The sequence below is a fragment of the Triticum aestivum genome, chromosome 6B, assembly GCF_018294505.1.
Source record: "Triticum aestivum cultivar Chinese Spring chromosome 6B, IWGSC CS RefSeq v2.1, whole genome shotgun sequence".
Classification (NCBI taxonomy): domain Eukaryota; kingdom Viridiplantae; phylum Streptophyta; class Magnoliopsida; order Poales; family Poaceae; genus Triticum; species Triticum aestivum.
This window is the reverse complement of record NC_057810.1, coordinates 45227128-45299216: the sequence shown is the minus strand read 5'-3', so window position 1 is coordinate 45299216 and position 72089 is coordinate 45227128. Positions and strand designations below refer to the sequence as shown.

The 72089-nt window shown below is 43.4% G+C and overlaps 3 pseudogenes; all 3 read right to left on the bottom strand.

Moving 5' to 3' along the window:
* Positions 1-8473, bottom strand: part of LOC123138756 (uncharacterized) — a 53596-nt pseudogene extending 45123 nt beyond the window's left edge.
* A 1714-nt stretch (positions 8474-10187) lies between these two features.
* Positions 10188-15302, bottom strand: LOC123138755 (uncharacterized; annotated as a pseudogene).
* Positions 15303-36120: 20818 nt separating this feature from the next.
* On the bottom strand, positions 36121-53697 carry LOC123138754 (uncharacterized; annotated as a pseudogene).
* Positions 53698-72089: the final 18392 nt, after the last annotated feature.

Genomic DNA, 72089 nt, shown 5'->3' with positions numbered 1-72089 from the left:
AAGGTAATTAGTGTTGTCGCTTTCCAATTACTTATGTATGTTTGTGCTTTTCACTGTACTAGCATAGTGTCCAACTCAATTTGCGGGCTCTAATGTTATAAAGTTGCATCATGAACACATATTATTTAATTTGTCTAAGGAAACTTGCATCCAAATGTGATCACATTTTCAAATATGCGCCTTTGGCGAACATATTTTTTTCTTAGGATTGTTTGACGCACGGGGATCATCATTATCCATTGTTAACTTATTATGAAGTTACAATGTTGTATTAGGTTACAATTAATCTAATTGTAGAAATTGTGTGTTTTCCATATATTTTTACCTTATTTTTGTGTTATATACTAATTAAACGAACTTGAAATGATAAAACTATTTTTAATTGTGGTTTAAATCTTTTCTGTGCATATGATTTTTAGTACATAAAATTCTTGGTAAAACGATGTCAATTATATTCTGAGGTATTAGTTATATTTTGCATGGGCATCGATTCTCAAGAGACGGTTTTGGTAGGATAAATTCACTCCAATGATATTGAAAGTGGACTTGACACACTTGAAATTTTCTTCAATTAATTTGGCATTGACCATTTTTGTGAATTTTTTAATCAGTAATGACAATTCTAGAAATAGTTATTGATCTATAGTGAATGAATGAAACATACTAGGAATTTTTTCAAGATGATTAGTTATGTTTTGGACATGACAATTAGCAATAGCTCAACTATGAAAGTGAAAATCTCCTTCACTTGATGTGAAATATTAAACTAACACTTAACTCAATCTAGCTAAAAATGTGTAATATGTAGAAAAAGGATGGACATCAATAGGGGTAGCTTGGCTAATGTCCAATGTTAGTTAGCCTTTAGATAAATTTTTCCATGTTTGTGGTTCAATCTATGGTTATCTAGAGCAAAGGGACCAAACATGGGAAAGCTATGATAGTTTCTTCATACTCTATCACATTCTTTGATGGTTTCACACTCCTCACATAAGCTTCTTCAGTGTTTTTTGTGTTACTATTCAATAGATTCTTTTTGTCGAGAAAATAATAACCACATCATTGAATTCCTGTAAATAGTTAGATAATAAAGGAAATATTTTTTTACTATGCATTTTTCCTTTGTTTTCTCCCTAGTAATACTAACATTATTGAATTCTTTCTATTTGACTTGTTTGTAGGGGAAATGCCATCTTTTGTTATGAAATAATAAGATGTTATGGTCCAATATAAATATTTATTAGTTAGACTACTTCAAGAAATATGGTATGGTAAAAGTTGTTGAGAAGATGTTCTCTAGAGGACATATATTCGAAACATATTTCATAAAAAATATAGTTGAAAGGAATATACATATATATAGACGGTCTATTCTGCTAATATTAGCAGTATAACTATTCTGCACACCACTTCCGCACTGCACGCTGAACGCAAGTGCACTGCATCTTCTTGACGACGAGCACTGCAATAGAGACTAGTGAACTTCCCGTCGGAAAAAACTGTACGCGTTATTTTTTCGGTACTGTTTTTGCTCTAATTTTTTAACGTTTGTCGGAATGAGGCGTGTAATATACCGATGAAAAGCTATGGATTAGGCGCAACTTCGAGATGTTGAACACTTTTCGAGATTCCACACGGTTTAAGAGCAGTTTTCAAAATGGTGCGGCGGATGACGAGTGGCAGCGAGCATTTTTTCGCGTTTGTTTCTAAACCGCTTGTTGGAATGAAGCAAATGATACGCCGTTGGATAGATATCGTCGAGACGCATCTTTTTCATATATAAATCTTTCTCTGATTCGTTACGGTTGAAGAGTAGTTTCAAATTTACTAAATCACGGAACTCTGTTTTTCAAATTTTTTGAAATTTTCGGTACTGTTTTCGCTCCAGTTTTCTAATCGTTTGTCGAAACGAGACGTATGATACGCTGTTGGAAAGCTATGGACAAGGCGCAACTGTCGTATGTTGAAATGTTTTTGAGATTCCTTACAGTTTTTAATTAATTTTGAAAATCGTGCGGCTGACGTCGAGAGGCAGCGGCTGTTTTTTCGCGAAATTTTTCCGAACGGCTGGTAATGAAGCCTTGACCTCTTGGACAAGGAGGAAGATGATGAAAGATGTATTGACATTCTGGTGCATGAGGATTGAGGAGGATGTCGAGGATGTAATCCTTGACCTGGTGGTTCAAGAGGAGGATGCCGAGCATTGAAGTCATGACCTTGTAGGCCAGGCGGAGGATACAGACAATATGAGCCTTGCTCTGCTAGTACCAGAGGAGGACGCCGAAAATATAGGCCATCATTTACTGGTGCATGAAGACGATGAAGATGGTATGATTGTAGATATGACAAAAGAGAAGGATGACATCCATGATTAGCAAGTACCAGAGGAGGACATCACGAGAATAAGACTTCCATCCATGTGGACTAATAGATAATACAAGCTTACCACATATCACTTCTTGTGATTCCACACGAGTGCCCCCGATTTCTTGTACTTTCACAATATTTACCTCTCCATTGCTTGTGTTTACTCGTGACTTTTGGTCCCGTACAACAAAACCGATTAATGAATCTTGGTTTCTATCGAATGTTGAGGCACCTTCTAGAAACCATATTTTGCAAGGACTGTTATTATGACCTTGTGTCGAGGACATACATAAATATATAAACCATCTTTTGTAGTTGCTAAACCAATTCTTTTGTTCACTTTTAAAATCTTTGCAACCTGCATCAGTGTTATAAATAGCTTAAACATTATATTCTAAATGTCCATACCTTCTAAAGACTATAACTAAAAAATCAAGTGTCAATCTTACCTGTTTCATTCCCTCTAAGCCATTTCTCGAAGACTGAACATTCAACAACAGGAAAATCACCTAATACGATATTGGTTGCAAGTAAAAATTAGTTCATACTTATTTTTGTGATGTTTTAGTAATTATTAAAACTTATGATGAAAGCAAACTGACGCTACAAAAGACATAGTTATCTAGGTATATCAAATACATTTCAAAATCATTTCAGCACAAAAGTAAATTAGTCCTAAAAGAGGAGATGTCAAATCATAAGAACAAGGATGGATGTTCTATAATGTAAGAAAGTGATCTTACCATTATTGAACAATTTTGAGAGTGACGAAGATCCTTAAGGAGATTTTTAAAATCCTGCCATTTCACTCTTCCTTTGATCTCCATGGTTTTCAGACAGACAATATCTTGATTTTTTCCCCACTGCAAAGAGTACACATGGAATTCCTATAATCAGAAACAACATGATTCGAACGTCCACCATTCAAAACAACTAAATATTTGGTATATTATGTACATCACATTATCATTAAATCTGGTTAACCCAAGATATGCATATGTTGTCATATAAACACAAATTATATTAATTCTAACTTGAGAAAAGCAATCAATTATGCTTCAGACCTTCAGTAAGATAGTGATAAAAATGTGATCTTGTATGTAGGCAAAGATATTGTTAGGTGGGTAAAGGTCTTACCAAATGAGGTCTTGCGTGTAGGTCTGAGTCATGTGGTGTAGAGGTACTTCATCTGAGAGTGCGGAATTCTACTCTACTGATGAAGTTCCTAACAAAAAGAACATCCCTTGGACGAACTCCATCTTGCAAGCTCATTACTCTAACATGTATGCCCCACAACACTTTGGTTGGCATTCCTACTTTTGGTTGATAGAATGTATGTCTCCATAGAACCAATTTTAGTCTTTGGCGAAATGTTATTTTGGAAGATGTGACACTTTTTGGATTTGGTAGCACACATGGTCTGATCATCCTATGCAATCTAAATCCACCCAATTGCATTATTTTACTATTGACGAGGAGAAGACCATTCAGAAGGCCTTAACCTATGAATCTATATATGATATTTTTTGTCCCTATCATCCATGGCATACGCCCAATGCAATAACCTCGTCATTATTCTTGATAAATTAAGCTATTTTGATTATGATGGCTCCTAGAAATTCACTATGGGCAAGGTTCTTTTTTACCAGTATTTTTTTACAACACTATAACCAATCATGCTCCTTCTCCCACCCCTACGTCACGGATATCGAAGCCATATTGTGAACATAAACATAGGCTATTTTCTAGCTTTTACTTGACACGATCTATAACAGAGATATTCTAAGGAAGGACTGCAACACGCTTACTTTTGTATGTGACTTTAGCCAAACATTTTGGTGGATGTTGAAACAAGAGTGGAATTTAGGCATGCAAGTTGTGTCTATGTTAGAAGAAATTAAAACCAGGAACAAAAAGAAAGGCTTCTTTTGGATGGTTTCTTGTATGCTAGAGCTAATGGAATCACAATAGCATGATCATATTTGATGGTAACACACCTACCATTCATGAATGTTTTAGCATATTCAAATAATACTTTTCTAATGATACATATAGAGCAAAACCTAGACTCAAAGAGGGAATGCAAGAGTGCTTACATACTTTATAAGGTAGCTCTGGCTACCCTCCCTCCATTGTACATTTTCCACCAGAATAATTTCTAGAAGCGTAGTAGCATCTTTCCACTATTTCCCTCTCAAAAATGATACAAGGAATATTTGAGCAGGAAAAAGAAAATAGACTTGAACAAAAGTCTGTTGCGGTGGAGGTACTGGCAGGAGATGAAGGAGACAGATTGGGAAGCTTGCAAGCCTCACCTCGTGGAAGGGGTCCATGGTGAGTGTGTTGGAGGCGTCCTAGCGTAGTTCCACATTAGGGCGCCATCATCTCGCTCAGACCAGTCCCAGTGGTTATGCCCTAACAAGGAGGATTTTATAGGTCACTATCGCGTGTGTGGCATGGGCCTCTTGCCACCGAGGTTAAGGTTCATAGAACCAATGACGAGGTGGACTTGTGCAGTTCATTCATGGTTTTTATATTTCATGATCTGTTTTTGATCTGTTATTGATGATTTTAGAATTCAATGTAAACTTCACCATTGGCTCTTAATCCATCCTACATGTGCTTGAGTAAGCACGATGTAGTGTGTTTTATTCACCAGATCTAATAGTTGATTTGGTTGTATCTTACAGTGTTTGTTTTGTTGCTAGAGGATATTGAAAAGAGGGAGGGTTCTCTACAGAATGATGAGGCATTCTTTCATAGGCGGGCTCAATGGTGTTCGATTTACGAGGTATGAATTCTCTCTTAAGAAACAAAGAAAGAAAGCCATTCAGATGAAACATGCTCCCAGGATTAGTAAATTCATTGTGGATTAATTGGTAGAACATATCATTGTAAGTGGCACAACATACGAGTGGATGCTTATAATTCAACCATTTTCCAAATGGCTCTATCCATTTCTTTGTTGTGCATATTGCTTCTTCAGTTTCATTTGGCGTGCTTGAAATTTAGTAATACTCTCTTTTTTTGCTCTTATTTCTTTGTTGTCTTTTGAGACTGAATATTTTTCACTCATACCCAAGATACAAATAGAAGGAAGCCACATCAATTTAGAAGAAACTATTGTGGCTAATAGTTCAATGGGATTTTTTTTTGCTCAGTGCTCCATGATATTTAAGCTAGTGTTTTAACAAATTGAAAGATGTTCAAAACATTATATTTCAGTGGTGCTTTTCAATGAAGGTGAGTCATGCGGTGCCCGAGATCATCGCCTTGGGAATGGCCATCATATATATTGTGATAGGGTGGACACCATGCTCACTATCAGTGAGGGTGGCAAGAAAGAGAATAAGTGACATGGTAAGGGCGCCATATTGAAATAGAGGATGTAGCATCGTGGGAGTCTTGAGCCATGCTCATTAGGCTAGGGACAGATTTTTTTTCTCCCGTTGCAATGCACAAGAATGTATGCTAGTACAATTGAATCACATAAGCTTGGGGAATCATGTAGTATATTGTCTAACTAAGGGTTAGGACTCAAGTAATATAATTTAGCGTGTAAAAAGATTGTAATGATAGATACTTATCACCCATCTGAGGGGAGTGTTTTTTTTGAGAAGTTGAGGGGTAGTGTTGGGTTGAGTCTATGTGTTGGGTGTGTGTACGGGTTTGGACGAAATTAAAGACCCACACGTATGTATATCCACTCATACTTGTAGGCTATAGCTAGATATCAAGAGAGTGTTCCACATGATCCCACAAGAGACAACAACATTTTAGTGTGAATAATGTGATCTGAGTTACACCGTTATCCATGATGTTCGAATTAATGTGGTTGTAAATCATATATATATATATATATATATATATATATATGCTAGTTTTACTATATTGTGGCACAAAACTGCACCTGATCACAAAATCATTATTCTGCACTCCGACCATATTGTGCTCCCAATCAACCAGAAAACATGCGCCCATCCTCGTGATCCTCTACACATTTGGTCGTAATAGTCTATTTGGCATGTAGTAAAAGTGTTAACTTGATTACTATATATGCATGGTCATATATTGATAATGATAGCCCGTGTGACATGTAGTAAAAAGTGTTAACTTCATTACTCAGATGCATGTTCAGAAATTGGTAGTAATGTCTCATGTAACATATAGTAAAACTGATTGATTTCTTTGCTTCAAAATCCTATGTGAACTATCGGTCATAAAGTCATATTTAACATGTAGTAAAAAAATAATCTTTTTACTACATATGCAGGTGGTACTCAGTGCTCGTATGTGCCGACAGCCTAACAAACCCATGGACTAATTTTTTTATTCATTCTGTATTATGCCTATTGTTCTGATTCATTTACTACTTAATCTGGCATTAAACTAGATGGTAATACACTTTGCATTTTGTACTAAATGTGGTAGCCACTTTTACAACTTAATTATGGGTTTATGTTTGATTGTAATACACTTAGTTTCTAGCTGTAAAACTGATGAATATTTTTACCACAAGTTACTACAGGAGGGAGGTTTGCATTCTGGGTGGATCTGGTTGGCTGCTTTGTTACCGTGGGATGGTCGGAGGGTAGAATAAATTATTAGCCCTATAGTTTAGCGATGTACCTAATACCTAAAACCATCTCAAGTAATTCAAAGCAACTTGGAAAATGGGATATCTAAGGAAAATGTGGCCTAGCAAAAAAAATCCCTATTTAGACATAGCATTGGTTGTTTTTGCACCGAAGAATTATGAGTAAACATTGATTACGTCCATTATATGATGTATCAAATGTTGCATAGGAACTAATTGTTCTAACAATCATCATCATTTTAATAATGGGCCATAACAAGAGAAGAGTGGAACTAGAAGCCATGAAGTAATAAATTCAAAAGGTTAATTTGGTTGACACAAACTTAATGTTCACTTTGGATCAGATATTATTTTATCTATCAATATTGAAATTTGTCCTAACTCATCAAAATACACCTACATTAGAGCAAAGCAACAATTTGGTAAGCCAAAACAACAATCAATTTTACATGGCTGTCTGTTATCAAAACAAAATCTGCTACTTTTCTAAAGACACGACAATGAAGATATTATACTAAATCAATGATAAGAATGATGTCAAATAATATCACTTGAAAGCATAACCCTGGCCAAGGTTGGAAAAGGCGGTAGGCGTAAGCGAGGTGGATGGCCTTCGCCTAGTGCCTAAGCGGTGCTTAAGCGTCCTAGGCGCAACTTAGGCGATTTTTTTACTATTAGTATGTATATGTGATTATTATATGTGAATTTTAATAATTTAGGGCATATAAGTATGTTAACGACAAGCTACTACGATTGGAATATGGCCCGTTTGGCATATTAGCGCCATATGGCATGATTTCTCGCTTGGGTAGACAATTTCTTACTTGCTCTGCCTAGACTTCTGCTTATGCTCTAGGCGAGGTGTTGGGTCATTGCCTAGCACCTAGGCGTGCCTAAGCACCTCCGCGGCACTGCCTATTCCAACACAGACCATGGGCCTCATGTTCTATGATGAATTGTTTGTGGGAGTGAGAAGTGTGCATTCAGTAGTAACAATAAATGATTGTCCCTTTCAAAAAAGCAACAAAAAATAGCATGTTAAGAGACATAGGGGTGGCCTCCTCCAGATGCTATCACACTATAGTGTGCTAATTACAAATGGTGTTTCAAACTAATGCCATGTATAGCCTAAAATTAAAGGATTTTAACAAGAATAAATGATATATTTCAATAATCAATTACTAAAAAAACATTAATGTGGCCTAACATCAACAACCCATGAGCCAACAACATGGCAAAAATATACAAATTTAGAATCTGGTGCCTCCGGGATCTCCATTGCTAAAGAATAACCTCTCATTGCCAGATATTTAAGTATTCCATGTAGCTGGCTATCTGACAAAGCGACGATCAGTCAACTAAGTTCTAGGAGTTAAGATGGATAACTTGTAACATAATCGAAAACTAAGATCTAGCAAACATCATGATCCAACACATACATCACGGACCTGTGAGCCCAAAGAACTTGCTTGGTGCCTCACTTGCTAGCGGCGTAGCTGATTGCAACATTGTGCCGCTGCAAACAGGGAAAGACCGACGAAGAACAGAGGAAGACCAATGAGGAACGGAAGTAGACGTACCGAACAGGAGGAAGAAGAAGCCGCCTCTTTCGACGCACAGGACCGCGTGGTTGGGTAGAGAATAAAGTAGAGAGTTGGGGACTGTAAGGACTTGGTTGGATAGGGGATTATCTATTTTTCCTATTTGTGCTAGGTCAGAGTGGTGTCCTTGGGCTAATGGGCTGCCAAAAAAAACACAATACAAGCTATACTGTTTTAGCGCAATATAGCATGCTATTCCGCGAATAGCCCCATCATAAGAAAAGATGCCAAACTTCAGTGTGGCCTCTCCTCGTATGCTATAGCGTGCTACTAGTAAAGAAATAGCGCACTAAGAAATGATCATCAAGTCTGAAAGATGGAAATAGTATGTGGTCTTTAGTTCTCTAAAAGCACCAAAAATGCATTGACTATTTTTGTTGGACATGAAAATACTCCCGAAAAGATTGTGACCTATACTAGAGATTTAAGGAGTAAGTTGTGGTTGACATTAGCATTGTGACTATTATTCAGAGAGGCTGATCAGTGCCAAACTACTATAAAACAAGTAACCCACGGAACGAAGGTAATTAGTGTTGGCGCTTTCCAATTACTTATGTATGTTTGTGCTTTTCATTGTACTAGCATAGTGGCCCGCCCGTATGTGTGGGCTAGAATTTTATAAAGTTGTATCATGAACACATATTATTTAATTTGTCTAAGGAAACTTTCATCCAAATGTGATCACATTTTCAAATATGCGCCTTTGGCAAACATAGTTATGTCATAGGCATGTTTGATGCACGGGGATGATCATTATCCCTTGTTAACTTATTATGAAATTACAATGTTGTATTAGGTTACTATTATTCTCATTGTAAAAAATCTGTGTTTTCCATATATTTTTACCTTATTTTTATGTAATATACTAATTAAAAGAACTTGAAATGATAAAAGTTTTTTAATTGTGTTTTGAATTTGTTTATGTGCGGATGATTTTTAGTACATAAAAGTCATGGTAAAATGATGTCAATTATATTCTGAGATATTAGTTATATTTTGCATGGGCATCAATTCACAAGAGACGGTTTTGGTGGCATAAATTGACTCATATACTATTGAAAGTGGACTTAACACACTTGACATTTGTTTCAATTTATTTGGCATTGACCATTTTTGTACTTTTTTCGTCAGTATCGACAATTCTAGAAATAGTTAATGATTTATAGTGAATGAATGAAACATACTAAGAAATCTTTGAGGGAGATTAGTTATGTTTTGTACATGACAATTAGCAATAGCTCAAGTATGAAAGTGAACATCTACTTGACTCGATGTGAAATATTAAACTAACACATAACTCAATCTAGCTAAAACATGTGGACTATCCAGAAAAAGAGATAATAACCTCATCAGTCACCAAATGTGAAGATACATGTAGCAATGAAGGTTGGAACATAGTTGTGCCTGGCAAACATGCATGCTATCATGAGATTAGGAAATTTCATATGCATCATTGTACACATCGGGAATTATGTTCTACAGATATTGGGATTAATTGGTCCGATTGGAAATAGAAAGAAGAACCCATGTCATGGTGTCTTCCTTGTAGTTCTGAATACAACAGTCTAAGGTAAATCATTCAGAATGTTTCTTGGGACAAGGCTGCAATGTCATCAATGACTTTAGTTGGGAGGCGTGCTGCCTGGCCCATTTTTTAATCTAGAGTAATATGTGGAGCTATAGCCAGAGAAGCCTTCTGATCTTTCTAAACTAGGATGATTATTCTCGGACCTTGGGCACGACATTCTATGCCACAAATGACCAGGAGCAAAACTGCTAGGTGGCCTCAAGTGTTGTGAACCTACAATAACATAGTCAGTCTCAAGCCATTCGCTAAACATCCAATGTTGCTGGCTAGGGGAAATACCGTTGTTGTTTCCATGGTCTGTTAAGGGATTGAAATATTCTAGTGCAAAATTGGGAGCACGATGGGTAATGAAGCCTTGACCTCTTGGACAAGGAGGAAGCTGATGAAAGATGTATTGACATTCTGGTGCATGAGGATTGAGGAGGATGTCGAGGATGTAATCCTTGACCTGGTGGTTCAAGAGGAGGATGCTGAGCATGGAAGTCGTGACCTAGTAGGCCAGGCAGAGGATACAGACAATATGAGCCTTGCTCTGCTAGTACCAGAGGAGGACACCGAAAATAGCGGCCATCATTTACTGGTGCATGAAGAGGATGACGATGGTATGATTGTTCATATGAAAAAAGAGAAGGATGACGTCCATGATCAGCAAGTACTAGAGGAAGACATCGCGAGAATAAGACTTCCATGTATGTGGACTAATAGATAATACAAGCTTACCGCATATCACTTCTTGTGATTCCACACAAGTGCCCCCGATTTCTTGTACTTTCACAATACTTACCTCTCCATTGCTTGTGTTTACTCGTGACTTTTGGTCCCGTACAACAAAACCGATTAATGAATCTTGGTTTGTATCGAATGTTGACGCACCTTTCCAGAAACCATATTTTGCAAGGACTGTTATTATGACCTTGTTTCCAGGACATACATAAATATATAAACCATCTTTTGTTGTTGCTAAACCAATTCTTTTGTTCACTTTTAACATCTTTGCAACCTGCATAAGTGTCATAAATAGCTTAAACATAATATTCTAAATGTCCATACCTTCTAAAGACTATAAATGAAAAATTAAGTGTCAATCTTACCTGTTTCATTCCCTCTAAGCCATTTCTCGAAGACTAAACATTCAACAACAGGCAAATCACCTAATATGATATTGTTTGCAAGTAAAAATCAGTTCATACTTATTGTTGTGATGTTTTAGTAATTATTAAAACTTATGATGAAAGCAAACTGACGCTACAAAAGACATAGTTATCTAGGTATATCAAATACAATTTCAAACTCATTTCAGCACAAAAGTAAATTAATCCTAAAAGGGGAGATGTCAAATCATAAGAACAAGGATGAATGTTCTATAATGTACGAAAGTGATCTTACCATTATTGAACAATTTTGAGAGTGATTCCTTAAGGAGATTTTTAAAATCCCCCCATTTCACTCTTCCTTTGATCTCTATGGTTTTCAGACAGACAATATCTTGAATTTTTCCCCACTACAAAGAGTACACATGGAATTCCTATAATCAAAAACAACATGATTCGAACGTCCACCATTCAAAACAACTAAATATTTGGTATATTATGTACATCACATTATCGTTAAATCTGGTCAATCCAAGATATGCATGTGTTGTCATATAAAGACAAATTATATTAATTCTAACTTGAAAAAAGCAATCAGTTATGCTTCAGACCTTCAGTAAGAAAGTGATAAAAATGTGATCTTGTATGTAGGCAAATATATTGTTAGGTGGGTAAAGGTCTTACCAAATGAGGTCTTGCGTGTAGGTCTGAGTCATGTGGTGTAGAGGTACTTCATCTGAGAGTGCAGAATTCTACTCTACTGATGAAGTTCCTAACAAAAAGAACATCCCTTGGATGAACTCCATCTTGCAAGCTCATTACTCTAACATGTATGCCGCACAACACTTTGGTTGGCATTGCTACTTTTGGTGGATAGAATGTATGTCTCCATAGAACCAGTTTTAGTCTTGGGCTAAATGTGATTATGGAAGATGTGACACTGTTTGGTTTTGGTAGCACACATGGTCTGATCATCCTATGCAATCTAAATCAACCCAATTTCATTATTTTACTATTGACGAGGAGAACACCATTCAGAAGGCCTTAACCTATGAATCTATATATGATATGTTTCATCCCTATCATCCATGGCATACGCCCAATGCAATAACCTTGTCATTATTCTTGATAAATTAAGCCATTTTGATGATGATGGATCCTAGAAATTCACTACGGGCAAGGTTCTTTTTTTATAGTAATTTTTTTACAAGACTATAACCAATCATGCTCCTTCTCCCACCCCTATGTCATGGATATCGAAGCCATATTGTGAACATAAACATAGGCTCTTTTCTGGATTTTACTTGACACGATCTATAACAGAGATATTCTAAGGAAGGACTGTAACACGCTTACTTTTGTATGTGACTTTAGCCAAAACTTTTGGTGGATGTTGAAACAAGAGTGGAATTCAGGCATGCAAGTTGTGTCTATGTTAGAAGAAAGTAAAACCAGGAACAGAAAGAAAGGCTTCTTTGGGACGGTTTCTTGTATGCTAGAGCTAATGGAATCACAATAGCATAATCATATTTGATGGTAACACACCTACCATTCATGAATGTTTTAGAATATTCAAATAATACTTTGCTAATGATACATATAGAGCAAAACCTAGACTCAAAGAGGGAATGCAAGAGTGCTTACATACTTTATAAGGTAGCTCTGGCTACCCTCCCTCCATTTTACATTTTCCACCAGAATAATTTCTAGAAGTGTAGTAGCATCTTTCCACTATTTCCCTCTCAAAAATGATACAAGGAATATTTGAGCAAGAAAAGGAAAATAGACTTGAACTAAAGTCCACATATACACATGGAAATGTACATTATTTGATCACCTTCACAAAAAATCTTTAATACATGTGCAAACTCATGTTACATAGAAAAAGAACAAAATCATATGTAGTGGAGATGTTGGAACAAGGAATTGTTTCAATCCCGAAATAATTACCATGTTAGTACCCTCTATAATTCATACAATAGATGAAATACACGTTTTGTTGGAGTTTGACATGTTTGGACCTCAATGGCCTCTCGCTATCAGTCTTTTTGGACAGTATGCCCCAGTAATTAGTACCAATAGAAAATGTATGTGCTTTCCATGTACAATTATGAAAAGTGGTGCCGAAAGAACCAAGATCATCTCACGTCCTACACTTTAACTTGAAGGCTTCAACACCTATTATGTAAGAAAATGGAGATATGACTGGATTGAGTCGTAAAACAGTTACATAACTTAGAAACACGGTGCAAACTTCTAACAATCAACAACCTAGTAAGGATAGATGTTGGGTTGAGTGCATGTGTGGGGTGTGTGTATGGGTTTGGCCCAAGGACCCACCCTTGTGTATATCTACTCATACATGTAGTTTATATCTAGAGAGCAAGAGAGTGTAACAGATTCCCCCCCCCCCCAAGAAACAATATGGTATGGTTCCTGTAAAAAAGACATGGTATGACACCTAGGTTACAACTAAAGCCATTGCTAGCAGTGAGAGGAAAGCTGGTGCTTGTAGTCGTAGTTGTGGGTGAAGAGAGGTTCTGGTGCTAGTGGAGCTTCTGGAGTGAGGGTGAAATTTCATGGGAGAAGCTGCATCAGAGGCGTAGTCTTTAGCAGAGAGGAACTAGCCCGGAGCAGGGGGCAACCTCCGGTGGCGGTGGACTAGAGCAGAGAGAAGAGGTGCTTGTGGCCAGGAGCGCGGGGCGGCGCAGAAAATCGGCATTGAAGCTTTTTGCGTGCCACCAGGAACCGGGGCCCCTCCTCGTGGCTCATGCAGGAATTGTAGGTCGTCGCTGCTGGCGGTAGTAGCAAGAGTCGGATATGTGGCTGGCTGGGTGCTCGAAATTAATAGCTGATCCGAGACGACGGTCGGTAGTGCGTGCAAGTAAAAGGACATGCAGGTCTGCGATGTTGGTTTGTGGTGGTGAAAGGACAAATGGGCGAGCTATGCACAGATAGTATCAACTGGATGTAGTGGTTGTTGTAGCGAGTACTACAGCAAAGAAGTAGAGAAGAGCTGTGTTGCACGAATCTGTTCTTGGGCTGCTAATGCTGCTGTCTTATAGTGGAGTGAAGGAGAAGTTTTTTTGCTGGTTGCTGAAAGAAGGCAAATGAGAACTTCTTGTAGGAGGGGTGACTAGTGTTTGAGTTAGGGAAGAGCGTGATGGATTTAGAGGATTGGTGTGCTAGTTGCATTGAACCTGGTTGTTAATTGTTCTTGCTCAAGTAAGCTAAATAGAATGTCTGGTAGGGAAGAAGAGAGGAGGCGTAGTTCCATGCTCTTGGTGCTTTCTAGTGAGACTGGACAATGGGGGAAATTCAAAAATTGAGAAGCTAATTCAAAAACCCTAAGAAAACTCATAGAATCTCCAACCATAGCCCTATAATAGGGTGCAAAAAAGCAGTTGGAGTAAAATTCGAGGCACCACAAAGTGAATTTTAGGGCACCAAATTCATCTGCAACAACAGGCTAAAATTGGTGCCCTAAAATACACCTTGGCTGTCGTATGATGGGTGTCCTATTTTAGGGAAGTTGTTGGAGCAGCGTTTTTGGCACAAAGCGATCTAAAATAACCATTTTATTGCGGTCCTCCATAGTACCCCTTTTGGAGAAAATTTTGCCGGTGCAGCCGAAGTATTGTATATTTGCAGCATATGGCCGCTTGCCGCCGTCGTTGTATGGTAAGGCTTTGTCGGAAGTGTCGTAGAAAGGCTAGCACCTCTACGTGTACTATCGTGAGTGCTACCTGGCCAGGAGGCCGTCGAAGGTGTTGAGGAGGCTCTATGCAGGAGGGATCGAGTGGGGTTTCGCCAGAATCAACGATTCCGTTGCGGTGGAGGTACTGGTAGGAGATGAAGGAGATAGTCTGTGAAGCTTGCAAGCCTCACCTCATGTAAGGGGTCCGCGGTGAGTGTGTCGAAGACGTGCTAGCGTATATTACTTCCATGGTCGTTCCCCATGGCACGGCAACACCCGTACTATTAGTGGGGCATAATCTCGCTCAGATCGCTCCCGGTGGTTGTGCCCTATCAAGAAGGAGGAGGTTATAGGACGCCATCGCGTCTGTTGCACGAGCCTCTTGCCACAGATGTCAAGGTGGATAGAACCAACGACGAGGTGGACTGGCGGTGTTCATTGATGGTTTTTAAATTTCATGATCTGCTTTTGATCTGTCATTGAAGATTTCAAAATTCAATTAAAGGTCATGGTTGGCTCTTGATCCATCCTACATGTGCTTGAGTAAACATGATGCAGTGTGTTTCATTCTCCAGATCTAATAGTTGATTAGGTTGCGTATCATAATGCTTGTTCTGTCACTCGAGGATTTTGAAAAGAGGGAGGGGTCCCTAAAGAATGATGAGCCAGTCTTTCGCAGGTGGGGCCAATGGTGTTTGATTTATGAGTTATGAATTCTCTCTTCAGAAACAAAGAAACAAAGCCATTGAGATGATACATGCTCCCAGCATTAGTGATTTCCTTCTGGACCGATTGGTAGAACAGATCATTATAAGTGGCACAACATACAAGTTGATGCTTATAATTCAAAAAAGATCTAAATGGCTCTATCCCTTTGGGCATATTGCTTCTTCAGTCTCATTTGAGTATATAAGGCGTGCATGCGATTTTTATAATACTCTCTTTTTTGCTCTCATTTATTTGTTGTCTTTTGAGACTGAATATTTTTCACTCATACCCAAGACACAAATAGAAGGAAGGCACATCAATTTAGAAGCAATTATTGTGGCTAATAGTTCAATGGGAATTTTTTTTGCTTAGTGCTCCATGATATTTAAGCTATTATTTTAACAAATTGAAAGATGTTCCCAACATTCACTTTCACTTTTGCGGTTCAATGAAGGTGAGCCATGCGGTGGCCGAGATCATCGCCTTGGGATTGACCATTAGACATACTATGCTAGGGTGGACACCATGCTCACTATCAGTGAGGGTGGAAAGAAGGATAAGCAGTGACACGGGTAGGGCGCCATATTGAAATAGGGGATATAGACCCGTGGGAGTCTTCAACCATGCTTACTCGGCTAGGGGAAGAGTTTTCTCTCTCGTTGCAACACACATGAATGTTTGCTAGTAGAATTAAATCACATAAGCTTGGGGAATTATTTAGTAGATAGTCTGACTAAGGGTTAGGACTCAATATAATTTAGCTTGTAATATGATGGCAATGATAGATACTTATCACCCATATGAGGGGGATGTTTTTTTAGAAGTTGAGTGGGAGTGTTGGGTTGAGTCAATCTGTGGGGTGTGTGTATGGGTTTGGTTGAAATTATAGCCCCTCGCTTATGTATATCCACTCATACTTGTAGGTTGTTGTTGGAGATCAAGAGAATGTTCCATATGTACCCCCAAGAGACAATAACATTTTAGTGTGAATAATGTCTTTTGAGTTACACCATCATCCATGATATTAGAATTAATGTGGTTGTAAATCATACATGTAAACAATTTACCTATATATTAGCTAGTTTTACTATATGGTGGCGCTAAACTGCACTTGAGCGCAAAATCCTTAATCTGCAATCCGGCCGTATGGTGCACCCAATCAACCAGAAAACATGCTGGCTGTATGGTGCACCCAGTCATCCAGAAAACATGCGCCCATCCTTGTGCTCCTATATACATTTGGTTGTAATAGCCTATGCGGCATTTAGTAAAAAGTGTTAACTGTATTACTATAGATGCATAATCATATATTGATATTAATAGCCCGTGTGATATGTACTAAAAAGTGTTAACTTCATTACTCTTATGCATGATCATATATTGATAGTAATGTGAAATTTAACATATAGTAAAACTTATTGATTTCTTCACTGTGAAAGCGCGTGCAAACTTTCGGTCATAAAGACCTATGTACGTGATATTCAGTGCTCTGGCGTACGTGCAGACAACCTAACAAACCCATGGACTAATTTTTTTATTCATTCCGTAATATGCTTGTTGTTATGTAGTAAAAAAGTACTAGATACATTTACTACTTAATCTGGCATTAAACTTGATGATAAAACGCTTTGCATTTTATAGTAAATGTGGTAAACACTTTTACAACTTAATTTCTGGGTTTAGGTTTGATCGTAATACACTTGGTTTCCAGTAGTAAAACTGATGGATCTTTTTACCTCCAGTTACTACAGGAGGGAGGTTTGCATGCGGGGTGGATCTGGTTGGCTACTTCGTTACCGTGGGATGGCCGGATGATAGAATAAATTATTTGAAATATGAAAAATGAGATGACAGTGCATTAGAAATATAATGCGTTGTTTTACATTCATGCAAATCATGTTACCTTATGTATATAATCCTCCTGCAACATTTTATTTTGCAGATAAATGTATAGGCCCTCGTTACCTATATAAGTTCCCCAAGAAGCATCTACGAGTTGATGTTGTGGTCCAGCCTACATATTTTCTGATATTTTATTTTACTACCGGAGATACAAGCTAAAGGTGGAGAAGAATTTGTGCACGGGCCTCATGTTCTACGATGAATTATTCGTAGGAGTGAGTAGAGTGCATTCAGCAGTAACAATAAATGATTGTGCCTTTCAAAAAAGCAACAAAAATATATCATGTTAAGAGAAATAGGGGTGGACTCCTCCGGATGCTATGCACGCTATAGCATGCTATTTACAAATGGTGTTTCAAAGTAATGCCATGTATAACCTAAAACTAAAGGATTTTAACAAGAATAAATGATATAATTCAATAATAAAGTGCTAAAAAGCTTTAATGTGGCTTAACATCAACAACCCATGAGGAAACAACATAGCAAAAATATACAAATTTAGAATCAGGTGCCGCAGGGATCTCCATTGCTGAAGAATAAACTCTCATTGTCGGATACAGAAGTTCTCCTTGTATCTAGCTATTTAATAAAGCAACGATCAATCAATTGAGTACTAGGTGTTAAGAAGGATAACTTGTAACATAATCGGAAACTAAGATCTAGCAAACATCATGATCCAACACATACATCATGGACTTGCGAGCCCAAAGGACTTTCCTAGTGCCTCACTTGTCAGCGGTGCAGCTGGCTGCGATATCTGCTACCGCAAACGGGGGAACGGTGAAGAACAGAGGAAGACCAGCAAGGATCGGAAGAAGACGGGCCGAATAGGAGGAAGAAGAAGCCGCCGCCGCCGGCGCACAGGACCGCGTGGTTGGATGGAGAATAAAGTAGAGATTCTGGGACTAGAAATGCTTGGTCGGATGGGGGTCAGGCTATTTTTCCTAGTTGGGCTAGGTCAGACTTGTGTCCTTGGGCTAATGGGCTGCCAAAAAACACACTACAAGCTATACCATTTTAGCCCAATATGGCGTGCTATTCCGTGAATAACCCCATCATAAGAAAAAAATGCCAAAGTGTAGTGTGGCCTGTCCTCGTATGCTATAGCGCACTAGTAGTAAAGAAATTGCTCACTATTTTTTCATTGAAAAAAGACATGATCGTCAGGTTTGAAAGATGGAAACAATATGTGGTATTTAGTTCTCTAAAATCACCAAAAATGCATTGACTATTTATTTTGGACATGAAAATACTAGAGAAAAGATTACAACCTATACTTGAGATTTAAGGAGTAAGTTGTGGTTGGCATTAGCATTGTGACTATTATTTAGAGAGAGGGATCAGTGCCAAACTACTATAAAACAAGGAACCCAAGGATCGAAGGTAATTAGTGTTGTCGCTTAGCATAGTGGCCCGTCCGATGGGCGCGCTAGAATTCTATAAAGTTTTATCATGAACACATATTATTTGATTTGTCTAAGGAAACTTGCATCCAAATGTGATCACATTCTCACATATGCGCCTTTGGCGAACATAGTTTTCTTAGGCATGTTTGATGCATGGGGATCATCATTATCCATTGTTAACTTATTATGAAATTACAATGTCGTATTAGGTTACTATTATTCTCATTGTAAAAAATGTGTGTTGTCCATATATTTTTACCTTATTTTCGTGTTATATACTAACTAAACAAAGATGAAATGGTACAACTTTTTTTAATTGTGTTTTGAATCTTTTATGTGTATATGATTTTTAATACATAAATTCTTGGTAAAACGATGTCAATATTCTGAGATATTAGTTACATTTTGCATGGGCATCGATTCTCAAGAGACGGTTTTGATAGGATAAATTCACTCATGCTATTGAAAGTTCACTTGACACACTTGAAATTTTCTTCAATTAATCTGGCATTCTCCATTTTCATGAACTTTTCTTATCAGTAATGACAATTCTTGAAATAGTTAATGATTTATAGTGAATGAATGAACCTCCCCCTCCCCTCCCGCACCGGCCCTCCTCCCCTACCCTCCCCCCCGCACCGGCCATCCTCCCCTACCTGTCGCCCCCCCGTGTCGGCCCTCCTCCACCGAGAGGTATACTCCTCCCTCCTTCCTCCTCCTCCCTCCCTTCCTAGTTATAGTTATTAGAGAGTAGTTAATTTTTAGGTGTTTTAGTTGAATTTCTTGGTGTTTTAGTTAAATAATGTAGGTGCTTTAGTTGAATTTTTAGGTGTTTTAGTTAAATTTGTAGGTGTTTTAGTTAAAAAGGTAGGTTCTTAGAATAATGTAGGTGTTCTTAGAATAATGTTGAATTTGTTTTAGGTGGTTTAGTTGTTTTAGGTGGTTTAGTTGCTTTAGGTGTAGTTAATAGAATTTTCGGTGGTTTAGTTGTTTTAGGTGTGGTTAACAGAATTTTAGGTGTTTTAGTTGTTTTAGGTGTAGTTAACATAATTCTAGGTATTTTTTTAGTTAAAGCAATTGTTGTTACTTTTTTAGTTAAAGCAATTTTTCCTGTTTTATGCAAATTTGAAGACGACATGTCATATTTTGAACATGTCACATTTTGGACAATGTCATATTTTTCTGAGTGGCCTATGTTTTGCCAGAAATGTTGATTTGTTTACGTTCTGGCAAATTTTAGGCGCTCGATTGGTCCTGTTTTTAGCAAAGGTCATGTCAAATTTTCCTAAGTGTTTATTAATTTTGTTTTCATAAATAAGCATTTTGTTCTCGACGTCGACGATGCCTATCCCGCATCCTCGTCGTCGACTCGGCGGAGGACTCCTGCTTGAGCCGAGGGGCCATGTTCGGGACTGGGCTCCGCCGGGCTGGTACTGGGTTGTGCTACCTTCTGGTGAGCGCAGCTTAGTGAGGAGCCAGCACGTCGTCGACCCGGAGCTTCTTTGGTGGCGGTCACGTGGGCTTGCATCGGTGGAGAGGCTTCAGTCCCCCGCGCAGGTGGTTCAACACCGTGTCACGGAGGAGAACGCGCACGTCCAGCGCTACTTGATTGAGTTGGCGAACGGCCGGTTCTCCAATACCTGGCAGATTATTTGGGGATCTCACCGGAGCTATGATCCGGTGATGGTTCATTCTCTTTGGGTGTCCACCGCGGCCCACTAAACCTAGATGAGCTATTATTCGAGATGTATTAGTCTTATTATATGATGATCTTTGCTACAAACTACTATATATGTATTCGATGATGGATTATTAATTACCTATTGGTTATTTGCTTATTGAATGCAAAAAATGAGCGCGGTTTGTGCTACAAACAACTACATATGTATTTATGATGGATTATTAATTACCTATTAGGAAATGTCTGACGACGAAAGGGAATTCGCTATGTGTGATTACTACAAAGATAAGCGCGGTATGTGCGAGAGGCCTCACCTGGTAGAAGGTCGGCGCTTCAGCATCAAGCTCCAAGAGACCTTCGATGTTGATATGGTACGCAACGATTACAAGTTTTTTATATTATTTTTGCATGACTTCTCTGCTTCTTTAACGTGTAATTTCCGTCTTTTACAATTCGACTAGCTTATCCCATGCCATGCAAGACGCTATGTCTTGGAGAAGATGAGTTTTGAAGATCATGAAAGCACGGAGACAAAGATAATTCAACTAAGGACCCATCATCGTTATGATTTTGCTGTAAAACTATACAATTCTGTGAACTCATCCAATTTTGGTTACCCGAATTGGGAAGCCCTTTCCAAGGCGTATGATTTTCATGAGTGTATGCTTCTCACCTTCGATCTTGGTGATCCTGACATCGACAAAAATGATATGATCATTTGGGTCCTTGTTGACATGCTTCCAGTTCTACCGCTGTGTGAGTTTCTTAAACATATTTACTAAGTAATTTATATTGTTAATTTCAAAATATTTGACAGCTTATTTCCATTGACAGCTTATTTTCATTCTTCAGCAAATGTACGGAAGATGGTAGACAGAACCTATTACTACAATGATGAAGCACAATTAACTTAAAAGGAGAAAGATGGTCTTATCACTTTTTTTACTGATCTTGAGAATTACAATAGCTATTATCGAATTCCTCAAAATTATGGTCCATATGTGCCACTAGTGCACGCGGTGTGCTACGGTAACATCAATGGAGATATCATGGTAAGATTTTCTACTATTATGAAATCCGTGCATCTTTGAACATTGCTAACTACATTGCTAACTATAAAGTTATTACTATGTTTTTGAATAGAAAATCCCGATGGATTGTTTGCCTCATCTGATGTTGCCAAGAGGTCGCGTTGAAGTTATGAGCTTACGGCCACCACGGCTAGGTCAGCCACAGTATCCACATCACTCCTGTCCAACCGGATTTCTAAAAGCGAGGAAGCAATGATAATAAATGATTGGAAAAAATGTTTCAACCATCGTAGAGAGCTACTTGGAAGCAACATTGTGCATAGGACAAGACTTGGACACAGGATGATCTCCGTTCTTCATTATGGAGAGTTCAGTTTCCTTAATGAAGAGTCAATGCCTATCTTCTTTTATGATATTTTACCTAAGAGAGGGTAGAGTAGGTCCTATGAGAGGAGTAGGTCCTAGGTAGAATGTGTTATTATGTGGTATAATGTGTTAGAGTTGATGAGGAGGATGAGGAGTTGTGATTATGACTAGTGACCAACTTTTTATATATATGATGTCTCATTGACGGACATTGTTTGGTGGTGATGACTACTGGTAATGAATATGCTATTTAAACAGACTAGTTCATGATGAGTTGTTATTGTATAAAAGATATATCTGTTTAAACATGTACAACGCCAAAATATTAAAAAGAAAACATAAATGTTAGCAGTAGCGCTGGCCTATAAACACGCTACTGCTAGAAAATAGTTGTAGCATCGAAGCAGTAGCGCTGGTACCCGCGCTACTGGTAGCACAAAAACAAGCGCTACTTGTAAGCTTTTCTCTAGTAGTGTACTGAGAATTCTTTCAAGAAGATTAGTTATGTTTTGTACATGACAATTAGCAAGATCTCAACTATGGAAGTGAATATCTACTTGAATCGATGTGAAATATTAAAGTAACACATAACTAAATCTGGCTAAAACATCAATAGGGGTTTCTTTTCTAATGTCCAATCTTAATTGGCCTTTAGATAAATATGTCCATGTTGGTGGTTCGCTCTATGATTCTCTAGGGGGCAGGGACCAAACATGGGAAAGCTTGATAGTTTCTTTGTACTCGATCACATTCTTTGATGGTTTCATACTCACATAAGGGTCTTCAATGGTTTTAGTGTTACTATTCAATAGATTCTTTTTGTTGAGCAAAGAATAACCACATCATTGAATTCTGGTAAATAGTTAGATAATAAAGTGAATAATTTTTTTACTATGCATTTTTTCTTTGTTTTCTCCCTAATAATACTAACATTATTGAATTATTTCTATTTCGCTTGTTTGTAGTGGAAATGCCATCTTTTGTTATGAAATAATAAGATCTTATGTTCCTATATAAATAGTTATTAGCTAAATACTTCAAGAAATATGTTTTTGTAAAACTTGTTGAGAATATGTTCTCGGGAGGACTTATATTTCAAACATATTTCATAAAAATATTTAAAAGGAAAATATATATGTAATAGCGGCTAGTCATACTTAGACCTAGACGTCATTTAGATTGTAATCAGAAAGAAACCAAGAGACCCCTTTGTTGTGATTATACAATGGAGAAACATATCTCGTTTTGTTGGAGATTGACATGTTTAACCTAATTGGCCTCTCGCTATCAAATTCTTTTTGGACAATGTGCCCCACTAATTATTACCAATAGAAAATGTATGTGCCTTCCCTATACTATTATGAAAAGTGATGCCTCAAGGACCAAGATCATCTCACGTCCTACGCTTCAACTTCAAGGCTTCAAAACCTATTATGTAAGGAAATGGAGATTTGACTGCATTGAGTAGTAAAACGGTTACATACCTTAGAAACATAGTGAAAACTTCTACCAATCAACATCCTAGTAAGAATATATGTTGGGTTGAGTGTATATGTGGTGTGTGTGTATGGGTTTGGTCCAAAGGCCCACCCTTGTGTATATCTACTCATACTTGTAGGTTATAGCTAGAGAGCAAGAGAGTGTTACCCAATTTCCCCCAAGAAACAACACTGTATGGTTCCTGTAAAAACAAGGTATGACACCCAGGTTACAACTAAAGCCATTGCTAGCGGCGAGTGGAAAGTTGGTGCTCGTAGTCGTAGTTGTGGGTGAAGAGAGGTTCTGGTGCTAGTGGAGATTCTGGAGTGAGGGTAAAATTTCATGGGAGAAGCTGCACCACAGTCATAGCCTTTAGCAAAGCGGAACTGGTCTGGAGCAGGAGGGAGAACCTCTGGTGGTAGTCGTGGACTAGAGCAGAGAGAAGAGGTGCTCGTGGTCAGGAGCGCGGGGCAGTGCAGCAAATCGGCTTTGAAGCTTTTGGCGTGCAACCAGGGACCGAGGCTCCTCCTTGTGGATCGTGCAGGAACTGTAGCTCGTGTGTGCTTGGGGTAGCGGCAAGAGGCGGATGTGTGGCTGGCTGGCCGCTCGAAATCAAAACCTCATCCCAGATGACGGTCAATAGTGCAAGTAAAATGGCATGCAGGTCTGCGTTGGTGAAAGGAGAGATTTGTGAGGTATGTACGGATACTATCAGCTAAAGGTAGCGGTCTTGGTGTAGTAAGTACTGTAGCAAAGAAGTAGAGAAGAGCTATTTTGCCCGAATCTATTTTTAGGCCGCTAATGCTACTGTCTTATTGTGGATCGGGGGATAAATGTTTTTGCTGGTTGTTGAAAGAAGACAAATGCATGAGAACTTCTTGTAGGAGGTGTGGCTGGTGTTTGTGGTAGGGAGCAAAATGGTGGATTCAGGGCCTTGGCGTGCTACTTGTGTTGAACCTAATTGTTAATAGTTCTTTCTCAAGTAAGCTAAAAAGAGAATATCTGGTAGGGAAGAAGAGAGGATGTATACTTCCTTGCTCTTGGTCTTTTCTAGTGAGAGTGGACAATTGGCGGAATTCAAAAATTGAGAAGCTAATTTAAAAACCCTAAAAATGATAGAACCCCAACCATAGCCCTATAACAGGGCGCAAAATGCAATTCGATTAAAATTCGAGCCACCAAAAAGTGAATTTAAGGGCAATAGAAAATGCTCATTTCCAATAAAAGCCTAAAATTGGTGCCCTAAAATACACCGCGGTTGTCATTTTGTGGGTTTTCTATTTCAGGGAAGTTGTTGGAGCAGTGTTTCTGGCACAAAGTGACATAAAGCAACCACTTTATTGAGGTCCTGGATGGTCCCCCATTTGGAGCAAATTTTACAGCAGCAACCAAAGTGTTGTATATTTGCAGCATATTCCCGGTTGTCACCGCCTTTATAGGGCAATGCTTCGCCGAAAGAGTCATAGAAAGGTTAGCACCTCTACACAGACTATCGTGTGTGCTGCCTATCTAGGAGGTTGTCGAAGGTGTTGAGGAGGCTCTATGTAGGTGGAATCGAGTGGGGTTTCGCCGGAATCAACGATTCCGTTGCGATGGAGGTACTGGAAAGAGATGAAGGAGACAGATTGGGAAGCTTGCAAGCCTCACCTCATGGAAGGGGTCCATGGTGAGTGTGGTGGAGACGTGCTAGTGTAGTTCCACATCAGGGCACCATCATCTCCCTCAGACCGCTCCCAGTGGTTGTGTCCTATCTAGAAGGAGGAGGTCATAGGCCACCATCGCAAGTGTGGAACAAGCCTCTTGCCGTGGAGGTTAAGGTTGATAGAACCAAAGATGAGGTTCACTGGTGGAGTTCATTGATGGTTTTAAATTTCATGACCTGCTTTTTATCTGTCATTGATGATTTTAGAATTCAATTAAATGTTCACGATTGCCTCTTGATCCATCCTACATGTGCTAGAGTAAGCACGATGCGGTGTGTTCTATTCTCTAGATCAAATAGTTGATCTGGTTGCATCACAAGTGTTAGTTCTGTCGCTAGAGGATATTGAAAAGAGGTAGGGTTCCCTAAACAATATGAGCCAGTCTTTCGTAGGTGGGGTCAATGGTGTTCTATTTAAAAGTTATGAATTCTTTCTTCAAAAACAAAGAAACAAAGCCATTCAGATGAAACATGCTCCCAACATTAGTGAATTCATTGTGCACTAATTGGTAGAACAGATCATTGTAAGTGGCACAACATACAAGTTGATGCTTATAATTAAAACATTTTCTAAATCACTCTATCCCTTTGTGCGTATATGACTAAAGGGCATATTGCTCCTTCAGTCTCATTGGAGTATATAAGGCGTGCATGCAATTTTAATAATACTCTCTTTTTTGGTCTTATTTCTTCATTGTCTTTTGAGAGTGAATATTTTCCACTCATACCCGAGACACAAATAGAAGGAATCCACATCATTTTAGAAGCAACTTTTGTGGCTAATAGTTCAAAGGGCATTTTTTTTGCTCAATGCTCCATGATATTTAAGCTAGTATTTAACAAATTGAAAGATGTTCAAAAGATTCTCTTTCACCGGTGTTGTTCAATGAAGGTGAGCCATGCGGTGCCCGAGATCATCGCCTTGGGAATGACCATCATATATATTGTGATAGGATGGACACCACGCTCACTATCAGTGAGGGTGGAAAGAAGGATAAGAAGTGACATGGGTAGGGCGCCACATTGAAATAGAGGATGTAGCCCCGTGGGAGTCTTGAGCCATGCTTACTAGGCTAGGGGCGGGTTTTTTCTCCCGTTGCAATGCACAAGAATGTTTGCTAGTACAATTAAATCACATAAGCTTGGGGAATCAAGTAGTATATTGTCTAACTAAGGGTTAGGACTCAAGTAATATAATTTAGCGTGTAACAAGATGGTAATGATAGATACCTATCACCCATCTGAGGGGATTATTTTTTTAGAAGTTGAGGGGGGTGTTGGGTTGAGTCTATGTGTGGGGTGTGTGTACGGGTTTGGACAGAATTAAAGACCCACGATTATGTATATCCACTCATACTTGTAGGCTATAGCTAGAGATCAAGAGAGTGTTCCAGATGTTCCCACAAGAGACAACGACATTTTAGTGTGAATAATGTCATCTGAGTTACACCGGCATCCATAATGTTCAAATTAATGTGGTTGTAAATCATATATATATATATAATTGCTAGTTTTACTATATGGTGGCAAAATCCTTATTCTGCACTCCAAGCGTATTGTGCACCCAATCAACCAGAAAACATGTGCACATCCTCGTAATAGCCTATTTGGCATGTAGTAGAAAGTGTTAACGTCATTACTATAGGTGCATGTTCATATTGATAGTGATAGCCCATGTGACATGTAGTAAAAAGTGTTACCTTTGCTACTTAGATGCATGTCCATAAATTGGTAGTAATGTCTCATGTAACGTATAGTAAAACTTATTGATTTCTTTACTGTGAAATTTTGTGCAAACTATTGTTGTAAAGTCATATGTAACATGTTGTAAAAAATAATAATCTTTTTACTACATATGCAGGTGCTGGTAAGTGCTCTAGCGTACTCGCGGACAGCCTAACAAATCCATGGCCTAATTTTTTATTCATACAGTAATATGCTTGTTGTTCTATAGTAAAAAAAACTTGATTCATTTACTACCTAATCTGGCATTAAACTTGATGGTAAAACGCTTTGCATTTAGTAGCAAATGTGGTAGCCACTTTTACAACTTAATTCTGGGTTTATGTTTGATCGTAATACACTTAGTTTCCGGTAGTAAAACTGATGAATATTTTTACCATGTGTTACTATGGGAGGGACGTTTGCATTCTGGGTGGATCTGGTTGGCTGCCTAGTTCCCGTGGGATGGCCGGAGGGTAGAATAAATTATTTGCCTAGATGCACACACACACATACACACACACACATATGTGTGTGTGTCTATATATATATATATATATATATATATATATATATATATATATATAATTATTTTAATACCTAAAACCATTTCAAGTAATTCAAAGCAACATGGAAAATGGGATATCTAAGGAAAATGTGGCCTAAGAAAAAAATCCCTATTTAAACATAGCATTGGTGGTTTTTGCACCGAGGAATTATGAGAAAACATTGATTACGACCAATATATGATGTATCAAATGTTGCACATGAACTAATTGTTCTAAAAACTATCATCAGTTTAATAATGGGCCATAACAAAAGAAGAGTGGAACTATAAGCCATGTAGTAATAAATTCAAATGGTTAATTTTGGATGACACGAACTTAATGTTCATTGTGGTTTAGATATTATTTTATCTGCCAATATTGGCATTTGTCCTAACTCATCAAAATACAGCTACATTAGAGCAAAGCAACAATTTGGTCAGCCAAAACAATAATCATTTTTACATGGTTGTCCGTTATCAAAACAAAATCTGCTACTTTTCTGAAGACATGACAATGAAGACATTATACTAAATAAATGATAAGAATGATGTCAAAGAATATCACTTGAAAGCATAACCATGTGCCTCATGTTCTACGATGAATTGTTTGTGGGAGTGAGAAGTGTGCATTCAGTAGTAACAATAAATGATTGTGCCCTTCAAAAAAGCAGCAAAAAATAGCAGGTTAAGAGATATAGGGGTGGCCTCCTCCAGATGCTATACACGCTATCGTGTGCTATTTACAAATGGTGTTTCAAAGTAATGCCATGTATAGCCTAAAATTAAAGGATTTTAACAAGAATAAATGATATATTTCAATAATAAAGTACTAAAAGAACTTTAATGTAGCCTAACATCAACAACCCATGAGGCAACAACATAGCAAAAAAATGCAAATTTAGAATCAGATGCCGCCGGGATCTCCATTGCTACAAATCAACCTCTCATTGCCGGATAGTGAAGTACTCCATGTAGCTAGCTATTTGACAAAGCGATGATCAATCAATCGAGTGCTAGGAGTTAAGATGGATAACTTGTAACATAATCGAAAACTAAGATCTAGCAAACATCATGATCCAACACATACATCACGGATCGGCGAGCACAAAGAACTTGCCTGGTGCCTCACTTCTTAGCGGCGCAGCTGGCTGCGACATGAGCCGCTGCAAACAGGAAAGATCGGTGGAGAACAGAGGAAGACCGGCGAGGAATGGAAGTAGATGGACCGAACAGGAGGAAGAAGAACCGCCTCCGCCGACGCACAGGACTGCGTGGTTGGGTCGAGAATAAAGTAGAGAGCTGGGGACTGGAAGCGCTTGGTTGGATAGGGGATTCTCTATTTTTACCATTTGGGCTAGGTCAGACTTGTGTCCTTGGGCTAATGGGTTTCCAAAAAACAAAATACAAGCTATACCGTTTTAGCGCAATATAGCGTGTTATTTCGCGAATAGCCCCATCGTAAGAAAAAATGCCAAACTTTAGTGTGGACTCTCCTCGTATGCTATAGCGCGCTACTAGTAAAGAAATTGCGCACTATTTTTTCATTGAAAAAAGACATGATCGTCATGTCTGAAAGATGGAAATAGTATGTGGTATTTAGTTCTCTAAAAGCACCAAAAATGCATTGACTATTTTTGTTGCACATGAAAATACTCCAGAAAAGATTGTAACCTATACTTGAGATTTAAGGAGTAAGTTGTGGTTGACATTATCATTGTGACTATTATTCAGAGAGAGGGATGAGTGCTAAACTACTATAAAACAAGGAACCCACGGATCGAAGTTAATTAGTGTTGTCTCTTTCCAATTACTTATGTATGTTTGTGCTTTTCAATGTACTAGCATAGTGTCCTACTCGATGTGCAGGCTAGAATTTTATAAAGTTGTATCATAAACACATATTATTTAATTTTTCTAAGGAAACTTGCATCCAAATGTGATCACATTTTCAAATATGCGCCTTTGGCGAACATATTTTTGCCTTAGGCATGTTTGATGCACGGGGATCATCATTATCCGTTGTTAACTTATTATGAAATTACAATGTTGTATTAGGTTAATATTATTCTCATTGTAAAAAATGAGTGTTTTCCATATATTTTTACCTTATTTTTGTGTTATATAGTAATTAAACGAACTTGTAATGATAAAACTTTTTTTTAATTGTGGTTTGAATCTTTTCTGTGCATATGATTTTTAGTACATACAATTCTTGGTAAAACGATTTCAATTATATTCTGAGGTATTAGTTATATTTTGCATGGACTTCGATTCTCAAGAGATGGTTTTGGTAGGATAAGTTCACTCATATACTATTGAAAGTGGAATTGACACACATGAAATTTGCTTCAACTAATTTGGTGTTGACCGTTTCTGTGAATTTTTTTAATCAGTAACGACAATTCTAGAAATAGTTATTTATTTATAGTGAATGTATGAAGCATACTAAGAATTCTTTCAGGAAGATTAGTTATGTTTTGTACATGAAAATTAGCAACATCTCAAGTATGAAAGTGAAGATCTACTTGACTCGATGTGAAATATTAAACTAACACTTAACTCAATCTAGCTAAAAATGAGTAACATGTAGAAAAAGGACTGACATCAATAGGGGTTGCTTGGCTAATGTCCAATGTTAGTAAGCCTTTAGATAAATTTGTCCATGTTGGTGGTCACTCTATGGTTCTCTAGGGGGAAGGGACCAAACATGGGAAATCTATGATAGTTTCTTCATACTCTATCACATTCTTTGATAGTTTCACACTCCTCACATAAGCTTCTTCAGTGGTTTTAGTGTTACGATTCAATAGATTCTTTTTGTGGAGCAAATAATAACCACATCATTGAATTCCTGTAAATAGTTAGATAATTAAGGAAATATTTTTTTATTATGCCTTTTTTCCTTTGATTTCTCCCTAGTAATACTAACATTATTGAATTCTTTCTATTTCACTTGTTTGTAGGGGAAATGCCATCTTTTGTTATGAAATGATAAGATGTTATGGTCCTACATAAATATTTATTAGTTACACTACTTCAAGAAATATGGTTTGGTAAAAGTTGTTGATATGATGTTCTCTGGAGGACATATATTCGAAACATATTTTATAAAAAATAGAGTTAAAAGGAATATATATATATATATATAATAGCAGCTAGTCGTACTTAGATTGCAATCAGAAAGAAACCAAGAGACCCCTTTGTTGTGATTAGGCAATGGAGAAGCATATCTCGTTTTGTTGGAGTCTAAGATGTTTTGACCTCATTGGCCTCTCGCTATCAAATTCTTTTTGGACATTGTGCCCCACTAATTAGTACCAATATAAAATGTAAGTGCTTTCCCTATACTATTATGAAAAGTGATGCCTCAAGGACCAAGATCATCTCACGTCGTACACTTCAACTTCTAGGCTTCAACACCTATTATGTAAGCAAATGGAGATTTGACTGGATTGAGTAGTAAAACAGTTACATAACTTAGAAACTCGGTGCAAACTTCTACCAATCAACATTCTAGTAAGGATATATGCTGGGTTGAGTGTATGTGTGGTGTGTGTATGGGTTTGGCCCAAAGGCCCACCCATGTGTATATCTACTCATACATGTAGGTTATAGCTAGAGAGCAAGAGAGTGTTATAGATTTTCCCCCAAGAAACAACATTATATGGTCCCTGTTAAAAAAACATGGTATGAGACCCAGGTTACAACTAAAGCCATTGTTAGTGGCAAGAGGAAAGTTGGTGCTTGTAGTCATAGTTGTGGGTGAAGAGAGGTTCTGGTGCTAGTGGACCTTCTAGAGTGAGGGAAAAACTTCATGGGAAAGCTACAACAGGGTCGTAGCCTTTAGGACAGAGGAACTGGTCTTGTGTGGAACTGGTCTAGAGCAGGAGGGAGAACGTCTGGTGGTGGTGGTGGACTAGAGAAGAGAGAAGAGGTGCTTGTGGTCAAGAGCGCGGGGTAGCGCAGCAAATCAGCATTGAAGCTTTTGGCGTGCAACCAGAGATCGAGGCCCCTCCTTGTGAGTCATGCACGAATCGTAGGTCGTGTGTGCTAGGGGTAGCAGCAAGAGGCGGTTGCCCGAAATCAAAAGCTCATCCAAGACGACGGTCGATAGTGCATGCAAGTAAAATGACATGCAGGTCTACGGTGGTGAAAGGACAAATTTATGAGATATGTACGGATACTATCAGCTAAGGTAGCGGTGTTGCTGTAGTAAGTACTGTAGCAAAAAAGTAGAGAAGAGTTGTGCAGCCTGAATCTGTTTTTGGGACGCTAATGCTCCTATCTTATAGTGGAGTGAAGGATAAGTTCGTTTGCTGGTTGTTGAAAGAAGGCAAATGTGAACTTCATGTAGGAGGTGTGGCTAGTGTTTGTGGTATAGGGAGCAACATGGTGGATTCAGGGCCTTGGTGTGCTAGTTGAATTGAACCTATGTTAATTGGTGTTGCTCAAGTAAGCTAAAAGAGATTATCTGGTAGGGCAAAAGAGAGGAGGCATAGTTCCTTGCTCTTGGTGTTTCCTAGTGAGACTGGACAATGGGGGAAATTCAAAAATTGAGAACCTATTCAAAAATCCTAAAAAATCATAGAATCCTCAACCACAGCCCTATAATAGGGCGCAAAAAAAGCAGTTGGATTAAAATTTGAGGCACCAAAAAGTGAATTTAAGGGCAACAGAAAATGATTATCTCCAACAACAGCCTAAAATTGATGCCCTAAAATAACCCGCGGTTGTCATTTTGTGGGATTTCTATTTTAGGGAAGTTGTTGCAGGAGTTTTTCTGGCACAAAGTGATATAAAACAATCACTTTATTAAGGTCCTTCATGGTCGCCCATTTGGTGCAAATTTTGCGGCAGCAACCGAAGTGTTGTATATTTGCAGCATATGGCCACTTGTCGCAGCCGTTATAGGGCAAGGTTTCGCTGGAAGTGTCATAGAAAGCTTAGCACCTGTACCCATACTATCGTGTGTGCTGCCTAGCCAGGAGGTTGTAGGAGGTGTTGGGGAGGCTCTATGTAGGAGGACTCGAGCGGGATTTCGCTGGACACAACGATTCCGGTGAGGTGGAGGTACTGGAAGGAGAAGAAGGAGACCGGATGGGAAGCTTGCAAGCCTTACCTCATGGAAAGGGTCCACGGTGAGTGGGTTGGATACGTGCTACCATAGTTCCACATCAGGGCGTCATCATCTCGCTCAGACCGCTCCCAGTGGTTGTGCCCTAACAAGGAGGAGGTTATAGGCCACTATCGTGTGTGTGGCACAGGTCTCTTGCCACCGAGGTTACAGTTGATAGAACCAACGACAAGTTGGAACTGTGGAGTTCATTCATGGTTTTTATATTTCATAATCTGCTTTTGATCTGTTATTTACGATTTTAGAATTCAATCAAAACTTCGTGATTGGCTCTTAATCGATCCTACATGTGCTTGAGTAAGCACGATGCAGTGTGTTTTATAAAGTTGTATCGTGAACACATATTATTTAATTTGTCTAAGGAAACTTTCATCCAAATGTGATCACATTTTCAAATATGCGCCTTTGGCAAACATAGCTTTGTCATAGGCATGTTTGATGCACGCGGATCATCATTATCCATTGTTAACTTATTATGAAATTACAATGTTGTATTAGGTTACTATTATTCTCATTGTAAAAAAAGTGTGTTTTCCATATATTTTTACCATATTTTTGTGTTATATACTAATTAAACAAACTTGAAATGATAAAAGTTTTTAGTTTGTGTTTTGAATCTTTTTCTGTGCATATGATTTTTAGTACATAAAATTCATGGTAAAACGATGTCAATTATATTCTGGGATATTAGTTACTAGCACATATGCCCGTGCGTTGCAACGGGAGAGCCATTTTTTTGTGAGAAGCAACAGGAAAGATAATTGATGTTTCGTCCAAAAAAAGGGTCTGCACAATAGTACGCGACAAAGATGGAGTTATGGTCTTCTCGCTGGACATGTATGACACAGGAAATCTCGATAGTAGTGGCGTTTTTCCTGCGGGTCTGCCTCTATCTTTGGGTTGTGCCTGCCTCCTCATTTGGTGGCTGCGCGGCAACCTTCGGGACACAGTTGCTTCGACCACTCTATCCTACGACTGCCTAACCAGGTGGATCATTAATTGCAACACATGAATCCCATTTCATTAGCATGATCAGGCATGAGTGTCCCTTCTATTTGAGGGTTTAGTGCTCAAGTGCCCATCATTTTGCTCTAATTAAAGAAAAACAACATATTCTATTTTATTGGCATGTGTCCACAATTTCTTTCATTTATAGTTAACCAGCATAGAACGACCATGCACCACCAACCAATGGCGCATCGCGAATATTTAATAAGATATTACAGCGTAATATTAGAAATATTTTTTAATTTTTTTAACATTCAATATAAATATGAATTGGCGAATATCTTGGAAACATGAACAATTTTTTAAATGCCAAAAAAATTTCAAAAGATGCAACAATTCTTTTTTGAAAAATCCAATATTTTTGGAAAAACATAAAAAATAGAAAAACATTAATAGTTTCTGAAATTCAGAAACAATATTTCGAAAAGATGATAATTTTATAAAAACACAAATTTTTCTGAATTTTTTATCTTTTAAAAAGGGGAACATTCTAGAAAAAATAAGAAAATGTTTTGTTAGACAAAAAAATTATTTTGGATTTGTGAACATGTCACTGAAACAAAAATAGTTTTACATATGGAACACTTTATAAAATGTAGTTTATTAGAAAATATCTAAGAATTTTTGAAAAATACAAAAAAATAAAAAATGAGAAAATTTCAAATCATGATTTTTTTAAAAGTTTCGAACATTTTTCTAATCCAAAACAAAAAATTTGAACTCTGACCATATTTTCAATATTTGAACAAAAATTGAAATTCTGAATATTTTTGTAAATTCTTATTTGATAGAAAAAATAAAAATAAATATGGAAAAATCTAGGGGAAATATAAAAGAAAAAGAGAAAGGAACAGAAAAAAGGAAATAGAATATCTAAAAGGGGGGAAAAGGCCGACCCAGTTTTTGGCGTCCTGTGGGCAGCTTCAACTATTTATCGCGTGTGAATCGTTTTTACTCATTCATAGTCTAGGTTTTTAGGTTGTTCATCGCCTTTGCTTCGGCGGCGATGATGATGACGCTGAATAAATATTCTTCAGATCCTTTCCTGACGAGGCCATCGGTCCTATGGTTGGGGATGGATCTGGAAATCAGTCTGTTCAAGCAAGGATGGCGTGGCGGCGGCGGTATCCTCGTGGTGGACCTTTGTCCTCGGGCTCCGTCGTTGCGACGACGTTTGCTCCAGCGTCGGCGTGGAGCTTGGGAGGTAGTCCAGGAGCGGATGCAGATTGTGGTCTGCATCGATGACATCTGGAAGATGGAATGTGTGCTGGGTTCGTGGTTCGTGGATGGCAGGTATGGTTTCCTCCTTCGGCGTCTTAGTCGTGGTGGGGTGCCAGATCTGGAGTTCGATGGCGTGTCCGAGGTGTTGCCCCGGTCTGATTCGTTCAACGGAAATGGCTTCACTTTTGGTGAGCCACCTTGGAGGTCCGCAAAGCTGCATATCAGCGATGGAGCTGCGTCGAGCTCGGGTGAGGAGGTGATCCGTCATTCTTTTCTTTGGTGGCTGCTGTGGTGGTGCCGGAGGCAGGTGACGGACGTTAGTGTCAAGCTCAGAGATGTTCTGCTATCTTTTGAGTTTTGTCATGTCGGTTCTTACGTGACTTGTACTTTGTTCTTTATGATATGAATGAGACACGTATTACCATGCAAAAAAACTACGTGGGCAATAATAAGTGCGCTGGCTTCATTGAGCCAGAGCGTGCGCGGCCCAATTATAGAATTCTGGACAAATCTTTTTTTCTTTTCTAGTGGATAGACGCATAAAAGTTTAGTACCACCTTGGATAGAGAGAAAAAAATACTTTCGAAGGTGAACGGATGAAAAAATTGGAGAAACACACCTTGCTTTATTAGTAGGTATAGATATTTTGCATGGGCATCGATTCTCAAGGGACGGTTTTGGTAGGATAAATTGACTCATATACTATTGAAAGTGGACTTAACAAACTTGAAATTTTCTTCAATTAATTTGGCGTTGACAACTTTTGTAATTTTCTTGTCAGTAACGACAATTCTAGAAATAGTTAATGATTTATAGTGAATGAATGAAACATACTAAGAATTCATTGAGGGAGATTAGTTATGTTTTGTACACGACAATTAGCAATAGCTCAAATGTGAAAGTGAACATCTACTTGACTCGATGTGAAATATTAAACTAACGCATAACTCAATCTAGCTAAAACATGAGTGACTATCCTGAAAAATAGATAATAACCTCATCAATCACCAAATGTGAAGATACATGTAGCAATGAAGGTTGGAACATAGTAGTGCCTGGCAAACATGGATGCTATCATGAGATATGAAATGTCATCTGCATCATTGTACACATCGGGAATTATGTTCTACGGATATTGGGAGTAATTGGCCCGATTTGAAATAGAAACAAGAACCCATGTCCTGGTGTCTTCCTTGTAATTCTGAATACAACAGTCTAAGACAAATCATTCAGAATGTTTCTTGGGACAAAGCTGCAATTTCATTAATGACTTTAGTTGGGAGGCATGCTACCTGGCCCATTTTTGAATCTAGAGTAATATGTGGAGCTATAGCTAGAGAAGCCTTCTGATCTTTCAAAACTAGGATGATTATTCTCGGACCTTGGGCACGACATTCTATGCCACAAATGACATGGAGAAGAACTGCCAGGTGGCTTCAAGTGTTGTGAACGTGCAATAACATAGTCAGTCTCAAGCCATTCACTAACCATCCATTTTTGCTGGTCAGGAGAAATACCGCTGTTTTTTCCATGGTCTCTTAAGGGCTTGAAATATTCTAGTGCAAAATTGGGAGCGCGATGGACAAGGAGGAAGATTATGAAAGATGTATTGACATTCTACTACATGAGGATTGAGGAGGATGTCGAGGATGTAACCCTTGACCTGGTGGTTCAAGAGGAGGAGGTCGGGCATGGAAGACATGACCTAGTAGGCCAGGCGGAGGATACAGACAATATGAGCCTTGCTCTGCTAGTACCAGAGGAGGACACCGAAAATATCGGCCATCATCTACTGGTTGATGAAGAGGATGAAGATGGTATGATTGTTGATATGAAAAAAGAGAAGGATGACGTCCACGATCAGCAAGTACTAGAGGAGGACATCACGAGAATAAGACTTCCATGCATGTGGGCTAATAGATAATACAAGCGTACCGCATATCACTTCTTGTGATTCCACATGAGTGCCCCCGATTTTTTGTATTTTCGCAGTACTTACCTCTCCATTGCTTGTGTTTACTCGGGTCCCATACAACAAAACCTATTAACGAATATTGGTTTGTATCGGTTGTTGATGCGCCTTTCCAGAAACCATATTTTGCAAGGACTGTTATTATGACCTTGTGTCCAGGACATACATAAATATATGAACCATCTTTTGTTGTTGCTAAACCAATTGTTTTGTTCACTTTTAACATCTTTGCAACCTGCATCAGTGTCATAAATAGCTTAAACATAATATTCTGAATTTCCATACCTTCTAAAGACTATAAATGAAAAATTAGGTGTCAGTCTTACCCGCTTCATTCCCTCTAAGCCATTTTTCGAAGACTCAATATTCAAAAATAGGCAAATCACCTAATATGATATTGGTTGCAAGTAAAAATCAGTTCATGCTTATTTCTGTGATGTTTCAGTAACTATTAAAACTTATGATGAAAGCAAACTGACGCTACAGAAGACATAGTTATCTAGGTATATCAAATACAATTTCAAACTCATTTCAGCACAAAAGTAAAATAATCCTAAAAGGGGAGATGTCAAATCATAAGAACAAGGATGAATGTTCTATAATGTAAGAAAGTGGTATTACCATTATTGAACAATTTTGAGAGTGACGAAGATCCTTAAGGAGATTTTTAAAATCCCCCCATTTCACACTTCCTTTGATCTCTATGGTTTTCAGAGAGACAATATCTTGAATTTTTCCCCACTGCAAAGAGTACACATGGAATTCCTGTAATCACAAACAACATGATTTGAACGTCCACCATTCAAAACAACTAAATATTTGTTTCTCAATCTAAAATATTTGATCCTACTTCATGATTGCAGTGGAAAATAAATAAATATATTATGTACATCACATTATCATTAAATCTGGTCAATCCAAGATATGCATGTGTTGTCGTGCAAAGACAAATTATATTAATTCTAATTTGAAAAAAAAACAATCAATTATGCTTCATACCTCCAGTAAGAAAGTGATAAAAATGTGATCTTGTATGTAGGCAAAGATATTGTTAGGTGGGTAGAGGTACTTCGTCTGAGAGTGCAGAATTCTGCTCTACTGATGAAGTTCCTAACAAAATGAACATCCCATGGATGAACTTCATCTATATATGATATGTTTCGTCCCTATCATCCAGGGCATACGCCCAATGCAATAACCTTGTCATTATTCTTAATAAATTAAGCTATTTTGATGATGATGGCTCCTCGAAATTCACTCTGGGCAAGGTTCTTTTTTTACAGTAAATCTTTTTACAAGACTATAACCAATCATGATCCTTCTGCCACCCCTATGTCATGGATATGGAAGCCATATTGTGAACATAAACATAGGATCTTTTCTGACGTTTACTTGATACGATCTATAACAGAGATATTCTAAGGAAGGACTGCAACACGCTTACTTTTGTATGTGACTTTAGCCAACACATTTGGTGGATGTTGAAACAAGAGTGGAATTTAGGCATGCAAGTCATTTCTATGTTAGAAGAAAGTAAAACCTGGAACAAAAACAATAGCATGATCATATTTGATGGTAACACACCAACCATTCATGAATGTTTTAGAATATTCAAATAATACTTTGCTAATCATACATATAGAGCAAAACCTAGACTCGGAGGCAATGCAAGAGTGCTTACATACTTTATAAGGTAGCTCTGGCTACCCTCCCTCCATTGTACATTTTCCACTAGAATAATTTCTAGAAGCCTAGTAGGATCTTTCCACTATTTCCCTCTCAAAAATGATACAAGGAATATTTGAGCAGGAAAAAGAAAATAGACTTGAACAAAAGTCCACATATACATACGGAAATATACACTATTTGATGACCAATACAAAAAATCTTTAATATATATGCAAACTCATGTTGCATACAAAAAGAATAGAATCATATGTAGTGGATATGTTGGAACAATGGAATGTTTTAATCCCGAAATAATTACCATGTTAATACCCTCTATAATTCATACAATAGACGAAATACTCGTTTTGTTGGAGTTTGACATGTTTGGACCTCATTGGCCTCTCGCTATCAAAGTCTTTTTGGACAATATGCCCCACTAATTAGCACCAATAGAAAATGTATGTGCTTTCCCTGTAAAATTATGAAAAGTGTTGCTGAAAGGACCATGATCATCTCACGTCCTGCCCTTCAACTTGAAGGCTTCAACACGTATTATGTAAGGAAATGGAGATATGACTGGATTGAGTAATAAAATGGTTACATAACTTAGAAACTCGGTGCAAACTTCTAACAATCAACAACCTAGTAAGTGTATATATTGGGTTGAGTGTATGTGGGTGTGTGTGTATGGGCATGGCCCAAAGACCCACCCTTGTTTATATAAACTCATACCTGTAGTTTATAGCTAGAGAGCAAGAGAGTGTTACAGATTTCCTCCAAGAAACAATATGGTATGGTTCCAGTAAAAAGAGACATGGTATGACACCCAGGTTACAACTAAAGCCATTGCTAGCGGTGAGAGAAAAGCTGGTGCTCCTAGTCGTAGTTGTGGTGAAGAGAGGTTCTGGTGCTAGTGGAGCTTCTAGACTGAGGGCGAAATTTCATGGGAGAAGCTGCAGCAGAGGAGTATCCTTTAGCAGAGAGGAACTAGTCTGGAGCAGGGGACAACCTCCGGCGGTGGTGGACTAGAGTAGAGAGAAGTGGTGCTTGTGGCCAGGAGCGCGGAGCGGCGCAGAAAATCGGCATTGAAGCTTTTTGCTGGCAACCAGGAACCGGGGCCCCTCCTCGTGGCTCATCCAGGAACTGTAGGTCGTGGTTGCTGGCGGTAGCAGCAAGAGGCAAATATGTGGCTGGTTGGCTGCTCAAAATCAATAGTTGATCCGAGACGACGGTCGATAGTGCGTGCAAGTAAAAGGACCTTCAGGTCTGCGGTGTTGGTTTGTGGTGGTGAAAGGAGAGATGAGCGAGGTATGGACAAATAGTATCAACTGGAGGTAGTGGCTGTTGTAGCGAGTACTATAGCAAATAAGTAGAGAAGAGTTGTGTTTCCCGAATTTGTTTTTGGGCTGCTAATGCTGCTGTCTTATAATGGAGTGAAGGAGAAGTTTTTTTGCTGGTTGCTGAAAGAAGGCAAATGAGAACTTCTTGTAGGAGGGGTGGCTGGTGTTTGATGTAGGAAGGAGTGTGATGGATTTAGAGCCTTGGTGTGCTAGTTGCATTGAACCCGGTTGTTAATTTTTCTTCCTCAAGTAAGCTAAAAGAGAATGTCTGGTACGGAAGAAGAGAGGAGGCATAGTTCCTTGCTCTTGGTGCTTTCTAGTGAGACTCGACAATGGGGGAAATTCAAAAATTGAGAAGCTAATTCAAAAACCCTAAGAAAACTCATAGAATCTCCAACCATAGCCCTATAATAGGGTGCAAAAAAGCAGTTGGAGTAAAATTCAAGGCACCAAAAAGTGAATTTTAGGGCACCAGAAAATGTTCATCTGCAACAACAGCCTAAAATTGGTGCCCTAAAATACACCTTGCTGTTATCTAATGGGTGTCCTATTTTAGGGAAGTTATTGGAGCAGTGTTTCTGGCACAAAGCGATATAAAATAACCATTTTATTGAGGTCCTGCATGGTACCGCATTTGGAGCAAACTTTGCGCGTGCAGCCAAAGTGTTGTATATTTGCCGCCGCCGTTGTATTGTAAGCCTTTGCCGGAAGTGTCATAGAAAGGTTAGCGCCTCTACGCGTACTATCGTGTGTGCTACCTGGCTAGGAGGCTGTTGGAGGTGTTGAGGAGGCTCTATGCAGGAGGAATCGAGTGTTGTTTCGCCGGAATCTCGCGTATATTACTTCCATGGTCGTGCCCCATGGCACGGCAGCACCCGCACTATTACATCGGGGCACCATCATCTCGCGCAAATCGCTCCCAATGGTTGTGCCCTATTAAGAAGGAGGAGGTTATAAGATTTCATCGCGTCTGTTGCACGAGCCTCTTGCCATGGATGTCAAGGTGGATAGAACCAATGATGAGGTCGACCGGTGGCGCTCATTGATGGTTTTTAAATTTCATGATCTGCTTTTGATCTGTCATTGAAGATTTTAAATTCAATTAAAAGTTCCCTAAAGAATGATGATCCAGTCTTTCGCAGGTGGGGTCAATGGTGTTCGATTTATGAGTTATGAATTTTCTCGTCAGAAACATAGAAACAAAGCCATTGAGATGATACATGCTCCCAGCATTAGTGAATTCATTGTGGACCAAGTGGCACGACATACAAGTTGATGCTTATAATTCAAAAAAGTTCTAAATGGCTCTATCCCTTTGTGCGTATATAAAGGGCTTATTGCTTCTTCAATCTCATTTGAGTATATAAGGCGTGCATGCAATTTTAATAATACTCTCTTTTTTGCTCTCATTTATTTGTTGCCTTTTGAGACTGGATATGTTTTCACTCATACCCAAGACACTAATAGAAGGAAGCCACATAAATTTAGAAGCAATTATTGTGGTTAATATTTCAATGGGCAATTTTTTTTGCTTAGTGCTCCATGATATTTAAGCTAGTACTTTAACAAACTGAAAGATGTTTGAAACATTCTCTTTCACTTTTGTGGTTCAATGAAGGTGAGCCATGCGGTGGCCGAGATCATCGCCTTGGGATAGACCATTAGACATAATATGCTAGGGTGGACACCACGCTCACTGTCGGTGTCAAAACCGGCGGATCTCTGGTAGGGGGTCCCGAACTGTGCGTCTAGGCGGATGGTAACAGGAGACAAGGGACATGATGTTTTACCCAGGTTCGGGCCCTCTTGATGGAGGTAAAACCCTACGTCCTGCTTGATTGATATTGATATTGTGGATGTTTACAAGAGTGGATCTACCACGAGATCAAGGAGGCTAAACCCTAGAAGCTAGCCTATGGTATGATTGTAATGGTTGTTGTTGTGTCCTACGGACTAGAGCCATCCGGTTTATATAGACACCGGAGAGGGCTAGGGTTACATAGAGTCGGTTACAATAGTAGGAGATATACGTATCCGTATCGCCAAGCTTGCCTTCCACGCCAAGGAAAGTCCCATCCGGACACGGGACGAAGTCTTCAATCTTGTATCTTCATAGTCTTGGAGTCCGGTCGATGATGATGATAGTCCGGCCGATAATAGTTCGGCCGATGATGGTAGTCCGGCTATCCGGACACTCCCTAATCCGGGACTCCCTCAGTAGCCCCTGAACCAGGCTTCAATGACGATAAGTCCGACGCGTATATTGCTTGGCGTTGCAAGGCGGGTTCCTCCTCCAAATGATAGAAGATTGTGAACACCAGGATAGTGTCCAGCTCTGCAAAATAAGTTCCACATTCCACCGTAGAGAGAATAATATATACACAAGTTCAATCTGCTGACGTTTTTGCGGCATGATGTCACGCCACTACCAAGCCATTACTTGAATCGTTTTTTACTCTACCACCTCAGCGCATTTAGCGAAGCGGTTTCCTTGGCACGTCTTGTCGAAGAAGAGATCGTGTTCCCCCTTAATTCGGGATTCTCATCAATACGGACGTGGGTAACCCAACCGCGCCCGTCGCCACGCCCCCTCTATCGAAGGCGAGTCCCAAACGGTCACGGAGACGACTCTCGGTATTCTCCCTCTTTATAACGGGACCAAGGCTCGTTTCTTTTCTTCAATCCTCCACCGAATCCTCTCCCCGCTCCAAGTTCCAGCACCTAGAGCTCCAGATTCAAGCGCTTCGGACCTTCAACGATGTCCGGTTCCGACCTCCAGGGCCGGTGGATGCCCTCCTCCGTCATGGAGGAGGACGTGCTAAAGCTGCGGGAGGCCAAGTACCTGGCTTATGAGATTTCGCAAAGGTTGCCTGCCGAAGGGCAGGACATCCCCACCCCCGAGCCCGGCGAGTATGTCGTTTTTGTATCCCACCTCCGTCCGGGTTTAGGCTTCCCGATGGATCCTTTTGTGAGAGGGCTCATGTTTTACTATGGGTTGGAATTCCACAATTTGGCTCCGGAGTCCATCCTCCATATTTCCGCATTTATTGTCGTCTGCGAAGCCTTCCTCCGCGTCACCCCTCACTTCAGCCTGTGGCTGAAGACCTTCAATGTGGCGCCGAAGATGATCGGGGGGCGTCAAGTGAAGTGCGGCGGGGCGGCCATAAGTACGAGGGCCGATGCCCCGTGGCCCGCTGGCTCCTTCCAAGAGGAGCTCGTCCCGTGGCAGCAAGAGTGGTTCTATATTACCATTCCGAGGGGCCGCAGACAAAAGCCGCCGCCCTTATTCCGCCCGGGACCTCCACGACGGTTGATGTCGTGGATCAACCAAGGGCTCAACTGGGGCCGTCAAAGGACGTGCCCCTACTGCAGGGCCGGATTCGAGATCTCCAAACGAGGGAGGTTGATATGGTGGTGGTAATGCAGGTTATGCTGATTAGGCGTCTCCCGCCATGCAAACGCCGCCCTCTCCAGCTGTGGGAGTTCAATCCGAAGGTCCCACGGATTCTTCAACACTTCATGGGTATGACACCCCTGGAGATGTACAAATTATTCTTCGGATCGCAAGAGGCGCGTCCGGAATTGACCGAGGATGCTGGCCTAAGCTGCAATCGCCTGGATACTCAAGTAAGTAGTTCCAAGTCCGGACATACCATTTGTTTGCCTTTCGATGATTCGCCTTATGACCAACTTCCTTCTAAACAGGAGTGGATAGCGGAAGCAAAATTGATATGGTGTCCGGCCCCCTCCCCGAGACCGCGCCGGATTCCGTGCTGGTCCGGATGCTTGAGGTTGCGCCTCCAGAGGAAGGCGAAGGGGAAAGCAGGAAAGCTACTGCCTCGCCTAAGGAGGCTCTTGAAAGAGGGGGGATCGAGAATGCCTCCCTCCAAGGGGAGAAGAGGACTGCCTTCGAGGACCCGGGGGCAAAAGCCCCTAAACGGGGGAAGAAATCTTCGCCAGAGGGTCCTGCGTCCGGTTAGGCCCCGGCCGCACAATCTCCCTTAAAGAATCAGCCCTCCAACGAGCCGTAAGTAGAAAGAAAGGAGTTTTATAATAAGGGACATCCCTATTTTGTGCTTCTGAGGATAACTAAAGTTTTTACCTTGTAGTTCGGATCTCCGTCCTTCGCAACTGACCTCGTCTTCGGGGGACCTTCGTCCGGAGATGATGGAGAGCGAGACGCCTCCATCCGTGGCGCCGTCGGATAGGGCGGACGAGCCTGAAGTGTCGTCACAGAGGGAGCCCCCTGGTTTGGCAAAGCCGGATAGTTCGGCGCCAACTGGTGTACGGCTGAACGATCTGCTTGAGAAGGCGTCTATCTCAGAAGATCACCACGCATTGATGAGCATGGTGATTGAAAGGATTTCGTCCGCCGAAGGCGGGTTGCATAATGTCGTCAGGAGTTTGCTAGCGGGGTTTGAGGTACGTAAAAATGACACACCTTTTAACAGTTTTTCATATAGAATGCGCCCTGTATAGATAGTAGCCCCTGAGACTCGGTAGGTTGTCGAAATCGACAGCGTGCCGAGGATCAAAATCACAGGTTTAAATTTCCGCCGTGCCGATGCAGGTGGCGGGTCGTCCGGGGGCAGTCGGACTGATGGAGTTGCTGAACTAAAGCGGCAACTCGCTGTTGTGGATGCGGACATCACGCTGGTCAACAGGCGACTTGATGAGTCGCAAGGTAAGTGTTTCTGTGCGGTCACTTGGTAAGGGAGCCGAAGCCAGCTCCTTACAACATGTGTGTGAAATGCAAATAGTGCCGCTGCTGTGGAGAGCCTTCGGACCGAACTTGCTCAAGCCAAGGAGCAGGCCAGAAGGAGTAATGCGGCGGCATCGAGGGCGGCCGAGGAGTTAGCGGCCGAAAGGGTCGCACACTGCCGGAGCAGGGAAGAGATGGCCGAAATGGCCGTGAAGTTAAAAGGTGCTACCGACCGCAATGAGGCTCTTGGGAAGGAGCGCCTAGCGGGGCGAGAAGACCCGGGGAAGGCCACCGCCGAAGCCAAGGATGCGCGCTCTGCAATGTGGGCTATAAAGGAAGAGTTGCGCCAGGCCGGAGATATTGTAGCTGGCAAGCCTTTTCTGCTGCGCCGAAGGTTTACAGATCCAAAGTATGCTCAGCTAGGCCAACTGTGGGGTCCAGAGGACCCTTATATGGACTTAGCAGCGAGTGCGGCGGATGCCGTTGTGCATTTTCGAAGCCAGAAGGATCACAAGACGGAAGAGCTGTTTTGGTCTCAATTCCATAGTCCGGAGTGTTCACTTCCGCTGACCGACCGTTTGGCCGAGTGGGCTGAGCTAAATAGGTTGTCCGGGCTTGCTATGACGGATATAGTGACCCATGTCTGGCCGGATAGGCCCAAGCCGAAGAGTTACTTTGGCTTATTGCAGCAATTTCTTGGGGCGGTGCCGCATATCAAGGCGATGAAGCGGTCGGCCTACATAGAGGGTGCGCGGATGGCACTCGCCCGTGTGAAGACACATTGGACAGAGATGGATGCCACCGCTGTTGCGACCCCGGGTTCGGACGATAACCGGTTACCCGCCGAGCACTATTTTGGCGAAGTGCTTCGTAGTGCTTGTGTAATAGAGTCGCAGTGCTCAAAAAATGTTACGTTCGAATGAACGTTTTTATGATGTAAAACAATATTTATGATGTAAGCGCCTTTTATACTTGTGCGTTCAAGTAATAGAATATCTCCTATGCGGCTGTTCATGTATACGTGTGTATAACCTGAAAGATGGCAGTCGTCGGCTTTAGCCCCCACGCACGAGGTGCGGGGGTGTTCGCAAAAAATAGCGCATTTTCACACTTTATCCGACGTCTCGGTCCTGTAAAGGAGGTGGTAGCGTAGCAAACGAGGAAACCAGACTATAATGCTTTATCACTTTCACTTAGCCATGAAGTTCGAGGGTGGGGCTACGACATAGCCCCTGGGGGCACCGCGCTCTCCGAATATGGGGCGCGTATGTGCCTGACCGGGAAACGGCCCTTCGTCAAAGCGGAGGAATTCTAAACATTCCCATGGTCGATCGAGTGGTTGACCAGTCTCTCGCTGTATCGTGACAGTCAGTTTTCGGCTTTCTCTACTGAGGTGCTCGCCCAGCCGAACTGGGGCACAATCGCAGTAGTTCTTCTGGTGCCGTGTTAGCCGGTGATACGGAACGTAAGGCAGCAAAACACAGGAGCCGGGCAAACCCAACATTTGACCAAAGACATGATTTGGAGCTGATGCATATAAGTCCTAACTCGAGACGCCGAACACTCCCGAAGGTGTTCGGTCTTTACAATAGCGGACAAAACAATGCCCTAAGCCCCTTGTGTCCAGGTACGGGCAAGTTCTTCTAGCGCGGCCGATGCCAAAACGCCAGTCTCCACTCTAGTTATAATGAGAAACCAGGGGATTATAGCAACAAGAGACAGTAAGAAAGGTTTACGTAGGGTCTTAGTCTGAAAAGAGTCCTTGCAACGGGTCCCTACTGCAGGTCTGCGCCTGTGTCTCCGTTGTGCCGTATCCTGGATGGGTGTGCACGCTGTTCATCTGTAAAAAGAGAGGAACTTAGTTTGAAAAGACATCGTGCAAGAAAGTGCATAAAAAATTGAAATATAGATTAATAAAGTTGAGCCTATGCTAGCTCAGTATGGCTTATATGTACAAACCCTTGTGAAGGGGTGTGCGGCTAGGTAGCCCCTAGCTTATTTATTCCGGACTCGTCCAGCCGTGTCCGGGGTCTCAGGCGACCTTTTAATGAAATGATGCCACGTGGGCTGGGCATTTTAAGCGTAAGAGACGCGTAATGTGGTATTGCATTGAAGCGGACGAAAGCTTCCCGTCCCAGTGATGCTTGATAGCTACTTTTAAATGGGGCGACATGAAAGATTAGCTTTTCTCGTCGGAAGTTGTCAGGTGACCCGAACACAACTTCTAGTAATAATGAACCTGTGCACCTAGCGTAAGGGCCTGGCGCCACTCCTTTGAAGGAAGTGCGGCTATGCCGAATTATAGTAGGGTCTATCCCAACTTGCGGATTGTGTCTGGATATAGCAGGTTTGAGTCACTGCCGCCGTCCATCAAAACCTGCGTGAATTGCAGTCCGTCTATTATGGGATCCAATATCAGGGCAGTCTATCCCGCGTTCCGGATACTTCTGGACTAATCCAGATGGTCGAAAGTGATTGGTTTTGACATCAAATCTCGGTGTTCCACTGGGGTGGACCATGCGACACTTGTCTTAGCGAGTGCCGTGATGGTTTTCTGTACTATCACATGAAGCGAGTTTACTGTTTTGACTTCTTGTGGGAAAGTCTTTTGACTTCCGGTGCTCTGCTGGTGGGGTTCGTCATCGTCCTCGCTTGGCGCATCCAGCCCCTTGTGTCCGGCGTTGAGTCTGCCGGACTGTTTAAAAACCCAACAATTTCGGTTGGTATGGTTTGCAGGCCTTCCGAAGGTACTGTGGATTTGACATATCCGATCTAAAATTTTGTTTAAATTTGATAGCTCGTCGCTGTTGTCTTTAAGAGGCAGTGTTTTATTGTTTGGCCGCGAGCTTTTGAATCCGGCGTTGACCGCCGTGCCCTTTGGGCTTTTTTCTTTATTCCGGCGCTGATCTTTCCCGCGCCATGATTTTCCGTTTCCATCTCTGATCTCGGATGTACTCGGGTCGCTGGTGCTGCATCTTGCTAGCCAGCTATCTTTTCCTGCGCAAAAGCGCGTCATGAGGCTTGTTAGCGCGGCCATTGTTCTTGGCTTCTCTTGGCCGAGGTGTCTGGCGAGCCATTCATCTCGGACGTTGTGTTTAAAAGCTGCTAAGGCTTCCGCGTCCGGACAGTCGACTATTTGGTTCTTTTTGGTAAGGAACCTGTTCCAGAATTTGCGCGCTGACTCTTCGGGCTGTTGGGTTATATGACTCAGATCGTCTGCATCCGGAGGGCGGACATAAGTCCCTTGAAAATTTGCTCTAAACGCGTCCTCAAGCTCTTCCCAACTTCCAACAGTGTTTTCTGGGAGGCTTTTGAGCCAATGCCGAGCTAGCCCTTTGAGCTTGAGGGGTAGGTATTTTATGGCGTGGAGATCATCTCCTCTAGCCATGTGTATGTGTAGTATGTAATCTTCTATCCAGACTCCGGGGTCTGTTGTGCCGTCGTATGCCTCTATGTTTGTGGGTTTGAACCCTGCTGGAAATTCATGATCTAGCACATCATCGGTAAAACATAGCGGGTGTGCGGCGCCCCTGTATTTGGGTGTGCCGCTGTCTTCGAACACTTGTCGTGTTGTGTTACTTCCTGGGGCCCTCTTTTTTGGCCCGTAGATGGACCTAGTTGGGCCGTCCGTTTTCCCAGGATCATAAGTCGGCTTGTGTGCGGCGCCGCTTGTCGCTTTTGGCCTGTCATCTGGCCGTCTATCCGGCCAGGCGGCCTCTTTATTTTTTGACTGTGAGGGCTCTATGGCTTCCTCATCAAATTCTGGTAGCAACTTGAGCTTCGGGTAGCTCTTTGTTTCATGGCCATTGCCATATTTGTCTGCGGTCTTGAGTACTTTGCTCCACTTCATTCTGAGTATGTCTTCCGCTGTTTTGAGCTTCCGTTTTTCCTTCTTCAAACTTCTTGCAGTGGCGACGAGTCTTTTGTGAAGGTTCTTATGCTCCGGTGTTGTGTCCGGACTGTTGATTGCTCCGTGAAGTGGTTGATTATCTGATTCGTCTTGTTCGGATGGTTGCTTGGTTGTATGTTCGTCGTCCGCTGGTTTGCCCTGCTCTATCGCTGGGCCATTAGGAATGCTGCTTTGATCGAGGCGGGACTTAGGGCGGCGTCTATGTCGCCGTTTTGGTTGTTTATCGGCGGGATTATCCTGTTCCGCGTCCCGTTGTTCCTCGTTATCGCTTCCTTTGGGGTGTCCACCATATGTATGTCATGTGACGAGGTGGCCTTCCAGTGCCCTGTAGGCGCTGGTTCTTGATTGTCTCCGGCATCGTCGTCCATACCGTTGATGTCTTCGGAGTCGTAGTTTAGCACGTCGGTTAGATCGTCGACGGTGGCTATGAAGTGGGTGGTGGGTGGGCTCTGAATTTCTTCATTGTCCGCGTCCCGACCATCCTGGCCGTAGTTCGGCCAGGGCTCTCCGGATAGTGAGAGATGCTTCAGCGAATTTAAGATATCGCCGAAGGGTGAGTGCTGAAAGGTGTCCGCAGCGGTGAATTCCATGATCGGCGCCCAATCGGATTTGACTGGCAGGGGCGCAGGAGGTTCGGAGTCCGGCACCTCGGAGTCATGGGCTTTATGCGGGACAAGATAAGTGTTCGGCTCCATCGCCGTGGAAGTTGCAGCTCCCGAGGCGGTGTCTAGCCATCCATCCTCGATCCGTGGGATCGGCTCTGGACTATGGGTCGGAGGGGATTCGTGTGCGGCCTCCAAGGTGCTGTCCGGCGGCAGAGTTAGGTCGTGCCCGTCGTGGCAGCGCGACACGCTTGGCTGTGGCTCAGATCCATCGTAGATCAAGTCCCCGCGGATATCGGCCGTGAAGTTTAGGCTTCCAAACCTGACCTGACGGCCAGGGGCGTAGCTTTCGATCTGCTCCAGATGGCCAAGTGAGTTGGCCCGCAGTGGGAAGCCGCCGAATACGAAGATCTCTCGGGGGGAAAAAGTCTCACCCAGGACTGCGTCGTTGTCGATTGTGGAGGCCATCAAGCCTATCGGTGACGACACAGAGGAACTCTCAATGAAAGCACGAATGTCGGTGTCAAAACCGGCGGATCTCGGGTAGGGGGTCCCGAACTGTGCGTCTAGGCGGATGGTAACAGGAGACAAGGGACACGATGTTTTACCCAGGTTCGGGCCCTCTTGATGGAGGTAAAACCCTACATCCTGTTTGATTGATATTGATATTGTGGATGTTTACAAGAGTGGATCTACCACGAGATCAAGGAGGCTAAACCCTAGAAGCTAGCCTATGGTATGATTGTAATGGTTGTTGTTGTATCCTACGGACTAGAGCCATCCGGTTTATATAGACACCGGAGAGGGCTAGGGTTACATAGAGTCGGTTACAATAGTAGGAGATCTACGTATCCGTATCGCCAAGCTTGCCTTCCACGCCAAGGAAAGTCCCATCCGGACACGGGACGAAGTCTTCAATCTTGTATCTTCATAGTCTTGGAGTCCGGTCGATGATGATGATAGTCCGGCCGATGATAGTTCGGCCGATGATGGTAGTCCGGCTATCCGGACACCCCCTAATCCGGGACTCCCTCACTCACTATCAGTGAGGGTGGAAAGAAGGATAAGCAGTGACATGCGTAGGGCGCCATATTGAAATAGAGGATGTAGACCCGTGGGAGTCTTGAGCCATGCTTACTCAGCTAGGGGCAGACTTGTTTCTCTCGTTGCAACACACCTGAATGTTTGCTAGTAGAATTAAATCACATAAGCTTGGGTAATTATGTAGTAGATGGTCTGACTCGGGGTTAGGACTCAAGCAATATAATTTAGCTTGGAGTATGATAGTAATGATAGATACTTATCACCCATATGAGGGGGGTGTTTTTTTAGAAGTTGAGAGGGAGTGTTGGGTTGAGTCTATGTCTGGGGTGAGTGTATGGGTTTGGATGAAATTATAGCCCCATGCTTATGTATGTCCACTCATACTTGTAGGCAATTGCTGGAGATCGAAAGAATGCCAGATGTACCCCCAAGAGACAACAACATTTTAGTGTGAATAATGTCATCTGAGTTACACCATCATCCATGATGTTTGAATTAATGTGGTTGTAAATCATACATACATACATTTTACCTATATATTTGCTAGTTTTACTATATGGTGGCACTAAACTGCGCTTGAGCGCAAAATCCTTATTCTGCAATCCGGCCGTATGGTGAACCCAATCAACCAGAAAACATGTCGGCCGTATGGTGCACCCAGTCATCCAGAAAACATAAGCCCATCCTCGTGCTCCTCTATACATTTGGTCGTAATAGCCTATGCAACATTTAGTAAAAAGTGTTAACTTCATTACTATAGATGTATGGTCATATATTGATATTAATAGGCCGTGTGATAATACTAAAAAGTGTTAACTTCATTACTCAGATGCATGATCATATATTGATAGTAATGTCTCATGTAACATATAGTAAAAATTATTGTTTTCTTTACTGCGAAAGCCCGTGCAAACTATCGGTCGTAAAGACCTATGTAACATGTAGTAGAAAATAATAATCTTTTTACTACATATGCAGGTGCTATTCAGTGCTCTGGCGTACGTGCAGACAACCTAACAAACACATGGACTAATTTTTTTTATTCATTCCGTAATATGCTTGCTGTTATGTAGTAAAAAAAATACTAGATACGTCTACTACTTAATCTGGCATTAAACTTGATGATAAAATGCTTTGCATTTTGTAGTAAATGTGGTAAACACCTTTTCAACTTAATTTTGGGTTTAGGTTTGATCGTAATACACTTGGTTTCCAGTAGTAAAACTGATGGATCTTTTTACCTCCAGTTACTACAGGAGGGAGGTTTGCATGCGGGGTGGATCTAGTTGGCTACTTCGTTACCGTGGGATGGCAAGATGATAGAATAAGTTTTTTCAAATATGAAAAATGAGATGACAATGCATTAGAAATATAATGTGTTGTTTTACATTCATATAAATCATGTTACCTTATGTATATAATCCTCCTGCAACATTTTATTTTGCAGATAAATGTATAGGCCCTAGTTACCTATACAACTTCCCCAAGAAGCATCTACGAGCTAATGTTGTGGTCCAGGCTATATATTTTCTGATATTTTATTTTACTACCGGAGATACAAGCTAAAGGTGGAGAAGAATCTGTGCACATGCCTCATGTTTTAGGATGAATTGTTTGTGGGAGTGAGCAGTGTGCATTCAGCAGTAACAATAAATGATTGTTCCTTTCAAGAAAGCAACAAAAAAATAGCATGTTAAGAGAAATAGGGGTGGCCTCCTCCAGATGCTATGCACGCTATAGCGTGCTATTTACAAATGGTGTTTCAAAGTAATGCCATGTATAGCCTAAAATTAAAGGATTTTAGCAAGAATAAATGATATACTTCAATAATAAAATGCAAAAAAGCTTTAATGTGGCCTAACATCAACAACCCATGAGGCAACAACATAGCAAAAATATACAAATTTAGAATCAGGTGCCGCCGGGATCTCCATTGCTAAAGAATAAACTCTCGTTGCCGGATACTGAAGTACTCCATGTAGCTAGCTATTTAATAAAGTGACGATCAATCAATTGAGTACTAGGTGTTAAGATGGATAACTTGTAATATAATCGGACACTAAGATCTAGCAACCATCATGATCCAACACATACACCACGGACTTGCGAGCCCAAAGGACTTGCCTAGTGCCTCACATGTCATCGGTGCAGCTGGCTGTGACATCTGCTGCCGCAAACTTGGGAACGGTGGAGAACAGATGAAGACCAGCAAGGAACGGAACAAGACGGGCCGAATAGGAGGAAGAAGAAGCCGCCGCTACCGGCGCATAGGACCGCATGGCTGGGTGGAGAATAAAGTATAGATTTGGGGACTAGAAGCACTTGGTCGGATGGGGGACTGGCTATTTTTCCTATTTGGGCTAGGTCAGACTTGTGTCCTTGGGCTAATGGGCTGCCAAAAAAAAGCACACTACACGCTATACAGTTTTAGCCCAATATAGCGGAAAATTCGATTCTGAGCCCAGACTCAGCTGCTCCTGAAATGACATCCATTAGCTCGCATGAGGATGTGTGCCCTCCCTTGTATTCTCAACCGTATTTCCACTGTATCTGTTTTACACAATGTGTGGGTCTTGCTGCATTTATTACATCAGGAGGCGTCACCTTACATGCGGAACAGGCTGTGGGGCACGGCCCAGCGATTTTCATGCGCCCCGCTGAGCCGTCGTTACTGCTGGCCGTACGTCATCCTCGACATACCACTCTCGGCCGCTTCATCGACCGATGGAGACATTGTGAGGCTGGGCGTTCCTGGTTTTGAAATCAAGTCACCAGCTGACCCTTCAGTTTTTGAAAAAAAAGCATGTACTCAGCCGGCGGTTCAAAATTTAAACCACACGGGACAGAACCCTCACATGCACCGCTGCAAGATGTTGAATAGTGGACGTGCCACGTGCCATCACCACTTCATTCAAATACACAGCTAAAGCAACAACAGTCCACACTGCTAGCTCAAAACGATGTGCGATGTCAGTCATACAAATACTGACATGCGCATCATCAGACAACTTGAACAAAGTTCATTCAGCATTACAGAAAATTTCAACCGAAGTTTTACTCATCGTTACAATGGTACACACTTCATGCCCTGGAGGAACAAGCGTGAGCATTGTTCGCAAAAACACACAAGAAAATCCTTGGATTATAAACTACAGAACTAAAGTCAATTGTCCAAGGCAGTGGCCTTCCATTCCACAGTTCTACATTCCCCGGGTTTACGGGGTTGCTTAGGGGGATCCCCTGGTCAGGGCATGTCATTCTTTTGTGACCTTCACGACGGCAAATGCTACAAAAACCTCCCTCAAACAGTGCTTTACCTCGGCTATTCATCGGCCTGCCGACCCCTCTTTGCTTCTCCGGGGGCACCAGGCCATGAACTACATTCACACTGATATAAAGGCCACCACTTTCTTCCCGACCTGCACGACCATTTCCTTTGAATGCACCCTCTTCATTGTCAGCTGCCAGCTAAGGGCTAACTTTTCGGAAGGCATCCTGGCCTGACGGTCCTCAAATCCCAGTCCATCCCTCTTCTCCACTATCAATGCTATCAGGCCAACCGACATATGCTCAAAAGCTTCTGTGCTTGCATCACCCATTCTGACATCCATGGCCTGCGCGTAAAGAGTCGAGTGCCTACAAGTGAAAGACTTATTCACCGATTGGTCTTTCTGGTACTGCATGAGATTCCGCAATATATCCCTCACATCCTCCGTCCACCTCTTCTTCTTTTTTTGAGGTTCTCGTCCACCTCTTCACAATGTGCTTTGTGGGTATCTTAACAAGGTCCAAACAAAAAACTGTACCTGTCAAACTCGCAACAAATCTAATACACTAAGGCGCAAAGCAAGATTGATGGGCGCCATACATTACCCTAAAGACATGGCAGCAAAGCATTCCCATGTGCTCGAAATGTCCACTCACACACAAATTCCAAACCATCATCCTTCATTGTTACCTCATAAACAACTCTACTCCATTTCTCACATTTGGCCGCATTGTTAGTGTGGTGACATACTAGTAAGATGCCCATGCTACGCTACTGGATCACAAAATATGAGGTGGACATGGAGCAAAATCAACCATATGGTTTTCGTCTAATGAAGCCCCTCGTCCAAGTCAAACAATTGCAGGACATTACCTTGTCTTACACAGACAAGTAGAATCTGACACTCATATACCAAAAAAGTAGAATCTATTACCTTGTCTAAAATGTATGCTCTGTGCCATCAAATTATCATCATAAGAAGTTAATTAGCAATAGCAATCATATTCAGACATTCAGGCAAACCTATAAAGATCTAATGATCAGTAAGAGACGTACAAAACAATTGTACATGTCATAAAGGCCATGTTTAGAACATATCACATCATACAATAAGCTAGTACGAAATGCCCCTACCTTTTGCTAAATTAAGGAAGCTGGAGCTCTTTATCTTTATAATCAAGAAGTGAAGAAGTGAAAATATTGGAGAGTTGCATCTCATAAACTCTGTCCCATGAACATACCACATCGCAAGGTGATCACATTGCATCCATAATTGGGTCTTGCAGAGACTTCAACTGTCAGGTGTTGCAATGACAATGGGTGTCAATTGTCACCTCACTTGTCGGTTGCCAAGCTTGTTTTGTAATATGGTTCTAAACCTGAGCGCAATCGGACATGCTTCTCCATATATGCACAATCTGAAGTCAACAGAAGCAATGAACATAGAGAAACATAAGATATAACTAATGAAGAAGTAATACTTTATCAGAGAGGGAGGAATGCAGAATTAACAACACAAACATTGTAGCCACAACATTTTGCAATGCATGATAATTTCCTACTGAATCTGTCAATGATGAAAATGATACAAGAGGCATACAACACAACTACAGTCTGACACATGGAGGTAGAGTCAGTTTGGATCATGTCCACACTACAACACGCCTGGCCTGGCATGTCCCTGGAGTCTGCCTGGGAATTGTTTGGTTGGTTCCTCGAAGCAAAACTGATTGCCTGGCCTGGCCCTTTCCAACAACATGATTAGCCTGGCCCTCCTAAATAAAACAATATAATAAATAGTACTTAGCCCAGGCAACATGCTCAGCCTCGTCCAGGCGTCCATATTTCCACGCCTGGCAGCTGCCTGGCGCCTAATCAGGAGACAAAAGTAATATGGCGCACTGTTTGAAAGTTTTTTAAAACTGAGGACACAACTGCAGGCAAGGATAGAATCCAAACGCTATAAGCCCAGGCTAGCCTGGCCAGGCAATTTCGTCGAAATCTCCAGGCCGCTACCAGGCAGATGTTTTGCCCAGGCAAACTAGTGAGGACACTATCCAAAATGACCCGTAAATACTAATTATTCTATCTATAGGGCATAGGCCAACAACCCTGAACAACAATTTCCATTAAGAAAAACCATGAACAATAGGAAAGTTGCAGTACTTGGGTGCTGGCAATGAAATTATATCATCTATCGGCAGCAAGGATACGGGGATAAATAGAACTTGCCAAAGTGCATTACTTGTATTACGAATTCAAAGCAGAGACCATCCAGAGTTCAATGTATTTGTGCGACGGCCAGTGCACCTTCTCTCCCAACGTCAGAGACAGGTCCTCAAAGATGTATCAACTATTGTCTAACGCACGCAGCAAACGTATCAAGGCAGGGCACTCGCATCTACAGGATCTGCTATTCTCGGCCTCCAGCTTCCCTGCACAATACAAAAGCACAATGTCATGGTCAATGCGAGCAATTCAGTTCTTCAGTCTCGGCGGTGGACTGATAAAAAGGGTAAGCAGGGCAATAGACACCTAGCAGCCACAAACAATTTCCTGCATCAACTTGGTCAAAATAAAATCAGCTCTTACCATACCTGATTCTGAACCCAATCTTCCACGAATACAACTTATAGATGTCATACGCCTCACCAAATGAGTCAAAACTCAATCCTAGTTCTGGCCTGATTACACCCTTCGTCAGGTCTTGTGCGTATTAGCGAATTGATTGCTCCAATGCACTCCTCCTCGATGCAGAAGGCATTCTGTTTTGTGGTGCACTCCCAAGGCGTAGCCTGAAATTTTAATTGAATGACTCTCAGTTTTTCTTTGTGATTCACTGATAGCACTACCGGACTCGTGGGCTATGCCTACGGCCCAAGGCCGTCGGCATAGGTCCTTTCCCGTTGGCATAGATCTATGCCTACGGCTGCCGTCGGCATAGCCCCGTCGGCGTAGATCACGTCAGCGTAGATGTGTCAGACCGTCGGCGTAGTATAGCCGTCGGCATAGGTGCATATGCCGACGGCCGTGGGATAGCCGTCGGCATAGTTTAGCTGTCGGCGTTGTTTTCCGTCTGACGGCAACGGACGGCGCCGTCAACAGCGCTATTCAGGAGACGACACGTGGCGCGATACAGGAGACGACACGTGGAGCAGGTATGCCGACGGCTAGGTCGTCGGCATAGATTTCCATCTATGCCGACGACCTAGCCGTCGGCATACCTGCTCCACGTGTCGCCCCACGGCTTCTCCTGGCGGCAGGGCTATGCCTACGGCAAAGCCGTCGGCATAGATGGAAATCTATGCCGACGGCTTTGCCGTAGGCATAGCCCTGCCACGTGGCAGCTCCTGGTTTCTCCTGGCAGCAGGGCTATGCCTACGGCAAAGCCGTCGGCATAGTTTGCCACGTGGCAAGCCCTGGTAACTCCTGGGCGTATATATGTCGACGGCTTTGCCGTAGGCATAATTTTTTTTTCCCTGTTTTCTCTTTTCCAATTGATTTGACAGCATTTCAAAACAGAACAATATGAAATATGACAATTCATCATGTGAACATACTCAAGTTCATCTAAACATACTCAAGTTCATCACATCATCTAAAGATCATCACCGATGGAAGTTCATGAACATAAAAGTAGTGCAAGACATGAAACATGATAAAAGTAGGAATATGAAAGGCATGGCACGATGGCCACATGCACGGAATCATCAAGCAAGAGCACCCCCGCCAAAACCACCACCTCCGCCATAACCACCACCACCTCCGTCAAAAGCACCACCTCCGCCAAAACCGTCATCACGACCACCACCACTCTGCCAGATCGGAGTGACTGGGGTCGACGGAGCAGGAGTCGAGCCACCGGTCCCCTACATGTTTCAAAAAAGATTCTAACGGTAAATATGATATGATAGTGTTTCATGAACGAGAACTAGTTTGCTAGTAGTTAGGCAAATGTACTAACCGAACCATCACTGCCTAGTGCCACCCATTCATCGAACGTGGGCACGTGTGGGGGTTCTCCTGCAGGTGGTGGTGGGGGTCCCATTTGTGGTGGATCCGTGCGGTTAGTCCAAGACGCCAACATAGCCTGAATGTTAGTTAAACAAGCAAACTAGAAGATCAGAAGGAATGAAAGTGCAAAAATTTAGGTTGGTTTTAAGAGGGCAAAACTAACCGTCATCATCTGACGGTTGTAATCATCGTTTGCCTTCACTCGTTTCAAGTACTCCCGCACCTCGAGATTCCTATGCTCGACAAACTCCTTATATGCCTACATAATTTAGGTTGTTTCTAAGTGAGCAATGCTGAAAATAAACTGAGAATGCAAGATAGAAAAAGATAAGGAGGAAGTACTTACAGCATGCTGGCGGGCTAAGGAGGTCTGTGAACGCCCCGTACTCTCTAACTGGCTCGGGTTGCTAGCCCGAAGCCGTGTGTACGAGATCGAAGGAGTGATCAAGCCATCGAAACACGGATACCGGCCATTCTTCTTCCCCTGGATGGCCACCACCGCCGTGTCGTCGATCTGAGACTGGGCGACCTCAGCAACAGGAACATCCGGATGCAACTCCTGATAGTGATGAATGTAAGACCCCAGGTGCTCCTCGGTCTTGCCGTAGTATTGGCTCTCTCCCTCCTTGCGATGACTCCGCTCGCGGGCCAGCTTCCACGACTCCATGTCTGAGAGCGGCCTCTTCAACTTGTCCTCCTACAACGTCAAATAGAAGTCAGCCATACATAAGAACATGACGTAAAGAAGAACAAAAATGCATCATGCACATAGATATACCTTCATGGCCTTGAAGCCCCAGTGGTTCCTGTTACCTTGGCCGTGTGTCCCGTCGTCTCCACGGTTAGCCCAGGCCTTGATGCTCTTGGCAGCAAACTCTGCATCGGCGCCGAGCCACCTATCCACCAAACTCGCCCATCCGTCATGCCTTCCATAGCACCAACGAGGAACAACCTATGCAAATTTTGAAAGCATGACATGTGAGCACGAAACATATAGTTGACTGCTTGAAACAATGAAAAGTTAGTAATAGTTACCATCATAAACTGCTCCTTGCTCAAGGTAAGTCGTAGCTTCTGCGCTTGAGTTTTGGTCATCTTTTGGTGCAGGTAGATGTGGTAGTACTGCGAGACGGCAACCCAGCGCACCTCGTACTACAACTGACGAGCTTTCTTCTTCGCAGCCGCAAGCAAGACCACGTCGGCTCTGGCCTTGTGCTCGTCAAGAACTCTATAGAGTTGCTGCAATCATGCAAAAACCAGAAGCAAACAAGGCATGAGTTGAGTGATTCAATGATAAACTATGAACAAAACTGAAGACAAGTGATTCAGAAGAGAACTTACCCAAAATTTGGTGATCACGGCCTTAGCGGTCGTCCCGTACTCCGCGTTGCTGCAAGCCTCGTAGTGGGCCCAGCTCGTGGCCAAAACCCGCTGCTGCGGGTCCCTGTCTGGCCGCGGGCAGAATAGGCCAGGCCAAAACTCCTTCAACAGGACAGTGATAACGCCGTTCGGTTTACGGCCCTTTCCGTGAAGGATCCAGTTTCTGCAAAAGAATCAAATGATTGCCATGTGTACAATAAGAAAATGTTGTCATGTGTTGAAAATATGATTGAGAGGCACTTACTCTGTCCCCACAGGTTCAATGAGCCACTTGTGCTCCTCGATAGAAGGTGGTGTAGGTAGTCCGGCATTACCACGCAGCCACCCCTGCGAAGAACCCGGTGGCAAGTCACCCCACAACGCGGGATCAACCTCCCCTCCACCCTCCTCGGCCTCCTCCTCGCCCTCCTCCTCGGCCTCCTCCTCCTCCTCACCCTCCTCCTCGGCCTCCTCCTCCTCGCCATCAGGAACATACTCCTCCTCCTCAGACTCAGAAGGTGTCTCTGTATAGGAGGGCATCGAAGAAGACCCTCCTATTTCAGACACGGCCCGGAGTTTTTTGCCCCGGTTGCCTCTCCCCCCACCTCCTCCTCCTCTAGGGGCTCTCCCCCCACCGCCTCCTCCTCTAGGGGCTCTCCCCCCACCGCCTCCTCCTCTAGGGTCTCCTCCCCCGACCCCTCCACCTCCCTGTGAGGTGTCATCCTCGCGTTGTCGGGAGGGAACCTTGTGGGCTCGTCCACTCCGAGTAAGTCCTTTAAATTTACTGAGGAAACTAGCACCGCTGGACTTGCCCATGATTATTAAACCTGCATTGAGAAGAGAATAAACAATTAGTAAAGATATCAATTAAACAAGCATACAGGAAAAACATTAATACCAGAAGAGCACATTAAGCATACTATTGTAATGATCATTAAAAGAACTTACATTTTCTAGAACCCATATGAATCATCACTATTGTAATCTATTTGTGGACCGGTCTCATCATCACTATCACGCATATCTTCTTCGTTGTATGACGGAGGTGGAGGCTCTTCCTCATCGTCAGTGTCTTCATTTAACTTTTCAAGCATAATTATGTCTCTTTGATTCACAACTGCCTCACCATCAATCCGTGCGTCGTCGTCGTTTGGGTCCAGGTCAACATAACCCAAGTCATCATCCTCGTTGTTTTGGACCACGTCATCATGTTCCTCTTGATAGAACACTCCCTCGTATGTCATGGGGTTTATGTTGTAGTGATCATCATCGTTCGGGTCCGGTAGCTTACCATGCGGCGACACCTTGAACACAACTTCCCAACCCTTTAGGTACTCTTTCTGGCATGGGTAAGGCAGATAATATACTTGTGTGGCCTGGGTAGCGGCGATAAAGAGATCAGCTCCGGCATAGACGGTTGAAGGTTTAACTTCAACTAAACCAATAGAAGGCGTATGTCTCAGACCCTTTTTGGGGTCGAACCATCGGCATTTGAACATAGTGAGACTTAGGTGTTCGCGGCCACGTTTGAATGTAAGCTCGTATATTTTTCCTACCCTTCCGTAGTAATCTACTTCATTATCTCCTTCAGTGAAGACTCCGGTATTTATGGTTTTGGGATCAGGCCAACTGTTCTGGTGCTCCTCTGTATGGAAGCGATACCCATTCACATCATACTTTTCACATGTCATGACGACAGGATCAAAACCCATGGAAACCCATCTCAATTCTTCATCCATTGATTCGGTCGGATCATTTCCCTACAAGTTTAATTGAAATTATAGGGTGCATGAGTTTAATTGAAATTATAGGGTGCATGAGTTTAATTGGAAGTGCGAAAAATTACTTTCTCGATGAACCACGCAACGAAATTTTTCCTTCCATCAGCACCCTTTCGGAGAAGAGCAAGTGCCTCCGCTTCAGAAGGAGGCAGCATTCCCGTCCATTCTTCTTCAACGATCGACTACAATAAGAAAAGCGGTATAAGAACTAGGCAAAGTGAACATAACGAATTGACTAAAAGAATGGTGCAAAGGTATTACCTCATCCACTCATCCTCAACTTCCTTGATGTTGTGCAAGATATAGAACATGACATCCTCCCACTCATCTCGTGGCATGAGATAAGATTTCGAGCATCCAGCCCTACTACCTTGCCCGATGAATAGAGGCAACTTGGGTTTATACTTGGGTTCTTCTGTATTGTATCGAGACACCTTATTGTGCAACGTGGGAACATGGTCCGGATAGTAGGCTGTCCTGAGGTCTACCACCTCCTCTAGGATAACTGCCTCAGCTATGGAAGCTTCAATCTTAGCTTTAATTAGATGATCCTTTTTTTTATATTGTACAACAATTTTCTAAAATATCACGTATATTTTTTCTGAACCAGATTTTTTCTATGGTCAGCAACATTTCTTTATGACATAATTATTTGCTAAATTGTACTAACAAAAAATGTACATTGTGTTAATACATTGAGGGGGACAACATTTCTTTATGATATAAATATTTTATATGGTCTCGTGAAAGGTGATACATAGGAGAGCAACTGACTGAGGGGTACCGTTACTGAGTACCTGATCCGGTAACTATGCGAGTGCCTGATCCGTCTACTACCGTGTCATCGCCGTCCGTGGGGGGGGGGCACGCCCCGGAGACGCGTGCCGCCTCTTCGGACATGCCACCACACCACCCCGCATGTATGAGGGACCGGTGCGATGCTCCGGTGGCATTGCTACCCCCCAGGCCCCCCTCCCGCCTAACCCTGTAGCGTTTGACCACGGGATCTAGCCCTTTGACTTTGCACGGACGGGCTTTGACCAGCGGACCTCCCCGCCCGGTTGTGTTAGGTCAGCCCATAGGAACACTTTGGAGCAACAACCGGGCCAGACCCACAGCAAGATCCCCTCCATGTAGATACGACGCGGCCGTTTCCCCCCTCCAGGTGCCGGCGGCGGCTCCGTCCGTGAGGGGGGGCAAACCCCGGACACGCTCCGGTGGCATTGCTACCCCCCAGGGCCCCCGTCCCGGCTAACCCTGTAGCGTTTGACCACGGGATCTAGCCCTTTGACTTTGCACGGACGGGCTTTGACCAGTGGACCTCTCCACCCGGTTGTGTCAGGTCTGCCCATAGAGACACCCGGGAGCAACATCTGGGCCAGACCCACAACAAGATCCCCTCCATGTAGACCTTACGCGTCCGTTTCCCCCCTCCAGGTGCCGGCGGCGGCGCCGTCCGTGAGGGGGGCACACTCCGGACACGCTCCGGTGGCATTGCTACCCCCCAGGGCCCCCGTCCCGCCTAACCTTGTAGCGTTTGACCACGGGATCTAGCCCTTTGACTTTGCACGGACGGGCTTTGACCAGTGGACCTCTCCACCCGGTTGTGTCGGGTCAGCCCAGAGGGACACCGGGGAGCAACATCTGGGCCAAACCCACAGCTAAATCCACTCCGTGTAGACCCGATGCGGTAGTTTCCCCCCTCCAGGTGCCGGCGGCGACGCCGTCCGTGAGGGGGCCACGCACCGGAGACGCGTGCGGCCTCTTCGGACATGCCACAACACCACCCCACATGTATGAGGCGCGGTACGATACTCCGATGGCATTGCTACCCCCCAGGGCCCCCGTCCCGCCTAACCCTGGAGCGGTTGACCACGAGATCTAGCCCTTTGACTTCGCACGGACGGGCCTTGATCAGTGGACCTCTCCACCCGGTTGTGTCAGGTCGGCCCAAAGGGACACCGGGGAGCAACATCCGGGCCAGATCCACAGCAAGATCCTCTCTGTGTAGACCCGACGCGTCTGTTTCCCCCTCCAGGTGCCGGCGTCGGCGCCGTCCGTGACGGGGGCCACACCCCAGAGACGTGTGCGGCCTCTTCCGACATGCCACAACACCACCCCGCATGTATGAGGGCCCGGTACGACGCTCCGGTGGCATTGCTACCCCCAGGGCCCCCGTCCCGGCTAACCCTGTAGCGTTTGACTACGGGATCTAGCCCTTTGACTTTGCACGGACGGGCTTTGACCAGTGGACCTCTCCACCCGGTTGTGTCAGGTCCGCCCATAGAGACACCCGGGAGCAACATCCGGGCCAGACCCACAACAAGATCCTCTCCGTGTAGACCCGACGCGTCCGTTTCCCCCTCCAGGTGTCGGCGTCGGGCCGTCCGTGACGGGGGCCACACCCCGGAGACGTGTGCCGCCTCTTCTGACATGCCACAACACCACCCCGCATGTATGAGGGCCCGGTACGACGCTCCGGTGGCATTGCTACCCCCCTGGGCCCCCGTCCCGGCTAACCCTGTAGCGTTTGACTACGGGATCTAGCCCTTTGACTTTGCACGGACGGGCTTTGACCAGTGGACCTCTCCACCCGGTTGTGTCAGGTCCGCCCATAGAGACACCCGGGAGCAACATCCGGGCCAGACCCACAACAAGATCCCCTCCGTGTAGACCCTACTAGTCCGTTTCCCCCCTCCAGGTGCCGGCGGCGGCGCCGTCCGTGAGGGGGGCCACGCCCCGGAGACGCGTGCCGCCTCTTCGGACATTTCACCACACCACCCCGCATGTATGAGGGCCCGGTGCGATGCTTCGGTGGCATTGCTACCCCCCAGGCCCCCCTCCCGCCTAACCCTGTAGCGTTTGACCATGGGATCTAGCCCTTTGACTTTGCACGGACGGGCTTTGACCAGCGGACCTTCCCACCCGGTTGTGTTAGGTCAGCCCATAGGAACACTTTGGAGCAACAACCGGGCCAGGCCCACAGCAAGATCCCCTCCATGTAGACTCGACGCACCCATTTCCCCCCTCTAGGTGCCAGCGGCGGCGCCGTCCGAGAGGGGGGGCACACCCCGGACATGCTCCGGTGGCATTGCTACCCCCCAGGGCCCCGTCCCGCCTAACCCTGTAGCGTTTGACCACGGGATCTAGCCCTTTGACTTTGCACGGACGAGCTTTGACCAGTGGACCTCTCCACCCGGTTGTGTCGGGTCAGCCCAGAGGGACACCGGGGAGCAACATCTGGGCCAAACCCACAGCTAAATCCACTTCGTGTAGACCCGATGCGGTAGTTTCCCCCCTCCAGGTGCCGGCGGGGACGCCGTCCGTGAGGGGGCCACGCACCGGAGACGCGTGCGGCCTCTTCGGACATGCCACAACACCACCCCACATGTATGAGGCGCGGTACGATGCTCCGGTGGCATTGCTACCCCCCAGGGCCCCCGTCCCCCCTAACCCTGGAGCGGTTGACCACGAGATCTAGCCCTTTGAGTTTGCACGGACGGGCTTTGACCAGTGGACCTCTCCACCCGGTTGTGTCAGGTCCGCCCATAGAGACACCCGGGAGCATCATCCGGGCCAGACCCACAGATACATCCACTCCATGTAGACCCGACGCGTCCGTTCCCCTCCTCCAGGTGCCGGCGGCGGCGCCGTCCGTGACGGGGCCACACCCCGGAGATGCGTGCCGCCTCTTCGGACATGGCATAACACCATCCGGTTGTGGTAGGTCATCCGATATATATGAACACTTGGAGCAAAGTCCCCTTCGTATAGACCCGATGCGGCTGTCCCCATTCCAGTTGCCGGCTGGCGGCGGCACCGTTCGTGAGGGGGGTCACACCGCTCTGTACAGAACCGAAAAATAATGTATGTATGCTTATTAACACATACTATATGTAAGTTAGTTAAATAATAATAATAAAGAAAACAGTTAAGAAAAAGAAAAAAAAACTATATGTATGCTTACTATATGCTTATTAACACATACTATATGTATGCTTATTAACACAATCAATATGTATGCTTATTAACACATACTGTATGCTTAATAATAATAATACTATATGGAAAAAAAGAAAAAAAGAAAAAAAACTATGCCGACGGCAAAGCCGTCGGCATAGCTGCGGCCAGGGCAGATGGGTTGCGCCGCGGATCGATGACGTGTCACCTATGCCGACGGCTGCCGTCGGCATAGGTCCTGGTCGGTGCGCTCTGGATAGGTGACGTGTCACCCGTATCTATGCCGACGGCCACCCGTCACGGCCGTCGGCATAGATTTGATGTCGTTAGCCGGCCGTGATGAGTGTTGTCGGCGGGCCCGCATCTATGCCGACGGCCAGTATATGCCGACGGCAGCTGTAGGCGTAGTCCGGGATAAGCCGACGGCTGTGTTGTGCCGACGGCTGCTGTCGGCGTAGACGTGGATAGCCCGACGGCAGTTGTACGCCGACGGCCAGGATCTAGCTGTCGGCATAGCTCGGATTAGGCCGACGGTGGCCGTCGGCATACATTTGGCTGTCGGCTTAGAGCCCTGTTCCGGTAGTGTAGTGAGTGCCGCACACACAAGCAGCTAGCTTTTCCGGCGGTCAATGCGCACAACACACACGACCCATCATTTCCAGTTTCGAAGCTAAACACAGAAAAGACCAGAGCAGAGTAACCTTGCCGTATTTCAAAAACTTAATCGATCCAATTGATGAAAGTACCAGCTGGGTGCCTCTGGTTGACCCTATCCATAGACTGCGCAGACTGAGTCGGTGAAGCCTTCCGTCGACGACCCAGCTCGGCCTCCAGCCTCACTGAGCTTCCAGTACCAACTTGTTGCCCGCGGCTAGACCCGGCATTTGATTACCCCACCCGGCATACCAGATTGAGCATCACGGCACGGCAGCAGGGCTAGAGGGACCAGATCCGGGTGCTCAAGGCTGTCTGCACATTCCTCGCTCAGAGGGAACCTGCAAGTCACACCATGGCCGTCGGCAGCGCACGCAGGATGAGTGCCCGGCCGTCGTGTGGTACCACCAAATCTTGAAAATCCATAGACAAGAAGCGGGGAGGTGCAACTCACCGGTCCATGGCATCCAGCAGGAACTCGAGCTCTGCATCTTCCGTTGCTGCTCTGTCGGAACAAGCACAAGCCGCCGTCGCGATGGGGAGTGGGGGAGGGGCGGTGGGTTGTGATGGGGGAGGTTTCGGAAACGTCTGTGAATTTCCAAACGTGCGTACAACGGCTCAGGTCCTGTACTAACACTCCGGGCCGCGGCTCAGCGCCAACATCCACGGACCAGCACGTCCCATGCACGGGGAGGACGTCCCTCGCTACCAAACTGGCCCACACGTACGTACTGTTCCATATCGTATACACGACGTATCCTCATTATTTAGCGGTGCTGTTCTGACGTGCCAGAAGGATTTGTTGCGATCCCGAAGCAGCAATCAACGCCAGCGATTTCGGGAGCAGCTCGGCCTGAGCACCAAATCGCTGCTTCCCAATATAGCCTGCTATTCCGTGAATAACCCCATCACACTACAGCAATCAGCTACTTTGCCGTCTGCCACGACAGACGGCAAAGGCATGAATGGCGGACGGCAAAAATGGACGGCAAAGAAAGGTCCGGTAAAGAGCTACCTTGCTGTCCGCTTTCGATGGCTGATGGCAAAGGGGCCTTTGCCATCAACAGCGGACAGCAAAGAACAAGGACGGCAAAAATTTCGCTGTTAGTCCGTTAGGAGGCTAACGGCGGGACTTTGCCGTCCGCCGCTGACGGCAAAATTCGTCCTGCCTTTGTCGTCCGCCGCTGACAGCAAAATTCATCCTGCCTTTGTCGTCTGCCACTGTAGGCAAACTGACTAAATAGGTCAGCTTCCAGGAAGCACAGTTGGCTGCCACGTGCCACATTTGTCGTCTGCGGCTGTTGGCAAAGAGACCTTTGACGTCGGTGGCGGACGGCAAAGAGCCTGCATATTGGCTCTTTTTTTCTGTTTTTTTAATCCAACAATTTTCACAGCAAATATATATGACATATATAGATATATTTCACAGGGCTATGTAACAGCACATAAGTTTCATCGTACATACATATATAGTTTCATCCATTCATACATAGCAAGTTGCACATACACATAAGTTGCAACCATTAGGAAGTTGCAAATACATATTACAACGCAAAGTTTCATCAAGATAGCAAGTTCCATCGTAGCAAGCTAGAAGAATACTAGAAGAGAATGAAATAAAAAACAAGCACTCCATCATAGCAAGCTAGCTTCCGAGAAGTGAATGAAATCTGCAAAATGGCAAATAAGAAAGTTAGGAAAAGGTGACTAGAAGAAGAAGACTGGAAGAAGAAGCACGCAATCGTTTGTGAGGTAACTTAGGTGAAATGGATCGTTTATGAGCTAACTTAGGGAAAATGCATCATTTTAGAGCTAACGTAGGTAAAATAGATCGTTTATGAGCTAACTAAGCTAATTATACTGTTTTTTTTACATAAGTAAGCTAAGTACATGTCATTATTGAGCAAACCTAGTTAACTAAGCATATTATAACTAACTTAGGTCATTTGGGAGGAAAAAAAGCTAAGTATAGATTGTTTTAGAGCTAACTTAGGTAAATTGCCTGGTTTTGGAGGTCAGTAAGCTTATTAAGTCATTTGGAGGAAAAGAAGCTAACTCTAGATCATTAAGGTAAGCATATTGGAGGAAATAAAGCTAAGTCTAGGTCTTTATGCATTTGTTAAGCAAAAAACTAGAGAAACTTACCTTGATCATGGAGGTGTAGAAGCGGGCTGGCTCGTGCCAGTAGCTAGAGAAGGATCGTGTGATGCTTGTGTGGAGTTACGCTGCACCAAACATCATTTCCAATGTTTCGTTAGCATGATAACACTCAAATGTTATGACTAGCAAGTAACGTCCATTCAAATTAAACTCAGCGTGGTCTCAGGAGCAATCTCTGCACTACTAGGAAAATGGCTATAGATGGGATTGACACTAATGGCGCACCAGAAAGATGGTGCGCTATTAGTATATACTAATGGCGCACCACAATCTGATGCGCCATTAGAGTTTAAACAACTAATGGCGCACCATGCTACGGGTGCGCCATTAGTATCAATTTTTTTTAACTAGTGCGCCTGTCCAAACATACTAATGGCGCATCCCGGCAAAGTGCGCCATTAGTAGTTGTAACTACTAATGGCGCACTAGGCAGCAGGTGCGCCATTAGTATAGAATTTTTTTTTTGAACTAGTGCGCCTATCCAAACATACTAATGGCGCATCCTGCCCAAGTGCGCCATTAGTAGTTGTAACTACTAATGGCGCACCAGGCAGTGGGTGCGCCATTAGTATAGGATTTTTTTTGAACTAGTGCGCCTATCCAAACATACTAATGGCGCATCCTGCCCAAGTGCGCCATTAGTAGTTGTAAGTACTAATGGCGCACCATGCAAGAGGTGCGCCATTAGTAAGTGGGCAGCAACAAGATATTTGGGACAGCCTCTCCTACCCACACACTCACTTTCTCCCCACTTCATTCTCTCCACCTCCTCCTTGTCTCGGGTGCCTCCTCTTTTTCACCTCATTTCCACCATAGATTCATTCAAATTAAGTGGTTAAATTACCTTGTTTTAATAGGTAAGTAAGGGGGGAAGCTATATTTAGGTTGTTCTCCTTACAACAATGTGCACATGCACTTTTTACGGCCTAGCTAGATCTATGTATGTTCGTGGTGTTGCATATGTTTGTGGTGTTGCATATGTGTTTGTGTTTGGAGGTGTACCGGTATTTGATATGCGATAGTTGCCAATATTTTGCCGGAATGTTGATTCATTTCCGTTTCGGCGAGAATTTTGGCATTAAGCATTCTTTTTGGTCCTATTTTTAGGGAAGGTCATGCCAAATTTTTGTTTGGTTCTAAAATATCGTTTTGCTCTACCCCGCAGGCGACCATGGTCCGCACGATGACCGAAGGCATCGTGAATAGGTTTTTGAGGTCCGCGAAGGCCGAGATGCTTCAAAAGAACGAGACGGAGATAAGATGTCCGTGTCGAAGATGCAAGCTGAAGAGCCTTATTGCGGACCCGGATTCCGGGCAGGTGCGGGACCACCTGCTGTTGCGTGGTTTCATGGATGGCTATCGGTGGCAAGGTGATGAAGATGACTACGAAGTCGTCCATGCGGGCCGGGCAAGAAATGAGGAAGGGCAGCAAGACAACCACCGCGGCTCGGGCGGGCGAGAAGACGAAGAATCCCCAGGAGATGATCACGACTGTGATGCTGTACACAGTCATCATGTAGAAGATGCAGGACATGATGATGAGGAAGATGCCGGAGCAGGCGACGGGCATGATCATGAAGATGATGATGCCGGCGGAGCAGACGACGCTGGACCATCGATGGGCTGGGTGCAGGACCCTCATATTCAAGAGCTGCTTCTCAAGCAGACGGATAACGCAAGAGCTGCCGCCCGAGAGAAAGCCAAGATGGATCAACTTGAGTTAGACGCGGTTACTCCATTGTATGAAGGATGCAGGCCCGAGGATACCCGCCTGAAAGTAACGCTCATGGCCCTGGAGATGAAGGTAAAACACAAAATGACCGACGCATGCTTCGACGAGAACATGTCATTCTGGCACGAACGTCTTCCCAAGGGGAACAAGTGCCCGACCAGTTTGGAGGAGGCGAAGAAAATCGTGTGTCCTCTGGATTTACCGCACGTGAAATACCATGTGTGCATGAACAATTGCATCATTTATCGGGACGAGCACGCGGAGTCTACAATATGTCCGGTGTGCGGTGTCACTCGATACAAGAAGAGGAAGAAAGCTCCTCGAAAAGTGGTGTGGTACTTTCCGATCACTCCTCGTCTGCAGCGGTATTTCGCGGATCCTAAGGTAGCAAAGCTCCTACGTTGGCACGCGGATAGGGAGGAGAAGAAGCGAGAAGATGACGCAAATGATCCGGAGATAGATAAAAAAGACAAGATGCTGAGTCACCCTAAGGATGCGAGCCAGTGGCAAGCATTGAACTTCGAATACCCAGAATTTGGGAACGATCCAAGGAACATCGTGCTGGGCGCGAGCACCGATGGAGTCAATCCGTTTGGCAGCCAGAGAAGCACACATAGCACCTGGCCTGTGTTTGTGTGGATGTACAACCTTCCCCCCTGGTTGTGCATGAAGAGGAAGTACATTCACATGAGTATGCTAATTGAAGGGCCGAAACAACCAGGGAACGACATCAATCTGTATCTGGGGCTGCTGAAAGAGGAGCTTGACACGCTGTGGAAAACGCCAGCCAATACGTGGGACGCCGCAGAGAAAGAATATTTCCCTATGAGAGCCGCACTGCTCACGACGGTGCACGACTATCTCGGTTACGGATATCTTGCGGGGCAGGTAGTCCACGGATTTTCTGGATGCGTAAGGTGCATGGATGACACAACGTATCGCCAGCTAGATAGAGATCCCGGGTCTTCGAAAACCGTGTTCATGGGACATCGAAGGTGGCTTCGCGACGATGACCCGTGGAGGAAACGCAAGGATCTGTTCGATGGTGAAACCGAACCCCGAAAACGCCCGTGTACGAGGAGCGGCGAGGAAATAGACAAGCTGTTGAAAAATTGGAAAGACTGCCCACTGCCGGGAAAGAAGCAAAAGGCGCCAGAGCCGGGAAAGAAGCGAAAGGCGCCAGAGCCGCTGCTGAAGGTATGGAAAACGAGGTCTGTTTTCTGGGACTTGCCGTACTGGAAGATCCACCGTGTGCCTCACAGCCTTGATGTCATGCATATCACGAAGAACGTGTGCGAGAGTCTGCTTGGTACCCTGCTCAACATGCCAGAGAGGACCAAAGATGGGCCGAAAGCAAGGGCAGACTTGAAATCAATGGGCATCAGGCAGGAGCTTCACGCTATATATGATGATGATGATGATGATGATGATGATGATGATGATGATGATGATGATGATGAGGCGAAGCAGGACACAGAAAGTCGTCGCAAAGGCAAAAAGGCCAAGAAGACCGGAAATGACTACCCTCCCGCGTGCTTCACTCTAAGTCAGGAGGAGATCGAGCAGTTTTTCACCTGCCTCCTAGGAGTAAAACTTCCTTACGGTTACGCGGGGAAGATAAGCAGATACCTAGACCCAGCGAAGCAGAAGTTCAGCGGGATGAAGTCTCACGACTGTCACGTGCTGATGACGCAGATACTTCCAGTTGCAATCCGTGGGATCATGGACGCGCACGTCCGTGAAACGCTATTTGGCCTATGCAACTTCTTCGACGTCATCTCTCGGAAGTCGATTGGCGTGAGGCAACTCAGAAGGCTACAGGAAGAGATCGTGGTGATACTATGCGAGCTTGAGATGTACTTCCCGCCCGCATTCTTCGACGTTATGGTGCATCTGCTGGTCCATATAGTGGAGGATATCATCCAACTCGGGCCGACGTTCCTGCACAGCATGATGCCGTTCGAAAGGATGAATGGTGTCATCAAAGGATACGTTCGCAACATGTCACGTCCAGAAGGAAGCATAGCCAGGGGCTTTCTGACCGAAGAGTGCATCTCCTACTGCACGAATTATCTAGGCATCGAGAACCCCGTTGGTCTGCCCGTCAACAGGCACCTCGGCAGGCTCGCTGGATGGGGTCACCGTGAGGGTCGCCGCGAAATGCATGTCGACTTCGAGGGTCGACTCGCCGACTTTGAAAGAGCAAACCTAGTCGCGCTACAACACATAGACGTGGTCGATCCTTGGTTGGTAGAGCACAAAACCTTTATTAAAAAGACGTACAATGACCGAGGCCAACAGAGGACGGACGGAGATATACTCAAAGAGCACAACTCATGTTTCACGCGTTGGTTCAAGCATAAGCTTCTGTCGTACCCTTTACATGAGGATTCTTCCGCGGAAGAACAACTCATATTCGCCTTGTCACAGGGCGCCGAGCACAACCTGATGACCTATGAGGCGTACGATATCAACGGCTACACATTCTACACCGAGGCCAAGGACATGAAGAGCGATGGTTATCAGAACTCCGGGGTAACGATGGAATCCTACACCGGTAACGACAAGGACAGATACTACGGAAGGATCGAGGAGATCTGGGAGCTGAGCTACGCTGGAGAGAAGGTCCCGATGTTCCGTGTCAGATGGGCCAAGAACGTCATAAAAGAAGACCGGTATTTCACCACCATGGTTATACCCGAAGCCAAATCCAAGACCGCGGGCGCAAACGTCACCGCGAAAAATGAGCCATGGGTACTGGCTTCCCAAGTGGACCAATGCTTCTTCATTACCGACCCGCCAAAGCCCAGTCGTGTTGTCGTGAGGAGAGGCAAAAGGAAGATCATCGGAATGGATGGAGTAGCCAATGAGCAAGACTTCGACAAGTACGGCGACCCGAGGATCGAACATGACGACGATGATGAAGTAGCAGCATACACCACAAGAAGAAGCAGGACCACCCTACCTAAAGGACGTCCGTTCCACAGAAGAACTCCATTTGCGAAAAAGAAGGGCAAGAAGATTGTGAACAGATAGCTAGCTAAGATCGATTGTATTTAAATCGTAGCCTTCATT